The 72,089-nt window shown below is 41.7% G+C and overlaps 2 long non-coding RNA genes across 3 annotated transcripts; both read left to right on the top strand.

Annotated features, from left to right (window-relative positions):
* Positions 1 to 12,791: 12,791 nt before the first annotated feature.
* On the top strand, positions 12,792 to 23,936 carry LOC142828991 (uncharacterized). 2 transcript variants are annotated; one of them, XR_012903202.2, is made up of 5 exons: positions 12,795 to 13,246; positions 14,407 to 14,473; positions 15,526 to 15,671; positions 17,756 to 17,868; positions 23,354 to 23,936. It is a non-coding gene; the product is annotated as an uncharacterized LOC142828991 (long non-coding RNA). The 2 variants fall into 2 exon arrangements; XR_016349679.1 differs by having other exon boundaries at positions 12,792 to 14,473.
* A 19,011-nt stretch (positions 23,937 to 42,947) lies between these two features.
* LOC142828990 (uncharacterized) lies at positions 42,948 to 51,157 on the top strand. The gene is made up of 3 exons (XR_012903201.2): positions 42,948 to 43,150; positions 43,833 to 43,926; positions 47,782 to 51,157. It is a non-coding gene; the product is annotated as an uncharacterized LOC142828990 (long non-coding RNA).
* Positions 51,158 to 72,089: the final 20,932 nt, after the last annotated feature.

Genomic DNA, 72,089 nt, shown 5'->3' with positions numbered 1-72,089 from the left:
ATGAAAATTTCCAACTCCGATTGGGGCAAGCAAATAAAATAAAAACCTGGCAAAATAAAAACCCGTAGAAAGCATGTAGAGAAAACAGAAAAAAATAAGCCCTCCTTTGGTTCATAAATGTAAAAGGAATTGATGAGCCAGCCAGTGAATTTCATGAGACATGCAGTGTAATCTCCACATCAAAAGATTTTCACATAGGTTTGAAACATTTGCTCAAATTCCTAGGTCCTGATCAGGCCCCACCTGCTCCATGGCAGTATCTCCCCGCAAAGAAGAAGAAGTTACTCACCTTGTGCAGTAACGATGGTTCTTCAAGATGTGTGTCCCGTGGGTGTTCCACTGAAGGTGTCGGGCTTGTCCCGGCGCCGCAGATTGGAGATCTTTTCTAGCTGTAGTTTGCTGGACCGTGCATGCGCGAAGTGCAGCTCATGGCTTTTTGCGCCGTTTGAGCGTGAGCGGTCTGGCTCCTGCCAGTTCCTCCTGCCTCTTGATCTGAAAGATATAAAATAGAGAAACTCCAAAGAGGGGAGGAGGGCAGGTCGTGGAGCACCCACGGGGCACACATCTCGAAGAACCATCATTACTGTACAAGGTGAGTAACTTCTTCAAGCAGTGTCCCATGGGTGCTCCACTGTCAGTGAATGTATAGCAGAAGCTCGCGAATGGAGGAGGGTTCGGAGCTAGTATGCCGTAGTCGTGGATAACACTGCTGATGCCACTGCTGAATCCAGTATTAAGATATTGGGGATGGCGTAATGTGTAGTGAAGGTTAAGTTGGAAGACCATGTAGCAGCTCTACAAATCTCTCTCAAAGGAACTCCCTTGAGGAAAGCAGTGGATGTTGCAACAGCCCGAGTCAAATGGGCCCTCAATGTCGATGGCAGTGGTTTGCTCCACAGGTTATAGCAACTCCTTATACATTGCACAATAATGGAGGAGATGCATTGCACTGATAATGGGCGGCCTTTAGAATGGTCCGCTATTGATATTAGTAGTGTGTCTGCCCTTCGAAAAGGTCTGGTTCTCTCGATATAGAAGGCCAGTGCGCGTCTGACATCCAAAGTGTGTAGACACGCATGCTCGGGCAAAGGGTGTGGTTGGGGGTGGAAGATAGCCAGAACTATAGGTTCGTTGATGTGAAAACGAGAGATCACTTTGGGGAGAAAACGCGGTTGCGGTTGCAATATCACCCCTTGGTGAGTGAATATCGTATAGGGAGGAGAGGCTGATAGAGCAGCTAGTACCTGACTCTTCTCATGGAAGTAATTGCTAGCAAGAAAAAGACCTTCATGGACAGGTTACGAAGACTGCATGTTGCTAGTGGTTCAAAGGGTTTGCCTGTCAAAGTATTCAGGACCATTTCAAGATCCCAAGGATCTGCAGGTTGGGTATAATGTGGGTACAAGCTGGCCATTCCTTTCAGGAACCTTTTCATTGTCGGATGGGAGAATACTGAACATCCCTCGAAAGGTTGGTGAAAGGCAGTTATTGCAGCGACATGTACCTTAATGGAAGCGCAGGTAAGGCCAGAATTTTTGAGGTGCACGAGGTAGTCTAGGATGAACCGTATGGATGCAGAATTCGGATCCAGGTCCATTTGGAAACACCATGATGAGAAGCAGGACCATTTTGAGAGGTAAGTAGTTCACGTAGATAATTTTCTACTGTTTAGTAATATGTGTTTGACAGATTGTGAACATGCTACTTCTGTTGGCTCGTGTGGCCTATACGGGGGAGGTTGCCAGAGAAAAGGTCTTTGTTTTTGGTAGGGGGTGTATCATTTCCGACGGTATGGTGGTGTGTACATGCCCAGCATTTTTAAAGTGGTCCTGGAGTCTTTCCCCGAGTGGAGGAGTTGGTCCATCTTATCGGAGAAGAGATTGTCTGTCGAAGGGTAAATCCTTGACTTTCGATAAAAGATCCTTGGGGGCAGACGACTGCTGCAGCCAAGATACTCTGCGCATAATGACCGATGTAGCAGTCATGCACGCTGCAATGTCGGCTGTATCCCGGGCAATATGTAGAGCCGTTCTGGAGGCTGAGGAGCTCTCTTGTATTACTGACTTCAAGATGTCCTGTTTGGCCTCTGGAAGGTGCTGAAGCAGTGGTACAAGTTTGGTGTAATTGTCGAAACTGATTCGCCAACAGTGCTGAATAATTGGCCATACGCAGAGTGAGTGTTGCAGAAAAATATACTTTGTGGCCAAATAAGTCAAGGCGCTTACTATCCCTGTCTGTGGTGGTAGGCTTATATTGGGGCATCTTTGCTTTTTGCTGTAGTGCATCCACAACCAACGAATTGGGCTGTGGATGAGTAAAAAGGAATTCCATTCCCTTAGCGGGGATGAAATACTTTTTATCTGCCTTTTTATGTGTGGGTGGGACGGATGCAGGCAGCTGTCAAATATTGTCAGCTATTTCAAGAATTGCTTAATCTAACAGCAGTGAGATCTTGGGCTGGTGAGACTGCTTAATATTACGGAGGAGGTGGTGTTGTTTCTGTTGCACATCCCCCATCTGCATGTTTTGGCTCTCTGCCACTCTCTTAAAAAGCTCTTGAAACTGGTGAGGTCATCCAAGGGTGAGGTGTCTCCTTGAAAAACAGTGTTGTCTGGGGACGATGAAGATTGGTCTGTAGGCGATCAATCAGGTTTGGGACCTCGAGTGGGAAGAGGTTGTTGAGTGTGAGAAGGAGACCCGGACGGAGCTAGTGGTCTTGAAGATGTGGGAAGAGCAGAATGTTCCCGGGTAAGGGAGGAAAGGGAGTGTATCTGAGGGAACCGGTGATGAAGAGACGACGATCTATAGTGATAATAGGGCAACGTGGAGTGACAGTACCTTTTGGAATAGTCAGAATGAGTTGAAAACGTGGGTGATCTTGGAGACCGTGACCTCTCTCTATAATAGGTGTTGTAGCTGGATGACCGACAATCATGACGGTAGAAATGTCCTGATCGTGGAGAAACATGGCCAGTACGAGAGTACCCAGAGTACGCTGGGGATGGTGACCGTACTTCAGGAGAGAATTCTGGACCTGGGGACAGAGAAGGTAGTTTCCTGGTTCTGTGAGTACGTAATGCCAACAACTGTTCCGGTGGAGAGGAAGTTGGAGTGGAGAGTACTGTTTGAGGGATTATCTCCACTGGTATTGAAGAAGATAGTGACAAAGTTCCCTCTGGCACCGAGGGGTGTGCCTATGTAGAGCGTGTTGGCACTGACGATTGTGATAGGCCAGAGTGATGTTTGGAAGGAGGGGATCACCTCGTTTCTGGAGAGCATCTCAAAGGGGAAGGCCATCTCGGTGCTGGTGAGTGCCTTGCTAGAGAAGGAAGCCTCTGTACCGACAATTGGCCCAGTGCAGAAAGGCAACCTGGTGCCGGCAAATGTTCCAGTTGGGAGGGACGCTCCGATGCTGGTGAGTGCCTCACCGATGATCAGTGTCTTGGTGCCCGCGAGTGTGAAGGAGGCAAAGGACTCCTCGGTGTCGATGATTGACTTGGTGCCAGCAAACCTGTAGGAGAGGAAGGGTGCTCAGGTGTCACAGAGCATTTCTGCACTGGGGGTCGCGGTGCTGGTTGTCTTGGAGGCGCCGCATGTGCCTGGGGCTCTGAGCGGCTCTGAGCTGGTGATCATGCCAGAGAATGAGTCGGTGCCGAGGAGTGGCTCTGTGCCGCAGGCCGCTTCGATGAGCGGGTTGGTACCGGGGAGCGTCCTGCACCGAGAAAGGTTCTCAAAGCCACGGAGGTCCCTGGAGGCAGTTTGGAGACTGAGGAGCCTGATATAGAGGGGCTCGGAGCTGACTTACTCTGGCTGTCTTTCGGCTCTACAGCGGCACGTGAGGCATCTGCCACTGATGTCCCTGGCTTATCACTGACGCTCGTCCACAAAGGCGGGAGGGATCGCACTGGAGACGGTCTCCTCTTCATCTTCTTTGTTTGTTCTCTATACCACTTTGGTTGTTGGGTTTGGGGCTGCAGGGCTTTGTGAAATAAGAGGATCTTCAATTGCATGGGCCCTGTCTCTTCTTGCTCTGGCTGTGAGCTTAGAGCAACGGGGACATTTTTGGGGTATGTGGCCTTCCCCGAGGCACCTGATATACAGGGACTGTCTGTCAGAGGTAGGCATTGCCTCGCAACACTCACCACATTTCTTAAACCCAGGCATTGGCTATTTACAGTATAACTATTGAAGAATTTTTTTTAACAGCTAGAACTATTAACTATAACTAAGAAAGAACTATAACTTTTGACTATATATAACAACTAATAATAAGCTCTCTCTGTCTTTGTGAAACAGGAGTTCATGAGAGAGCAGTCAGTCCGTCCACGGCTGAGGACGGTCAGGAGGAACTGGTGGGAGCCGGACTGCCCACGCTCAAATGGCGCAAAAAATCACGAGCTTCACTTCGCGCATGTGCGGTCCAGCAGACTATGGCTAGAAAAGATCTCCGATCTGCAGCGCCGGGTGCAAGCCCAACACCTTCAGTGGAGCATCCATGGGACACTGATCAAAGAAGAACTTTGCTTCATATATAGAGGTAATGACTTTTGACATGGCTGGCAATACAGTGAGATGGGTCATGTTATGGTAGTTTTGCCATTTCAGATGTAAGGCAAATCATTTTCATGGGACATTTTAGGACAGGAATGTAGGTACCTCATGCTCATATTCCGTGGAGAAGGATGAGATATAAAAGAGGCTAGCTATAGACAAAGAAAGATGGTGCTCATATGAGCTCCTTACACCACATTTGATCCCCGCCCCCCCAACCGCCCTTGAGGATCATTATTGCAGCTGTGTGTTCCATTGGAGATTTGGGTGCAGTGGATGCCAATGGAGCAAAGAACATGAAGTGCCTGGCAACAAAGAATGTAATAGGGAACTGGTGATAAAACCCCACTGATACTCTCTTCCCTCTGTAGCTGATCTGATTCTGCCACTGGTTGTCATTTAAGCTGGTGAAGACTCTTTTATGTGCAATTTTGTTTCTTCTCTCCTCTCCACCCTTTTACTGGCTGATTATTTTAAATTTAATCTTTAAGTTCAGGTGGCATCACACTAGAAATACGTTCTGAAATACAGGCCTGAGCTTCCTCTGTCGGAATTCTAGAATAAAGTATGTTTAATTAGTAGTTATTACACTTAAAGGTCAGAATAAGCAGACCCTTTGTAAACAGAAAACTATTCAATTCTCTCTGATCATGAGACAAAAGTCTAGTGGCTTCAATTTAATGCCATTACCTGGCAATCCAATAAAGAAAAATAATCAAAGGAGCACAACTCTATCTAGAAAAAAAATCACTGTAGTTGAAACACATTTTAAATTGTTGGGCTTTTTTGCCACTTTAATCCAAAAGACAGACTTATTGAGAATGTTTTTAACATATAGCATGTTTCATTTGTCATAAAAATGATTTTTTATATTTGAACACTTTCTCTCATGTTGTGAATTGCATGCCAGCATTATTTGCAGAAAATTGTTTACTTAAGAGCACTGCAAGATCTTGTGTCCTGTTGGTTCATGCCACTAGAATGAGCAGATATCAGGACAGTTACTATAAAAAGTAGCATATTTGGGGCTTTGTCTTATATAGATACCTATTACCCAGCACCTTAATCCCAATTTTCACACTTGCTGTCACACTATGCAGTGAATAAAACAGAGCAGAGACATGGGCAGAGAGCCAACATACGTACTATGCTTTATGGGATTAGGCAAAGTGGCAAAACTTGTTGCTGTAATGCACTAGATTAGCTATGAATTTAAGTGATGGCCACAGCTTCCAACAGAATTGTTGGGCCTTAGAGTGATTTAGGGCGGGGGGGAGGGGAGGGTGAGACGGCACTTAATGCAGAAGGGGTGAAGCTGAGAGCTAACTTCCCCCAGCCAGGTCTTCAGCACTTCTATGGCCATGTTCTGAGGGTGTTGGAAGTGATTTAAACAGCCAGGTCTCCAGCCACTGCCATAGTAGCAGCATTGGTGCCAGGAGACCTGTGTCCTTTTAAATCACTGGGTCTTGGAGCAGCTGCCCTGGTGATAATCCATGGGAACTAGTTGCTAGCATGAAAGAAACAGAATATAGAGGAATAGGGCAGAAGATAGTAGCAGAATAAATATCTTCAGCTACACCACAGATTTTTAAAATACATAAATATTTAGAATTAGCCTAATAAAACCAATAACCATTTCTTAAATTATATATAAAGGCTCATTATATGTCAGAGAACAATATTATTAATAGAAGTCTATAATAAAATCTCTTGTTCTTCATAAGTTATCTGAATTTTTCAGGATAGAAGCATTTTGGAGAGTTTTACAGATCAAAACTGTTTTTGCTATATGAAAAATTGACTTGATTAGGTACAGTTAATTTCTGTACCTTACTGCCTGAAGTGGAGAACAATTAGAGATATTAATTTGTTTCCCTTTACGCTTCATTTAATACATCTCAAATATAAGACCTTACCAGGGTTTTCATCCACTGGTTATTAGGAGATTACATGTATACAGTGATAACTCAGTTTTAATTAGGCTAGAGATAAAATGGGAAATATAACTTATTTTGAACTTCAAACAGAAATATTAAATATTTCAATACAAGTTCTGCCAACAAAGTCTGGGATATTAAGGTACTTATGAAGCAAGAACTTCTGATGACAATCTTGCAGTAGTGTGATTATTTAGAGGAGAAGCATTAGCCCGTGTGTAAGGCATTGGATTGAGGATCAGGAGCGATGAGGTTTATTCCTGGATCTGCCACTATCCTGCTACATGACCATGGGCAAATCATCCATCTGGGGCCCCTGGATACTACAGTAATACACAGAAAAGTGGTTATTACTATTTATATATCCTCGCACCCTTATTTATTTAGACAGTAAACTCTTTGGGCAAGGGCCATCTCTCACTCTGTGCCTAATACAGAGGGTTCCTGAGCTTAGTTGGAGTTTCCATGTAAGATGAATAATAATTTTGGCTACCTACACACCATCAAAATGAGTACATTCTGTCAGATTGTTAATACTAGATGCAAGAATAATTATTTTGGGAAGCAACACACAAGGGGCTCGTCTACACTGGCCCCTTTTCCGGAAGGGGCATGTTAATTTCACCTATCGTAGTAGGGAAATCCGCGGGGGATTTAAATATCCCCCGCGGCATTTAAATAAAAATGTCCGCCGCTTTTTTCCGGCTTTTAAAAAAGCCGGAAAAGAGCGTCTACACTGGCCCCGATCCTCCGGAAAAAGCGCCCTTTTCCGGAGGCTCTTATTCCTACTTCAAAGTAGGGGCCAGTGTAGACGCTCTTTTCCGGCTTTTTTAAAAGCCGGAAAAAAGCGGCGGACATTTTTATTTAAATGCCGCGGGGGATATTTAAATCCCCCCGCGGATTTCCCTACTACGATAGGTGAAATTAACATGCCCCTTCCGGAAAAGGGGCCAGTGTAGACGTAGCCAAGGTGGTATCAGAAAAAATTCTGAGAAATGTTGGGGAAAGAAATTTCAGGAAACTTCACAACTAGAGCAGGTTGGATTATGAATATTTCTTCTGAATTGAAAATCAATTTATTTTCCCTTTATGGTTCTTTGATATTAGAAAAAAAAAGAGGTGGGAGTGAAAGTTTATTCTTGTTTTAGCCAGAAAAGTCTTAAAGCCTTGGAGCACGCCCACAGGGCACACCTGGTAGGGCACACCTGGTCTGCAGGGAGATGGGGAGCAAAGCCTTGGAGCACGCCGCAGCAGGACAGCCCAGGCGCGCTTGGGCTGTCCTGCTGTGGGCGTGCTCCAAGGCTTTTCTCCCCGTCTCCCTGGTCTGCTGGTCAGGAGATGGGGAGCAAAGCCCCCGAGCACGCCCGCAGGGGGACAGCTCAAGCTCACCCAGGCTGTCCCGCTGCGGGCGTGCTCCAAGGCTTTGCTCCCTGTCTCTCTGCAGACCAGGGAGACAGGGAGCATCTTTTTTCGCCCCGGAGGACGGGGGCGGCGGACCGCGGCGCATCTGGGCGTCCCGTCGGTCCTGTCCTCCGGGGCGAGAAAAGCCCCGTTCGTAACTGCGGATCCGACATAAGTCGGATCCGCGTAACTCGGGGACTGCCTGTAGTCTTACTTATGTTTACCCCATGTTATAAAGGAGGGGTGGCCAAACTGTGGTTCATGAGCCACATGTGGCTCATTTACCTTTAAAGTGCAGCTCAACCCGCCCACTCCACCCAGCCTCCTCCATTACCTACCAACCAGATAGGGTGGAGGGTTCAGGATCTCTGTCTTGCAGCAGGATAGTGTGGTAGGTGTTACTGCCCAGAGAGGGGGTGGGTTCTCATCTCATGGTTCTCCCCGGTAGGGCACACCTGACAGGGTTCAGGGCTTCAGCAAGTGTGGGGCCAAAGTGCCAAGCCCCATCAGATGTCTCCTGTGGGATCACAGCCTCAGGCTCCAGCAGGTGAGCCTCATCTCTCCAACTTCTGAAGATGTCATATGTGGCTTGGCAGGCCAACAAGTTTGGCTGCCAGATTATAAGGCAATAGCAATGATTTGCATTGTCAACCTCTGTAACTGTGTAACTCAAAAAGGAAAGAAACATTCTCTAATGCAAATGCTGGCTTTCTACATAAAATGTTAGGTCCTGCTCAAGGAGAAGGCCTTTGAAACCAAATGAGACATTGTGAGATATCAAAAGAACAAAGACTTTGTTAATTGCACTCCTCAATCTTTCCAGGAAGAGGAGAACTGTGCTTGATCTAATCCTATCCTTGGGCTCTGGATACAAGGAGATAAAAATACCTGAGAAATTGGTTCTTTTTGCTCCTTGGCTGCTAAAGGGTCAAGAATCACTAAGCATAAGCATGAGCTCCCTAGCTGTTTTTTTCTGAATTTGCCATAAAGGACAGAAATTTCTTATTATAAAAAGTTTCTATCATCTTTCAGAATCTAAGACTAACTCATTTTTGTGTGTTACCTACTTAACCTTGTAAATAACACGTTTCCTATCTTAGTTAAAAATTGACTATAGATTTTTTACAAGATTGTCTGCAAGCATCATTTGAGAGATCTAGGGTACAATTGACCTAGAGTAAGTGACTGTTCCTGAGACTGGAGTAACCTGAATATTATTTGCTTCAGGGGGTAGCTGAGTTAGTCTGTACAGAAAAAAAACAACAAATGGTCTGGTAGCACTTCATAGACTAACAAAACATATAGGCTGTGTCTACACTGGGCCACTTATTCTGGAAAAGCAGCCGCTTTTCCGGAATAAGCTGCGAGCTGTCTACACTGGCCGCTTGCTTTTCCGGAAAAGCAATGATGATCTAATGTAAAATCATCATTGTTTTTCTGGAAAAACTATGCTGCTCCCATTCAGGCAAAAGTACTTTTCCGGAAAAACTGTTCCGGAAAAGGGCCAGTGTAGACAGCACAGTAGTCTTTTCCGCAAAAAAGCCCCGATCGCGAAAATGCTTTTCCGGAAAATCATCCTGTCAATGTAGACGCACTTTTCCGGAAATACTTATAACAGAAAAACTGTTCCGTTTTAAGCATTTCCGGAAAAAGGTGCCAGTGTAGACGTAGCCATAGAGTTTTATTAGTCTATAAAGTGCTACCAGACCATTTGGTTTTTTTTCTGAATATTATTGTAATTTTTAATCTATCACGAAAACAAACTTTCCTGAGTGACAAAATAGACTGAGTATTTAAATGGACTATCTGTGACTCCATGCTAAGGCTGACGTGATACTTTAGAACTTCATACTTTTACTTAATTGGTGAAATCTAATTATAGAACATACAATTCATTTGAGGTCATTCTGTTCTGATAATGACACTCATGCTCATGAGCCAAACACATAACATGATATTAACACACAGTTTAATAAAAAATGCTGTGCTCTTATATAGCAGATTTCATCCAGAGATCTGAAAACACTTTACAAATGAAGCTGACATAATTATTCTATTTTACAGATAGTTAAACTGAGGCACTGGGTTGGGAAAATGACTCACTAAACCAGTAGTAGAGGTGGATATTGAATCCATATCCATATCTGGGCCAGAGAATATTTTGCAAGTTACAGTACAGACATGAACTTGCTTGAATCCACCAGCCACTTAACTCTAGAAGATCTCCATCTTGCACTACTCAACCTGCTCTGTTCTTTGTTTTCCTTGACCAGAAAGGAAGAATAAGATTCCCTTTAAAGACTAGCATAGCAGTATAAGCTTTTACACTCTGCATGTTCCATTTGTAGACATACAACCTTCCCATACCAGAGTTAAGAATGATGTTCATGAGCCCAAAGGCATTTTGGGGGTTCATCAATATCACAGGAGTAACCATATTGTGGAGTCAGTCAATACAACTTTCTATCTTGTACGGCAGATGTATTCTAAGCCTTGCTATGGGCTCTCTCTTTCCAAGGCTTTGATAGAATTCAGGAACATATGAACACAATCAACTCTCATCTAGATTGTAATTTACACCTATGGTTTAAAAAGTTTAAAAACATATTTTTTCAAATCCCACCCTTGGAAAAATCTACAAAAATTCCTACAAAAATCATTAAAAACCTCATATATTCAAATGTTCCAAATAGATTGCTAATGGAACAATAGTATGATGAAATGAAATTAATGACTTTTACCAAATGGAATCTTGAAGTTTCAAAGGAAAATATTATTTAATTTGTGAACTTCAAAAAAAATCTTTGGCCAGCTTTAAGAGAGTAAGGGAAAGAAATGTGTTCTAATACGGTCCTCTGAAATGACCGTGCTTGACACTATAGAGCTAAAATGACGTAAAGTCAGACAGGCAACCTGTGAGAGCAGATAAAGTATGTCTCTGAGGAATGAATATATAGGAAGATAGTCAACAGAAGAATAAATGTAAGCATTCATTTAACAGATTTGCATGTTTTCCTCCACTAAAATGAAACTATTCTTTTGACTTTCCAATGGGCTTAAACTCATCTGGAAGATGCTGACCCATTTCTAAGTACCTAGAGGATAACAGAGCTATAAACAATAGTCAAGATGGATTACTCAAGAACAAATCATGACAAACCAACCTAGTTTTCTTCCCTTATGGGATTACTAGCAAGATAGCAGGAAGTGGTAGCCATGGCATCTCTTTATTGAAGTAAGGATTTTGACTGTCAAACATGACATTCTCATAAGCAAACTAGGAAAATGTGGTCTAGATGAAATAACTGTAAGGTGGTACAAAACTGCTTGACAGCATATACTCAAAGACTAATTCTCAATGGTTCACTGTTGTACTGAGGGGGAAGGGTGTATCTAGTAGGGTCTGCTCTGAATCCATCAGTTCCCTTTTTGACTTGGATAATGTAATGGAGAATACTTACAAATTACATCAATCTGGGAGAGGTGGCAAGAACCCGAGAGGAAAGGACTAGAATTGATCTTAAATTAGAGAATTGGTCTGACATCCACAAAAATAAATACAAAGTACTATACTTGGGAAGGAAAAATCAAATGCACAACTACAAAATGGAAAGTAACTTGCTAGACAGCAGTACTGCTGGAAAGAATCTGGGCATTACAGAACTTCACAAATTGAAGACTAGTCAACAGGTTAGACCTGTGGAACTCCTTGCCAGAGGAGGCTGTGAAGGCTAGGACTATAATAGAGTTTAAAGAGAAGCTAGATAATTTCAAGGAGGTTAGGTCAATAAAAGGCTATTAGCCAGGGGATAAAATGGTGTCCTTGGCCTCTGTTTGTCAGAGGCTGGAGAGGGATGGCAGGAGACAAATCACTTGATCATTGTCTTCGGTCCACCCTCTCTGGGGCACCTGGTGCTAGCCACTGTCGGCAGACAGGGTACTGGGGTAGAAGGACCTTTGATCTGACCCAGTACGGCCGTTATGTTCTTATGTTATGTTCTAGACAAAATATGCATCAAAGGATGGCGTGGGCATACTTGGGTATGCACTAGATGGTTCCTCCAGATCCCTTCATCATCCATTTCTATGACTCTGAACTAAAAATAAAATCCCCCAAAACCAAAAAACCAACAAAACAAACAAAACCTTTTTTTAAGCTTCTCAGGAAGTTTCTCTTTTTGGCTAGAATGAGGGGTCCTGTGATACGTAGGATGAAGTTTTAAACACAACTTGTCACTTTTAAATTTGGAAGCAACTTTGCTGTTGTGTTACAGTATTTAGAAAAGTGTGGTAGAAGGGTTTCTGTGTAATTCAGGTTTTGAAATATCAGAATAATTAGAGAAAGCCATGAGACTGAAATCTTCAAGTCTCTCTCTTGTGTGTTCATCTGTGTGTCTATATTTAGCTGATTCTCAGCTGGTGTAAATTGTCAGTTTCCTTTGGCTTCAAGCAGAACTTGCAGCTTTGCTGATTTACACCATCTGATAATCTAGCCCATTTTGTATGTGATATACAGTAATCTCTTTTGATGCATAGGCTATACTCCTGCTGAGTAGTTCTTAATTTATATTTCCCTGCTTGTCTCTGTCTCCTCCAGCACAGGTCCCTCCTTTTTGCATTTTTCCAGCTTATTTTACACTGTTACCCTAGAAAAGGGGGCTATATTATAGTTTGGTTCAGTGGGTTCCATTTTGAAAGAGACAGTTCCTTTTTCTCTACATGATGGAGGTTTTCCCGCTCAAACTGTTAATTTGCACACGGTACTACCTTGTGCATCCCTCTCAAACAGGCTGTGCACCCGTTAATATCTGGTGCACTCAGCACCAAAAGAGGTGCACTCAGCACCAAAACCGCTGCCCACAGCCCCTAGGAAGCTGCACTCAACACCTAGGTTCATTAGCATACTTTTCCTGCCTCTGGGCCAATAAAAGCCCTGAGCTATCAAGGGCTTGGGTCCTTGGATATTGCCCAGCCTTGGATCTACTCATTTGTTGCTCCTCTGTATTGTTTGCCTGAAGCTTGGATACCATCTATGTAATCAGAGGCCTGGACTTTTGAACTGTGCTACCCTTGTGTGGTAAATATTCACAAGATTTTCCTGTTTGCATTGGTTACTGGAACCGGGACTCTCTTTTCCTATCATCTTCATTGGATTACCCGCCTACTGGATCAGACGGTGTTGTCGAAGGACGGATCAGACTGTGTCCAGAGGGGATTCCTTTCCAGATCAAGGATCCATATCGGGGTCGTCTCTTCACAGAGGACTCACTACCATGGGATCTCCCTGCTTGTCCTCCCCAGAGGCTTACAAATAGCCCGAGGGTTGAAGGTCGCAGGCATCAATCGTCTGAGGCTTTGTATATACCTTATGTATCTAGGGAACTGTTCTATCTCCTTTCTTCGGGTTAGGGAGGGTTGGTTTGTTGAAACTTGCTGTTAACTGTATATCTGTTCCACTATTCTACTCAATACATGGTTTGGCCCTAAAATTGTGTATGCCTGATTTGTGGCTAGTGATCCACCGGTGATTAGATACGGCTCTCAGGTCAGATCTGTCTTCTGCGTAGGGACTCCTTCTCCCTGTTTTTATATCCACATCATTGGCCACCTTTATTCTAAATTGCTTGTCCACGTCCCTAGGGCAACAACACCAAGTCATACAGCTGATGCTAGGCACATAAACTTGCTCAACTCCTTCCTCCTCACCACAGCTGGCTTTGGCATTGCTCCAGGTTTTAAGATCCTCATTGCTTCTAACATTGCTGATCTGGATTTCTTTCTCTTCAAGGGCCCAGAGTGTGCTTTTCATTGATTCAAAAGTTCTAAAAGCTTACTTCTCTCTTTTCCCCCTTCACATAGTCACTATATCTGAACCTTAACATCATGTGAAGTATTCTGCAACAAACACTGCACATTGACTAGCAAACAAGTCACAGAGCATGTCCACAGAGGGACACTGAAAATGTTTTTCCCCCTTTCCAAAAATACTTATTTATAAAACCACTTTGCAGAAGAGAAAAGAAAAAACACCTCTGTTTATGTCATTCAGATTCCCAGATGGCTAAATTTCTCACAGATTTTGATATTTTCTTACACTCAGGCATGGGAGGGGAGTGTATGTGTGAGAGAGGTGGAATCTTTTTTTCCCTTTTAATGAACAGATAAATGTGGTTCAACCATACCGATTTCAATAGCAGGCCTTTATTTTCCTGGCATAAATATACAGGCCCTAGGGTATTCTGTCACTGTGAAAACTCTTAAGTGCTCCCTTCTCCCAAGACTTCTCTGAAAGCCTCATCAGGCTGTCTTGTACCTACACTAATATTAATAATACAGTATATCAAAACGGGTCTAGGAGGGAAATGTGCTAAGAGAGAGCGAGAGAGAGCAGAAGGATACATCTTAAAGATGGCACCATACTTAACACAACTGTTTGAATCCTCTTGACTCTTTGAAAGACATTGCTTTACTTTATCATACTTCTCTGTTTAAAGTATGTGTCTTTTTTTTAAATTAGTATGTGACAGTCTCAGAAGCAAATTAATCCACACACCTGTGTGTGTCTGAGTTATCTCAAGGAATGGGTGAGTCATTTCCTGGCTCAGGCCTCCTCTCCCTTGCTGGTACTGATACTCCCTATTGCCACTGTTCATCAGGAAAAGTTATTCATTAAACAACTGTCAGATGATAATAGTATTGAGGGCCACCACATCTAGTAGGGATTTAGATAGATAAATAGAACTTAGAGTAACTTCTGCTTTGGGAGGAATTTCAGTAAATGGCCTAGAAGACAGACTTGTAAAGTTGGAAAAGAAAACTACTAGTTTGAGCACAAGACTGCCCCACCCTCAGTTCTATCACTCACTCTGGTCTTGGCAACTGATGTGATTTTGATAGGTTTCCATTTACTTATTTGTAATGATTTGTGATAGGACTGCAAAAAACAAATTTCAAACTATGCACAACCAACCTGATTTGTGGTTATGTTGCCAAGTCCAAAATGAAACCAAAGTGGACATGAGGTTTGTAACTAGAGGGGACTTGATCTAGTAGTATGATGTATGGATTGTCACTGAAAATGGTGGGTCTGCATTGTATTGACCAGAAACTAGATTGAATAGGAAAGGTTTTTTCCATTAAGTTTGAGATTTTGGGTACATTTGGTTTGAGATTTTGGGAAACCCACATTTTCCACAGCTGTAATAATGCTTCCCAGTCTCCTAAAATTATTATAATGCTCAGTTACTCCAAGTTTGTAAAGTTCTTTGAGATCATTGGATAAAAACAGTGCACTGTGTTACTGTTTTCTCCTAATTAGTTCCTTGAACCATCTATTGCACCAAATTAATGAACATGCTAATGATTATTAACTTTGCCAGAATTTAATGAAATCTCAGGCTTTAGAAAAGCTTCACAATCATCCAGAATTTGGCGCGCACTCTGGTCTCAGATGGAATTAGCAGCCAAAAGATTTTCCAAGAGCTGTAATTTCATTCCTTCATTTTAGAAAGTCTTCTACCTTTATTAAGATTAAAGAGTCTTTAATATTTACTCTATTTGCCCCCCACCCCTGTCTTCCCATCCCCCACACGTAAGGAGGCTCCTAGTATAACAGATATGTTTCCTTTTACGTTAGTCTTGCCAGGAAATCTATTTGGCATGATTTTGAGGACAGCAAAGATGGCAGAAATCTCTCTTCCTTTTGCAACATATGTCTCTGCATCATCCCACCGCCAAGAAGTCTGCTGCTGCCAACCCATCCATCACCATCTTACTCATAAGGTTCAGTTTTCTTTTGGTTCTCGGTATATCAGCTCAGTCAAATGGTTTTTCTTACCTGTAGTTCTTCCACAAACTAGGCAAATGGGATAAATGAGTAGGCAGCAAAGATTACTTCATTTTTGAATGGGAGAAAACTAAGAGAGATAACATATAAGCTACTGAATATTCTGGACTCAGTCAGCAATATTTACCAATATTTTATGCACATACCATCATCATTACTTCAACTAGGAATGTAAAATCCTGTTTAATCATTTAACTGGATGTTCGGTTAACCTAATGTTTAATTGGTTAACCAACTAAGTGGGATCCCAGTCAAGGACAGCTGCATCCTGGTCTAGGGCCCAGTAGGGCTGGAGCAGCCCTCTGCTCACGGCAAGTCACAGTGTGTGTGTGGGGGGGGCACGAATTAACATTTGAGTTCTGCACACATAAGCTGAGTCATGTCAGTTTTAAACTATATGTTTTTGGGGATATAGACCTTATGTCCAAAGCTTCTTTAAATGAAATAATATGAACAGTATGAAATAATAAGTGTTTATTATATGTACTCCAGGAACACACAATGTACAAGGCACTAGTCACAGGTGCAAGGCACAGTTGTTTAGATAACAGACTTTATTAATCATAATAAAAATTATAGTTAAATAGAGAAATATAACAAGGAGAGGTGGGGAAGGGGAAGAGAAACAGTGGAGTCTTGTTAATGTAACCACAGCATAGAAAGTTTCAGCATGAGGTTTCCCAGCACGCAGTGTGTTGTCTTTACGATTCTCATAAACTACCACTGACCTTTTGGATAAGTCTAATTACACGTACTCCACTCACATGTAAACCAGTAGAATTTTCATATTGCTCTGAACTAAATAGACTCACATGGGGCCTGCTTCTGGCATGCTTACTAAAGCCAATGGAGTGACACTAGCTTCAAGCTGTTGTACGCGAAAAGAGACTCTCATCCACTGTCAACAATTGCAGCTCCCTGTGGTTTGACTGAACTGGTAACTCAGAAAACCACCACTCAGGCCATATGTACCATTTGATTATACAATGGTGCAAAAGTCACCATCATCATTCTCCCTTTGAAAAGTTTCTCTGCCACTTGTTTTTGGTCCCAGAATGGGCTAGAGGCATTGGTGTGATTCTGCTGCAGTGGGTCTTTCCACATTTTTGTGGTTCTGACACATAGCCTAGTGGAAGAGACATGGGCTATTTTTGAGTAGAGAAGAGCTAACAGTTGCCTGCACAGTAACTGAATTGACATTTAACTGAAAATGAAATCCCGCTGTTCTAAATATGACATAAGTCACAACCCCTTCCCCCTCCCCCAGCACTTCGCCCCTCATTTCTTGGTGAGAAGGAGGAGTGTATGAAGTATTTGCTGTTAATCTCCTCTATTTTAGAGGAGGAGTTTGTCAACACCTTCATCTCTTGCCAGGGGGCTGCAGCCATCATGCATAGTAACTAGCACTTCTTAGCTGTCATGGAATGCTCAAAATACATGTAAAAATAGATGTGGGACTTGAGTAAGAATGACTATTTGTGGAGGTTTTTCTGGATTCTTCTTTCAGTAAAATAGAGTATGAAACAGATTCACCATTAACTTTGTAGCTACCCATTTATTAGGCAATTCTGTATTAACCCCATTGGATCTGCTGGCATCATTCCACTGTTCCTATTAGGCTACCCTCAACTATTAATATTCTGTTGAAATTAAGGGACAGGAAAATGTATTGCTCAGGCAATTCATATGGAGCCTTCCATACTTTTGTTTCCAAGTAATATCGGTATAGTTCTAAACACCCGGGAAAGACTGCTGAGGGGGAGCAGTGTATAGCCTCCCCAACTTCTTATTCTGCTAGGGATAATCCCCTCACTGTGGCTTCAGGACTATTTCCGATCCTTGTAATCCACAATGGTGTTTTCCTGACTGCAATACAGGGCCAGTTTACTATAGGTTGGCTATTGTTACCGTCTGATACATACTCAATGTCTAGGTGAAACAAATGGATGATCTCAGTTTGGATAGAAGTTTGTACCATAAACCGCTACTACTAACATGTCACTAATTTATCTCTTCATAGATAGTTGTAGAGGAGAAGATGCAAAGGCCAAAAGAACTAAGTGAACTATTAAGGTTAAATGACCATTGCTGCTTTAATGATGCTCCCTTCAAGTTCAAGCGAAAGGCACTTTGGTGGGGAACGTTGCCTGTGACTTGTGTTCTCTCTGGTCTAAATATAAATACAAGATGTCAGTATTTAATATCAAATTAAATAAGATTTGAAAAATGTTAGATTGCACCTTATAAAGTCAGCAATGCAGCAGATATGATGTACCTCAGAAGTTTAAGGGGTTTTTTTTGTGCACCCTTTAATGGGTGTGGCATTCTTATTTGAACAGTCTTGCTGATACTGTAAAATATATATTTTATATTATTCATTAGCATTATTTGAAAACAATACTAAGTATAGAATGAAGGTGTAGCTGGAGGCATCAAATGTAGACAAGAGACAGAAAAAATATATAAAGTACATGTCTAACATTACTTAATTCCCTAGACCAATAATGCTCCAGAGTAAGGCTTTGAAGCCCAGGGAAATCAGTTTGTTCAGGTTATGAACTATATAGGTGCTGCAGGAGACAGTAGAGGTGACTTAGTAGGTGGCACTCTTCAGAAGATGGCAGTATTTGAGTCCAATGCACTACGGTAGGGGATACTGCATTGCTGGATGTATCCCGCAGAAGAGTTGTAAAGTCAGGGTACTGACTTCTTATGGTCACTATGGGTATGATTAGACTGTGGGAAGTGAGGGCAGAGTCAGGATATGTTTGCTCTTCCGCTTTTTTTGTGGCCGAGCAAACATGCTCTTTCGGAAGCCTCTGTATTGTTCATTCTACGAGGAAGAAGGGGGCTTCTGAAAGAGGATTTCCCCCCCCCATCATTTGGCCCAGTCTAGACGGGCCAAATGTCAGAAAAGCCTCTTCTGACAAAAGAATCAGAAAAAGATACTTAAAATGCGGAGCGCAATTTGAGTACCTTTTTTTCTACAAAAACGTGTAGTCTAACTGTACCCTATTAGTCTCCTGGAGTTTGTAAGCAGTAGAATTCAAAGGAAGGAGCAGCTGAGATTAGAATCATAGAACACTAGAACTGGAAGGGACTTTGAGAAGTCATCAAGTTCACTCCCCTGCCCTCACGGCAGGACCAAGCATCATCTAGATCTAGATTAGAACTGAATCTCTGAATCCTGTGCTCAGGTCACTTAACTTCACCAGTCTCTCTCTCTCTCTCAAATATGATGCTAAACAATGCAGGATAACATCCTTAATATACCATAAACTAAGTGTTGCCACTGGGGTGACCATGGGGTACCCACTGGAATCAATGGGAGCCAGGTACATACATTGGAGGGAAAAATTCGGGTCAGTAAGAAAAATGTTCTAGGTAGTCGTTAAGGATAAAAGTGAGGCTTTTAAAAGATAAATTCCTACTCCGTTGTTTCAATTGAGCTGTGCTTGACACAGGATCCAAGAGATGATGGCAAGGGACAAAGTAGTTTAATACCACTTTTGCTTTCCCTATTCTTCATAGGGCCAGATTGGTCTCTTGCTCAAGTTATAATAATCCAATTCACAAGGAAAGATTCCCTCACCATCTGTGGAACAACCTGAATTAGGAACGTTGCAGCATTATGTTCTAGTGAGGTGAATATATTAGTAATAACTGGGATAAAATCCAGTTATTTATTGCTTTTGTTGCTGAAACAATGCTCAAGACCAAATTTTCTGTGCCTTAGTTTACCCATCTATAATTAGAGATTGCCACTAACTGGAAAACCTAGATCTAACTGTAAACCAAGAACTGAATGCCCTTGAGCAAGGGGGAAAGATTAGATTTGGCGGCATGTATCACTCCCCTATATATTGTGTATGATAAATTACCTATCTAAGGGTATGTCTACACTACAGCACTAATTCGAACTAACTTAATTCGAATTAGTTAATTCGAACTAAGCTAATTCAAGATAGTGCATCTAGACCTAAAAACTAGTTTGAATTAGCATTTTGCTAATTCTAACTAGCATGTCCACATTGAGTGGACCCTGAACCGAGGTTAAGGATGGCCGGAAGCAGTGCTGGCAGGGCATCAGATTAGGAATTAGAGCGTGGAGCTGCTGTCTCAGGCTAGCCGAGAGCTGTGCTTTAAGGTGACCCGACCCCCACCCTGGACAGACAGTTCTCTGGGGTTCCCCGCTCACTTGTCTAACTTGATGAGGGACAGCAAAGCAGTCCTGGCTTGGAGTGCCCTGAATGCCCACACTCGGCACATCACAGCACTCGGCCATTAGCCCGGCTGCACTTACCGCAGGCTGCCATCCGGGAGACCATTGGGGGGCTGCAGGAGAGCTTCCACCCCGAGGAGCCCACAGAGCCACCCCAGTCCTCCCCATCAGGGGCTCGTACCCCATTCCTCCCTCACCTCCTTCCAATTACCCCTCCCTAGCCCTCCTTCCTGATGTACAAACTAAAGGACACGTGTTCAAAAATAGAAACTCTCTTTATTGAACAAAACTCGGGGAGACTGGGAAAAGGAGGTGGGAGAGGGGAAGAGAGAGCGTGGGAGAAGGGAGGAGGAAACCTGGGAGGAGGGAGCTGGAAGGGGGAAGAAGGAGAAGGAGAAATATCAAAGTATGGTACGCCATATCTTCAGTACTGTGTACAGATGTGATCTCCTCACCCCAGAAAAGATATTTTGGCCTTGGAAAAGGTTCAGAAAAGGGCAACTAAAATGATCAGGGGGTTGGAACAGATCCCATATGTAGAGAGGCTAAAGAGACTGGGACTTTTCATCTTAGAAAAGAGCAGACTGAGGGGGGATATGATAGATGTCTATAAAAGCATGAGTGCTGTGAAGAGGGTGCATAAAGAAAAGTTCTTCATTAGTTCTCATAATAAAAGGACTAGAGGACACCAAATGAAATGAATGGTTAGCAGGCTTCAAACTAATAAAGTTCTTCACAAAGCAAAGAGTCAACCTGTGGAACTCCTTGCTGCAGGAGGCTGTGAAGGCTAGAACTATAACAGAGTTTAAAGAGAAGTTACATAAATTCATGGAGGTTGAGTCCATGGAGTGGTATTAGCCAGGGGGTAGAAATGGGGTCCCTGGCCTCTGTTTGTGGAAGGCTGGAGATGGATGGCTGGAGATGGATGGCACGAGACAAATGGCTTGGTCATTGTCTTCGGTCCATCCCCTCCAGGGTATCTAGTGTTGGCCGCTGTCGCCAGACAGGCTACTAGGCTAGATGGACCTTTGGTCTGACCCAGTACGGCTATTCTTATGTTCTAAGCTCAGGGCTCAGGGTTGGGGGTCTCACTGGACCACCCTGATTTTCATGTAAACCTGCTTCTGGGTGGCCAGGCTGGCAGCTATCCTGCCCTAGACGGCCACTTTCCTGTGCCTAGTGCAGACATCATGGATGAGGTCCACGATCTCCGCACTAGACCAGGCGGGCGCCTGCTTCTTGTGGCCCCGGGCAGGCTCCTAGGAGCCGCCAGCCTGGTCCCGGGAAGAGGCGGAGGGCTGGGTGGCAGTGGGTGGCTGGCTCGTGCTGTGCCAGGTGCAGGGTCTGCTGGTTGGGTGCTGGCAGGCTTGCACCTGGCACGGGCACCGTAGCCAGACCAAGCCCCTTTAAGGGCTCCCGGGCCAGGAGGGGGGCAGAAGAGTTTCTCTGGTGGTGCCCAGAGTGGCCACCAGGGAAAGCTGGGGAGGGCTAGTCTCCCACTAGTTCGAATTAAGTGGCCACACAGCCCTTAAATCGAACTAGGCATTAGTCCTCGTAGAATGAGGTTTACCTAGTTCAAATTAAGCGCTCTGCTAGTTCGAATTAAGTTCGAACTAGCAGTTTGTATGTGTAGCGCCTATTAAAGTTAATTCGAACTAACGTCTGTTAGTTCGAATTAACTTTGTAGCGTAGACATACCCTAAGTTTTTGCAGTTGTTTTTGTAAAAATTTAAGATTTTTGGATGAGAGTCACTATAGAAATATAGATTATATAGAAGTAAATTTAGAATTCAGTATGTGCAATATTTATTCATGCAAAAATGAATGTGATTATTAGGGAACAAGACTTTTGTTTTTAAATGAAAAAGTATTTACATTAACGATTTTGCACAGGAGCTTAATCTCCACCAAGCTGAAGAAGTACAAACTCCTTTGAAGCACAGATAAGTAAGAGAAGAGTATCTGGAAGGGTCAATAGTTTAGCAACGTGATAGATATAGATGCGACTTGAGCTCAATATCCTGTAGGCTTTGCCAGAGAACAGATGCTGCTTTCACAGCTTTGCATCTTTGCCCAAGGTGTTCAAGTTTGATGTCACTGCCCCTGTGACTAAAAAGTAGACAAGTAGTAAGAAAGAGGAGTGCTCAAATCTGCCCCTCCCCCCACACACTATAATTAATTTTCTAGTTTAAATTAGAACTTTGTATTTTCTGACACAAAATTATCCAGGTGATTCATTGAAATAGAATAAGGCTCTACTAAACAAATATCAAACTGCTGATTAGGGTCAAAGCTTTTCAAATATTTGAAGATCGTCACAAGTAAAGTGAAAGCTGCAGTTTTGACAGTTTTTGCAGAGAGAAAAATCTCATCTCTCAGTTCCATGTGTGACTTTACTTATGGCCAAAGGTAGCTTCTGTCTCCTTTCTGCTGTGTGAAATTGCAAATAGGGCATCAGGAGGAGAGGAAAGTTAATATTTAAATTGAACTTGTTGCTGTACATCATAACCTCCCCTTCCGAATTTTATCTGCCTGTCTGACTAAGCAGTTATATTTATACTTTTTTTGTAGGCTAGGAACATGCAAAGACTTACACATTCACTTGAAACATGTGAATATCCCCATTTGAATTAAATGGGACTACTCACATGCCTGAAGTTAAAAGTGTGTGTAAGACTTGGTCTAAATTACATGGTAGAATTTGTCTTCACCTAAATTTGCCAAAGTAAGTACCCTGCTATACTGACTTACAATCTCCCTGAGCAGCGTGACATGATCAATGGCTCATTTAGTGCAACACAGTGAATATTATATTCCTTAAATTGACTGTTACTGTTCTTCAAGAACCATCCCACAATGCACCACACTGACCACCATTGTGAAGTCTGCTGCCCAGGGGTCAGGTAGAAGAGAAGCCGCCCCTCCCTTTTAAGCCCCCATCAATTCTTTGAAATTCCTTTTCCTGTTTGTCTAGCTTGGTGAGCACACCAAGCAGCCTAGACTGTAACCACCCAGATGACCATGCTGGCTACTTGCTGCAGACATGCTCCTGCCTGGAGTGCACAGGAGGCAGTGGAACTCCTGCAGCTGTGAGCAAGAGCTGTGTAGGCACATCCCAATCCAGTTATAGAAACATGGAAATTGATTAAACAGTTCTGGCATCCAGCTCCATTGCCCCACAGAACTAGAATCATGCAATCAAGCTATTCCCTCCTCTTTTCTTCGATCCTAGAGGCCACACTTACTATGCCTGGTGTTGCTTCTGCCTGGGATTGATCAAGTCACAAGAATGCAGTGCTTACAACTTTGGGGCACAAGGAGCATGATTTCAGCTTCTTAAATTCCAGTTTCCATTGTGAATACTCGGATACTGATTTCTCTGTGTTGTATCTGCAGTTTCTGCCATTGAAGCCTTCAAGGCCTTCCCTGCCACACCCTGAGAATTTAAAGAGGAGAGAGAAGAAAACTCAGGATGACACATTGCAGGAGATCCTGCAAGTCCATGCTGCATCAGAGAATAAAAACAAGGCTTGGAATATCACCCTGGCAGACAACATGGACAAGGATAGACTGGGGAGGAGAAAGGCACAGGAAAAGGAGAGGGATGCACACCAGAAGATGTTTGCACATCTCAGACAGTGAACAAATGCTATGAATTCTGATGGACCTACAGGTTCAATAATCCCATGCTTGCCTTTATCTGTAGCCCACAGAGAACTCAACATACAGACCTTGCTGTTCCTCCCCTTAATAATCCATGGGGCATCAGCAGTCAGCCGTTACCACTTCACCTGGGCAGACACTAAAGACAATCATTGCTTCACATACACTGTCCTGTGACAAAGCCACAGTTGGTGTACATATACCTGAAATGGAAATGACTGTTCTTTACCCTTTGTAAGTTCCATTTGCTTGATTTATTAAGTTTTATTTTTTAATTGTCTGGTTTGTGTTACAGAATAAAAATCCATTTTTGGAACACTACATCTACATTAGTTCACAGCATATGCCAACTGGTGCAGAGCAAGTCTGACGGTGACCAATTTTCTGTTCCTGCAACATGTCAAACACTCCATCACATCATCCCCAAACACTGTAAATAGGAGTATCAGTAATGTTACATATTCCCTATATGCACAGCCATCACTACAGGTTGAACCTCCATAATCTTGACTTCCCGTCTGGCAACACCTCTTGTTCATCATTGGCAACTCCATAGGCAAACTCTTGGGGACAAAGCAGTGGGCTGGGACTGGGAGTATTGCTAGACTAGGATCCTGTGGGAGAATAGGGTCACCAGGGAAAGAGGAGACCCCAGCCACTGAAGGGAGAGTGGAGCCCTGGGTGACAGACACCAGGGGAAAAGTGGAACCTCTAGCTGCTGTGGGGAGACTCGAGCCCCAGAGGGAGAGTGGAGCCCTGAGTGGGAAAGCAGAGTCCCCAACCATCAGGGAAAAGCTGAGTCCACCCTCTGGTGGCCAGAGGGGGAAGCGGAGCCCCCCAGCTGTGTTAATTTCCCCCATCCCAGTAAATTCCCTGGTTCAGGACTGCTCAGGTCCAAACTCCAAGAGGATTCTGGGGTCTGTTAGAGAATCTGAAGAAGCTACTTATGTAGTTGGCTGTAGAAGATTCATACCAAGCTGCAAAAAAGCAAGGCCAGGTGGAACGCATTAAAGCACCACACACTACATTAAAATGATCTTGAATTGTTTCCGTCTATGACAGCAATCTAACCACCAGGGAATCATATTGCAGCTCTGCAAATATTGCAGGATCATGCTTCATACGCTTGCAAGGCTCATGACTACGTGGTGGCAAAATGCACAATGGAATACCTACTGCAGTGCTCCGACCTCTGCATTAGTGCACGTGCTCTGGGTGAGGAGGCATGTTGCCGATACAAAGAGCCAAGTACGTGCACACACACAAGCAATGGAATAACTGCAGCAGCTATTTGCCCACATAACTTAAATCAACATACATCTGTAGTGCTGTCAGGCCCTAAGTCTTTTCAGGGCTATTGCTATAAGGTAGAAAAGGAAGCTGACAGCAGGAGCCTCAGAAATACATTGAATCAGATTCAGTGACAACCAGCTCAGTGAGGTGTAGATTTCATCTCTTTGCAGCATCCTCCAGCTGCTGCTGCCAGGTAGGGATTGCTACTGCTTTCCCCACTTGAGGATACTGATAAAAATGGTAGTGCAGTTTTAGTTTATGATGAGGGCTCCCCAATCACAGGAAATAACAAAATCACAACTGTATAATGGTTCTTTTCAAGTTGAAGGATCCAAAAGCCTTTTATAAACAGGGCAAATTCACTCTCTCAAACTGTGGGTGATATGGAGCATGTGTGATAGTGTGCACAAATATCATACAGCTTCTTAGGAAAGAAAGTGAAAAATATCTCCCCATGTACCAAACTGGGCAATTGACTTATTTGTGCCACCTATGAAGTATTAGCACTGTTTCCTGCAGCAGTTGAATTTCCAGTGGAAGTGTCCCATATAATTAGCCTAACCACCCTCAGTTTGTCATATTTAAAGAAACTTTACCCCAAGTGTTTGCCATGTAATTGCTAATTGATTATTTTATCAAGTTTGCTTGTATTTCTATACATACACCTACTTAGGGCCAGTCTATGGGTACCCACTAAGTATCTGTTATATCAATACCATGCATAAATGTGTAACAAACAGTGTAACCAAGATAGAATATGGATTCTGACAGTGAAGATCAAATCAGGGAGCCAACAGCCATGCTGGACCTTTGGGCAAGATGGGGGGTGGCTCAGTATTCCCCGAAGGGGCAAGGCCAGGACATCCAGCCCCCAGCACACCCACCCGCCTGAGCATGCCATGCCTCTCCCCCAGCCCTTAGCCACCCAGAGCATGCTATGTGGTACTCTGGTAGCAATTTAAAGGGTCCTTTGGCCTTGCTGGATTCTAGGACAATTGCATGCTTTGCCCTCCCAGTCAGCTGGCCTGAGATCATTACAGTATCTAAAGCACTCAGCATTGGTCTAACTCTGCTCCTACTGAAGTTATTGGTAAACTTCCCATGGGTATTAATTAGGAATTTAAAAGCCTATCCCATGAGATTAAGCAGATGCAGGCACTTTTTCTTGTCCCTGAAAGTAAGATAGCCCAGTGAATTTTACAAGACTTTCCAACCTTTTCAGCCTTGTTCAGCAAAAACTTTGTGTATAGTTAGTAAGATTGTTTTTGTAATCATTAGTGGCCTTTCACTGGCAGTCCTGCCATCTGTGATTAAAACCAATTCACATTAAGATTTTGGAACTACAGTATTATGTGGTCAACATGATAATTCTTGGGTGCCAAAGAAAAAGCCTAGAGGAGCAGAAGAACTGCTGTACTGAAATTGTCAGAGAGGGGGTGTTTTTATTCCTGCTAAAAATTCTCTATAGCTAAAATGACAAGGAACAAGGCATATGTTAAAAGTAGAAGTTATACTTTACGTTTCAAATGCTTGACTCTTTCCTTCCTTCGGTTATAAGCAGACTGAGATCTCTGTATTCCACCTCCCAATTCCTGATCAACACTGTTTCATGTTGGATAGTAACTGAGTCATGTTAACACCTTTAACTCTCTGAACTCTTCATTCCATCTAAATTAATACAACAGGCCACAGCTGTACCTTTGATGCAGTTTTGTTTGTTTCCAAAGACTGTAATACAAGCCCATTTCCTGAACAGAGGAAAACCCAAACATGGGATAATGCTTTTGCTCATATCCCCAAGCCTCTGAGGGTATGTCTACACTACCCTCCTAGTTCGCACTAGAAGGGTAATGTAGGCATACCGCACTTGCAAATGAAGCCCGGGATTTGAATTTCCCGGGCTTCATTTGCATAAGCGGGGAGCCGCCATTTTTAAATCCCCGCTTGTTCGAACCCCGTGCAGCGCGGCTACACGGGGTTCGAACTAGGTGTGAAACGAGGTGTACCGGTAGTTCGGAATAGGAATCCTAGTCCGAACTACCTAGTTCGAACCCCGTGTAGCCGCGCTGCACGGGGTTCGAACAAGCGGGGATTTAAAAATGGCGGCTCCCCGCTTATGCAAATGAAGCCCGGGAAATTCAAATCCCGGGCTTCATTTGCAAGTGCGGTATGCCTACATTACCCTCCTAGTGCGAACTAGGAGGGTAGTGTAGACATACCCTGAGTTACCAGTGTGCCTTCTAAGTTATGCAGCAGCATAGCTTAACCAGTGATTAATCAGCCCCGCCCAGTCAGAGGCTCAAGGCCCCAGCCACAAAATTTTTATCTCAAGGCTTCTCAGAGAGCCACAAACATTGTAGCTGTGTAGACCTTCCTTTTCTGATTTTATCTCTCTTGCACAGATAGGCATCTATTCAATCAATACCTAGCAAAACCCTTGCATATATACAAAACAGGACTATGTTGCACTTTAAAGACTAACAAGATGGTTTATTAGGTGATGAGCTTTTGTGGGCCAGACCCACTTCCTCAGATCAAATAGTGGAAGAAAATTGGCATGACCGTATATACTAAAGGATACAATCAAAAAAATTAACACATGAAAAGGACAAATCAAATTTCAGAACAGAAGGGGTATTGGAGGGGAGGGGAAGGTAAATGTCTGTGAGCTAATGATATTAGAGGTGATAATTGGGGAAGCTATCTTTGTAATGGGTAAGATCATTATCGTCTTTGTTAAGACCTAGATGTAAAGTGTCAAATTTAAGAATGAATGACAGTTCAGAGGATTCTCTTTCAAGTCTAATGTTAAAATGTCTTTGAAGCAGGATGCAGGTAGTTAAGTCCTTGAGACAATGCCCTTTCTGGTTGAAATGGCAAGAAACTGTTTTTTCTTTGTGATCCTGTCTAATATCTGTTTTGTGAGCATTGATTCTTTGGCGAAGTGTCTGAGATGTTTGTCCAATGTACATAGCAGACAGACACTGTCGGCACATGATAGCATAAATTATTTTTCTGGATGAGCAGGAATATGTGTCCTTGATCTTATAACTCAATTGGTTAGGTCCAATAATGATATCAGTAGAGTGAATATGTGGACAAAGCTGGCAACAGGGTTTTTTCCAAGGGAAAGTTCCAGGGTTGGTATTAGTGTGGTATGTCCTGTGGTTGTTGGTAAGAATCATCTTGAGGTTAGGTGGTTGTCTATAGGAGACTATGGGTCTCTCTCCCAGAGCCTCTCGGAGTTTAGTATCTTGTTCCAGCATAGGTTGTAGTTTATTGATAATGTGTTGGATGGGTTTAAGTTGGGGGCTGTAAGTCATGACAAGTGGTGTTATGTAGTGCACATATAGGTCTTCCTGAGGGGTCTTGGATATGCCTTAGTTTTGTATAGAGACCACTATTATTTCATTAAAAAATTAGTTTAAATGTCTCCACTATTGTAAATGAAATATGATGGTTTTGACCACCACCTTCCATGAGGTTTAATCCAAATAAAAAGCAGGTAAAGTTACAACAATAGCCACAGTCTTCAATTATATCTTCCGGTTTTACTATGTGCCTTGAATAAACCAAATGCAGAGTCACATCTCATAGGTATCTGAAACTACTGATATATTTCAAGGGTTACCATTGGGCATAGTTTATGCTTTCATGACACAATTATTTAGGATATCTGAGTTTAAAGAGAACAGTGGAGAACTCCTGATCTAATAATCCTGAGCATGCTATCAAATAGATTGTAGACAGAGTGGCATAATGTCAGTCAGATGAAACAATTCAAACTAAATTTAGAACAGGAAATTCCATGGCAAAATATAACAATGCAGATCAGTAAATTGTTACACTGCTGATTTCTGAATTAAGATCTAAAAATCCTTCTGGGCAGCTTAGCAAGGACTTCAATAAGGCTCACTAACAACCAAAAAGTTGAGTAAAATATTAGTGAGAAATGTACTACATGCCTCATGCTGTTTAATGAAAGATTAACAAGATTTGAGGGTCAAATTAGCCTACCAGGTTACACCTGTGGTCAAGACCAATTTAGTATCATGTCCTGCTGACATGAAGGAGGGGGAGTCAATAAATATAGGACTGACTCAAGCTCCAAGAGGATTCTGGGGTCTGTTAGAGAATCTGAAGAAGCTACTTATATTGTTGGCTGAGAGGGAACTATATAAAGGAGCAGAAATGCAGAGTAGCAATAGAAAAAACAATCTGTAGGTGTGTGTGAGAGACAATGCTAGGAGGAAAAAATTGGAGTAGTCTAGGGAAGTGACAAGAAATTGTAAGGGACAATTGTTAGCTACTGGATTCTTGAGCTAGAAGCCCAGAGGAAAGGTGGGGGTAGATTTTATGGTTCCCCAAGAAGAGGAGGAAATATAAGCTTTATAATTAAAACAAAACTGAAAACTTTCAGAGGGATGTTGAAAACAGGGCTGGCTCTAGGCACCAGCAAATCAGGCAGGTGCTTTGGGCAGCACTTTGCCAAGGGCAGCATTTCAGGTAAGCAGCCGGTGCTGCCCCTGGCAATGCCTATCCCCGCCCTGCCGATTTAAAGGGCCTCAGCCCAGGAAATGCTGCAGCTGTGCACAGCCAGCTGGCAGCACCAATGCACCCGGAGCCTGCTGGCCACCCCTGTCTCCTCTCCTGCTCCTCCCTTCCCCCGGCAATGCCCCGCCCTGCCGATTTAAAGGGCTGTGGCCCAATGCTTTCTGGAGCCTGTTGGCCTCCCCCTGTCTCCTCTCCATGCTGCTCCTCCCTGCCCTTGGCAATGCTTAGCCCCGCCCTGCCCTGCCCCACCAATTTAAAGGACTGCGGGAGACATCACGGCTGTGCAGGCAGCACTGGTACTATGTGCTACTGACCCCGGAGCCTGCTGTCTGCCCCTGTCTCCTAGTCCTGAGTCCTACTCCTCCCTGGTGGCTGCTACCTCCTCCGAAAGCCTCTCCACTCCAAGCCATCAGCCACCTCTCCACCTGCATTGTAGGGAAATCCCAGGTAAGGGATTTCCAGGTGTCCAGTATTTTCACCTCCTGTCCAGTAAAAGAAAAAGTCAGAAAATACAGGACACCTGGCAAACCTACAAACACTCAGCCCGCTGGCCCAGCGCCCGGCCTATCCCTCCAGGCCCAGCTCCTGACTCCCTCAGCCCCACGGACCCTTTGAAGTCTGTTCCTAGTATATTTCTCTTGTTCATGTTTAAAGTGCGCACACGCACACACACTTTCCTAGATATTTCTTTAAAGAATGAAACTTCGTTGATCTGGGTAAACTTTTGTATTTGATGTCTAAGGCAAGCTTCATTCCATAGGGTATGTCTAAACTACAGCGCTAATTCGAACTAACTTAGTTTGAATTAGTTAATTCGAACTAAGCTAATTCGAACTAACGGATCCAGACTAAAAAACTAGTTTGAATTAGCATTTTGCTAATTCGAACTAGCATGTCCACAATAAGTGGACCCTGAACCGGGGTTAAGGGTGGCCGGAAGCAGTGCCGGCAGGGCATCAGATGAGGACTTGGAGCGTGGAGATGCTGTCTCAGGCTAGCCGAGGGCTGCGCTTAAAGGGTCCCGACCCCCACCCCGGACAGACAGTTCTCAGGGGTGCCCCGCTTGCAAAGCAGTCCTGGCTTGGAGTGCCCAGAGTGCCCACACTGGGCACATCACAGCACTCGGCCATCAGACCGGCTGCACTTGCCGCAGGCTGCCATCTGGGGAGAGGGGTCAATTGGGGGACTGCAGGAGAGCTTCCACCCCCAGAAGCCCTCAGAGCCAGCCCATCGGGGGCTCATACCACATTCCTCCCTCACCTCCTTCCACTTACCCTTCCCTAGCCCCCCATCCTGATGTACAAAATAAAGAAAATGTGTGGTCAAAAATAGAACCTCTCTTTATTGAACAAAACTGGGGGAGACTGGGAATAGGAGGTGGGAGAGGGGAAGAGAGAGGGTGGGAGAGAGGAGGGCAACTACAATGATCAGAGGTTTGGAACGGGTCCCATATGAAGAGAGGCTAAAGAGACTGGGACTTTTCAGTTTAGAAAAGAGGAGACTGAGGGGGGATAGGATAGAGGTCTATAAAAGCATGAGTGGGGTGGAGAGGATGCATAAAGAAAAGTTCTTCATTAGTTCCCATAATAAAAGGACTAGAGGACACCAAAGGAAAGGAATGGGTATCAGGCTTCAAACTAGTAACAGAAAGTTGTTCTTCACAAAGCAAAGAGTCAACCTGTGGAACTCCTTGCTGCAGGAGGCTGTGAAGGCTACAACTAGAACAGAGTTTAAAGGGAAGTGAGATCAAGTGATGGAGGTTGGGTCCATGGAGTGGTATTAGCGAGGGGGTAGGAGTGGTGTCCCTGCCCAAAATTTGTGGAAGGCTGGAGATGGATGGCACAAGACAAATGGCTTGGTCACTGTCTTCGGTCCATCCCCTCCAGGGTCCCTATTGTTGGCCACTGTCGGCAGACAGGCTACTGGGCTAGATGGACCTTTGGTTTGACCCAGTATGGCCATTGTAAGCTCAGGGCTCAGGGTCGGGGGATCTCAGTGGACCACCTTGATTTTCATGCACACCTGCTCCTGGGTGGCCAGGCTGGCAGCTCTCCTGCCCTAGACGGCCACTTTCCTGTGCCTAGTGTGGAGGTCATGGACAAGGTCCACGATGTCCGCACTAGACCAGGTGGGTGCCCGCCTCTTGCGGTCCCGGGCAAGCTCCTGGGAGCCGCCAGCCTGGTCCTGGAAAGACGGGGATGGCTGGGGGACATCGGGTGGCTGGCTCGAGCCGTTCCAGGTGCAGGGTCTGCTAGCTGGGTGCTGGCAGGCTTGCACCTGGCACGGGCATCGTAGCCAGCCCGTGCCCCTTTAAGGGGTCCGGGGCCGGGAGGGGGGCAATAGAGTTTCCCTGGTGTTGGCCAGAGTGGCCACCAGGGAAAGCTGGGGAGGGCTAGCCTCCCACTAGTTCGAATTAAGGGGCTACACACCCCTTAATTCGAACTTGTAAGTTCAAACTAGGCTTAGTCCTCGTAGAATTAGGTTTACCTAGTTCGAACTAAGCGCTCTGCTAGTTCGAATTAAGTTCGAACTAGCGGAGCGCTAGTGTAGCATCTATCAAAGTTAATTCGAACTAACGTCCGTTAGTTCGAATTAACTTTGTAGTGTAGACATACCCCATATATAGTTGTATTGGGCACATACAACTCTCCACTCCCTCTAACACCTCATAAACTTGAATATATAATGGCTACTAACAAGGTGGACACAAAAATAATGTGCACATGCACACCCACTGATCTCAGTTTATCTGATAACATAGATGGATTAGAGCTGCATAAGGAGCCACTGCATTCCAAAACAAATCTTGTTTAACAATATAAATATTTATTGATTTAGTTTAGGTGTATTATGTGCTATAGTTATCATAATTGGTTGACAAGTATGTTAACAGAATGGATTGCTGATTGTAATTGGTTTGAAGATTAAGTATAGGCATAAACTACTTGAGTTTGATGTGGCACAGGTTCTACCTCCTATTTTTGGTACTTAGTTTATATTTCCTTAACTAATTGTGTTAATAGTTTTTCATGCATTCAAACCACAATTAAAAAGTAGCCTATAAGAACAATAAAGTAGAGATTTAAGGTACATTTCCCACTCTTGAAAAAGAGCTTTTTGTGAGCTGGAAATCTTGTCTGTCACCAAAACAAAACAAAAAAAATTGTGAAGTGCAAACGTGTAAAAACCAACAAAAAAGGGGGGGGGGAGTAGCAGGGCAGCCAAACATTTTTTTCTTGGGGCAGCAAAAAACCTAGAGCTGGCCCTGGTTGAAAACCTTGTATAAGGGCCATGATATGTGGCTGTTTCTGTTCGGTCTTTTCTATTTTCCCTAAAAGATTCCAGATCTGAAGAGTGACTCTGACTGGAGGAGTGGGCCACAAAAGATGCAGATGGTAGTAAAACCAGGTGTAGGGGAAGGTGTTCAAGTAGAAAAACGATTGCAATGTAACACGTCTTCTTTCAAAGGGTGCTCTCAGAGTGAGTTCTCACCACTACTATTTAAAATGCAAGTATCTAAAGTCATGTTCATGCAGTCTTGGTGGGATAGGTAAAAGACATTCAAAACTCCCCTGAGACTAGTTAGAAGAATCATGGTCCAAACCAGGTTGTTGTTTGGGGCCATTCATACACTGTGGCTGCATCTAGACTGGCATGATTTTGCACAAATTCTTTTAATGGAAAAGTTTTTCCCTTAAAAGTGTTTGCGCAAGAGAGCATCTATACTGGCATGTGCCTTTGCACAAAAGATTTGCTTTTGCGCAAAAACATCCGTGCCAGTGTAGACGCTCTTGTGTGCAAGAAAGCTCTGATGGCCATTTTAGCCATCGGGCTTTCTTGTGCAAGAGGGCCAGTGTAGACAACAACATTAATTTCTTGCGCAAGAATACTTGTGCAAGAGAGCCTATCCCTGAGTGGAGCATCAGAGTATTTGCGCAAAAACCACTGATTTTGTACATTACAAAGTCAATGTTCTTGCGCAAATACTCATGGCCAGTGTAGACAGGTGGCAAGATTTTGCGCAAAATCATGCCAGTCTAGACGCAGCCTATGGGTGAAAGGCATTATTTTGCCATAAATCTTCAGTGGGGAACAGCCCTTGTCAGGGATTTCCTCATAAGTTTTACCACCAATAAAGAGAGGAATCATTTGTACTCTACTATAGTTAAAAAGATTAAAAGAAAATAATCAGTTCTCCTCACTTACTCATGAAACTAAAAAAGACCTGTTTCTTTTTGCAGAAATAAGGTATCGGATTATTCCCTAATTTGCATGAACATTTCAGGAGCTACCGAGTTCTTGCTTTAAACTATTCTGAGACGTTGTCACAGTTTGAGGCTGAGATGCACGTAAATGGGTCAGCAAATGACCTTCATCTTATTTAGAAACACCAAAATCACTATGGCTAATTTTAATCACTTTGGAGAAGCTCTGAAATCCTATCACTGCTGCAAGTTGCGCAAAGAAATAAATCAGCAAGTGACTGAATTAAATTGCTAATGGTGATATCAGACTTTTGCCCATATAGCTAGTATTGGCATGTTCATAGAAATTAAACAAAAATATTATCTAGTCAAAACAAAGCAGGCAAACTACACTTCACCTGGTATAGTGGAAACTGTAATATGTGGTCTTTTTCAAGCTAACTCTGAAAGTGTATATTTGTTAAAGAATCATAAAAGTATTTCTTCATTTTTACAGGCCTACTTTGTTCAGAAATTTGTATTATTATTTCCAGCATACATATGTATTCTCAGGAATGAAAATCTAAGCTACTTGAGTTCCAGACTGTTGTTCATATGCAGTGTCTGTGGTTTTAACTGTAAAATTAGTATTCCTCAAATGTAACTGCTTGTCAAGTGATGATAATCAGACTTTGGGGGATTTTCTCCATCTACGTACACTGAATAAAATAAATCCCTAGTGTCCGTTATCTCCTTCTCTGAAAGCATCAGGAACTTAGGAACTTCTCGGTAGGTAGCAAAGATTTTCCCATTTTACTGACAAACCTTTTATTGGGTCACCTTAGTAAATGCAACTGATCATATTTTCCCCTAGTAGTGAAAGAAAGAGTAGAATCAACTGCTGAGGTCAGTCTGTGATTGTTAACTACATCTTAAAATCTTCTGTGACAGTGAAAGTCAGCTCTGTCACATGCTTTGTACAAATAAATATTGTATGGTTTAAATTACAGATTTGTCCACATATATCAGGTCCAAGTGACATAGTTCAACTTGTGTCCACACAGCAGAAAATCTACCATAACCACAACAGTGCCTATTTTCCACACTTTCAAACAGTCACCAAGGTACCCGGGGAACCCTGGGAAGCTATCCTACAGTGCTTCCGGTGATAAAGTATCCAATACAGGGGTCCAGCTGGTTCACCAGGGTTCAGGTAGGCCTCAGGAATTGCCAGGCACCAGTAGAACCTTGGGTTCCTCTAGGTCAGAAAGTAGCCCTGCTGGCTGGCTTAGCCAGACCTTGGCAGCCCAGGCAGGGAAGCCTTTGCTGGCCTGAGGGAAGGCGCCTGTGGGAGGCCCGGGCCAGGTCTTAGCCTCATCAGCAAGGCGCTCTGGACAGGCTTCTGTTTCCCTCAGAGGTTGGGCCCCAACTGAGCTCCCTGGCAGAGTTCTTATAGTCCTAGCCATGCCCCTTAGCTTCCTGTCAGATGAGGGGTCAGGGCTAGGCAGTGCACAAAATGGCTCCCGGGGGTGTGTGAACATGAAGTTCACTTTCAGGGGAGGTGTGAGGGTAAAAAGGTTAAGAACTCCTTATCTAGTGTATGTCCAGAATGTTGCCAGGAACTCATGAGGTAGTGTGTTCTGGTATGGATAATTAGAAAAATCAATTACATACGTGATTTATGGGGTCCTGTCCACACAATATAAAAGCAGCATGCAGAATTGGCAAACAGGAAGGCAGCCATGTGTTTGGCCTTCTTTATAGCTTCTGCACTGATAAATGGCATGCTTGTCAGTTGAGTATTAATTATATTAGGAGTAGACACACAATGCAAATGTGCATGTAATTTTATGCAGGTAGAACCCAAATGAAATATACAACAGAGTAACTTTCAAATCTAGTTGTGGAACAGCCTTTAGAATTAACCTGATTGCTAGTCATACCTGCTGTATCTGGGGAAATTGGGAAGACATATGTGCTAAATGGTTACTTGCTTTTTTTTTTTTTTTTTTAAAGGCTATACTGAACTCACTGATCTTTGGCATTCAGGAAAGAAAACGGAAGATAAGACTTCCTGAGCATGAGTGACATTGTTATCAAGAAACACTGTGAGGATTTGTGGGTCACAAAGGTGATCTCCTTTTAAAGTTATAATAAACTGTCCCAGGTGTCCTGCTGATAAGGTTAGTGTGGAACTTTTTGTTAATGTACGCAAACTGATGTTCTGGTAGAAATTTAGACATGGAGAAAGATTTTCAGAGGTTTTCTGTGAGAAGAAACTTTAAGGATGACAACTTTTTGGTAATTAAAGCTCTGCAAATCAAATAGAAATGTCATGAGACCTCACATGATTAACATTTTATTAATTTGTTTGCCTGTTCACTTCTATTTCTTATCTGAACTCCCAAACCAAAGTATTTTCTTGTAATGCTTCTGGTCTATTCAGAAAAGTGATCATAATGAAATTTTGTCAGAGACTTTGTTTTGAGAGAGGGGTGTTTTACTTAGTCCCCTTTTCAAATGAGAATTAGGTCCAAATCCTTAAAGGTATTTATTATAATAGCACCTAAGCTCATACAAAACACTCTATTAACGAAGGGTATGTCTACACTGCATTCCTCCTTTGAGAGAGGAATGCAAATGCAGCCGAGCTAAATTGCAAATGAACGGTTTTGAATTTCTCATACTTCATTTGCATAATGACGTACGGGCGCTTTTTTGATATACCCTATTTTGAAAAAACCCCTGCTATCTAGACAGGGTTATTTCGGAAAAAAAAAAACCCCAAACCCTTCTTTCAAAATAACTCTTACTCTTTAAAAAATTAGGTTTAAGGGTTATTTCGAAAGAAGGGTTGTTGGGTATTTTTTTAAAATAGTATCAGGGGGTAGCCGTGTTAGTCTGAATCTGCAAAAGCGACGACGAGTCCTGTGGCACCTTATAGACTAACTGAAGTGTAGGAGCAAAGACCCACTTCGTCAGATGCATGTAGTGGAAATTTCCAGAGGCAGGTATAAATATGCAGGCCAGGATCAGGCTGGAGATGACGAGGTGGATCCAATCAGGGAGGATGAGGCCCACTTCTAGCAGCTGATCTGGAGGTGTGAATTCCAAGAGAGCAGAAGCTGCTTTTGTAGTGTGCAATTGTGTGTCCAGGAAGATTGAAGTGTTCCCCTACAGGTTTTTGTATGTCAGTACAATTGCAGATCTAAAAGTAGCCATCCTGCAGCAAAAAAACTTCAGGACCAGACTTCAAAGAGAAACTGCTGAGCTACAGTTCATCTTTAAGTTTGACACAATCAACTCTGGATTAAACAAAGACTGTGAATGGCTCGCTAACTACAAAAGCAGCTTCTGCTCTCTTGGAATTCACACCTCCAGATCAGCTGCTAGAAGTGGGCCTCATCCTCCCTGATTGAATCCACCTCGTCATCTCCAGCCTGATCCTGGCCTGCATATTTATACCTGCCTCTGGAAATTTCCACTACATGCATCTGACGAAGTGGGTCTTTGCCCACGAAAGCTTATGCTCCTACACTACATCTCTATCACTATCCTACACTTCAGTTAGTCTATAAGGTGCCACAGGACTCCTTGTCGTTTTTTTAAATAGGGTATTTGAAAAAAGCACCCGGACACCATTATGCAAATGACGCATGAAAAATTCAAATCCGCACTTCATTTGTAATTTTGCTCAGCTTCATTTGCATTCATCTCTCAAAAGAGGAATGCAGTGTAAACATACCCTAAGTCTCACTGAAAGTCGGAGAGATTCCATTTCTTAAATGCCTAAATCATTTTTGAAAATAGGACTTAGGTGCTTTTACCCTTAAGTCTTAGGATTAATTCTTGGACTTGGCTTTGATCAGCACAGGACTGGCAGTGGTGAGGATGTGTGCAAAGGAGTAAAGGTGGTATGTGTTTCACATTGCTGGTGATACCCTTATGCATGGGCTGTTCTGCGGTCTAGGAACTGGTGGAGTAGAGCTGTACTATTGCCATCTCTCACCACTTAGCCACTTCTGTTATGTCCCTTCTATTGGAGAGGGGTAACATAGAGCTTCACTGGCTTTTTATCGATCAGGCCTAGGGACTTTTCCCTTTATGACAGTCCCTTTGATCTACCAGACAAAGTGATTATAGAATCACAGAATACTAGAACTGGAAGGGACCTTGAGAGATCATCTAGTCCAGTCCCCTGCCCTCACAGCAGGACCAAGCACCATATAGATGATCCCTGACAAATGTTTGTCTAACTTGCTCTTAAAAATCTTCAATGAAGCCTTGTTTTCCAATGCTTTACTGTAAATTTACTTGCACAAGAACGTGCGTGCAGTGTAGTCGATCTGCAAGTTTTTGCAACTGTTCTTGTGCAAAAATGTAGACCTAGCCTTGTGTTTTGCTTACAACACTCCAGTTTAATATATCCCAGAATGATGTTTGCTTTTTTGCCACAGTGTCACACTGTTGACACATATTTAGTTTGTGGTCCACAGTGACCCCTAAATCACTTTCAGCAGTACTCCTTCCTAGATAGTCACTTCCCATTTTGTATGTGTGAAAGTGTTTCTTCCAAAGCAGAATACTTTGCATTTTTCCTTGCTGAATTTCATCCTGTTTACCTCGAACCATTTCTGCAATTTGTCTAGATAATTTTTAATTCTGCCAAAGTACTTCAAGTACTTCCCAGTTTGGTATCATCCACAATCTTTATATGCATACTCTCTATGCCATTATCAAAATCGCTGATGAAAATATTGAACAGGACTGGTCCCCAAACTGATCCATGTGGAATCCCATTTGTTATGCCCTTTCAGCATGACTGAACCATTAATAACTAGTCTCTGAGAACAGTTAACCAGTCAGTTATGCCCACACCTTACAGTAGCCCCATCTACATTGTATTTCCCTAGTTTATTGATAAGAAAGTCATGGAAGACTGTATCAAATGCTTTACTAAGGACTACATATACCATGTCTACTGTGAATAAGGGAAATTTAAATACTGATGTTTATAAAAATCCAAGTGTTTATTGGAACAGAACCAAAACTCAAAACTGGGTTCTTCATTCAGTATAAAATAAAAATTACAAATTCTGCAGAGTTAACTCCTTGCACTCTTTGCTGTATAAGCTGGTTTGGAGAGAGAGAGGACTTCTAACGGAGTCCAGCTATGACTGGTGAACTTAAAAAGCTTTCAGTTCTGTTATCAGTCTGATAGCTGTATCTTAATTTGCTGTCAGTAAAATGCACTTTATTTATTTAATGTTCAAGTGCTGTACTTTTTCTGATGAAAAGATCATTTTAGAGGACATATATCATTCTTTACCTTATTTCCATGCTCACTGACATCCTTGACATTGATTTGAAAAGCCTCTGTAGATGTTGCCAGATAGTTGGCTTTTGAAAGCAGCAAAAAAAGTACGACTCAGGTAACGATTTCTGTTTATCTAACTGGACCACTCAAGTTGTATTAAAAAGTTTCTTGAAGAATTGGTATATTGCACAATGTTGCTGCTGTGGGTAACTTGTGCAGTACATAAAGCTCTAGTTCCACTGAGTGGAAAATGAAATTTTCCTATGTGTGTAACTTACCTGCAAAGTGATTGTTTTCCACATATAACTTGTGTGGTGTTTGTGTAATCCCCAGACATACTTGTTAGCATAAGTGTTATAAACTGACTGTACCATAATTTACATACATTTGAGTTTTAAACCTGCTAGCATTTTGGCACGTTTTGGTAACTCTGGGGCTTTTACTGACATGCAAAAAGGTCTGCAGTACCTGTGCCTTATACTGTAGTGCCACATTCTGCTTTTCAACTCAGATGCTGAGCCTTATCCTGATGCTTTTTGCTTATGAGATGAAGCCACCACAGCTCAAATCCATGAACCTGAAACAAAAATTGAGGCAGACTTTTTTCCTTATAGAACTTAAATCACAGAACAATTTTGTGCAAGAAATTAGAGGGGAGTGTGAATTGCATGAGTGAATCATACCATCATTTTTGGTAGCTATTCTAAAATTTCTAAATGTTACTTACTCTGCTGAAGTCGTGTGTCCAACATGTTCTTCACACCTATGTCAACCTAAATCAAACTAAACTGAAAGTATCCATGAACCACATACACTTTGGCTCACTTCAGAGCTTGGTCTTCACCCTATAGAAACAAACTGAATTATATAAGGATTACTGAATACTTCCTGCAAGGTGTCTGTCTTGTTTTGGAAGAGAAATTATACTGTATCTGCAAAATGAAATAGCTGTAATTTGTTACTCATGAAAATGAATTGTGTGAAATGAAATAATGGAAGTCAAAAAGCCAAATGAAGCCTTCTGATTTAGCATATGGCAATAGCCTGAGCCAGTAATATCATACCCAGAGTACTTCTAAATATTATCATTCTCTGTATATTTTAATAAATATTCAATTAATCAACCCTTTGGAGTTACTGCTTTATCAAGGGAGTAGATATAACATGTAGGGAAAAAAACAATACAACATAACAGAGGATTGTATCCTCTATATAGTTCTAGTTTTTAAAAAGTCAATTTAATTCTGGAATTGGGGAACAATATTCTATGGTCTGCTATAATAGAGATGTTCTCATTCTCTATAATCACAGAATACTGTTTAGTTTGGTAGAATGATGCTGGCTTCTCCATTTTGCATCAATAAACAATACCTATTAATGCCTGTTGAATTGTTTTGAAAAGGATATATGAGCAAACTGGTTTGGATAAAATAAGAGCTGGCTGAAACTTTGTCTGAAATTAAAAGCAAATCCAAGCCAATTATTTTAGGAAATTGGAAAAAAATGTTTGGGTAACTCCTTCCCAAATTTTATTTTTTGGGAAAAAAATCATTAACTTCTCTACTTCCTCTTTCTGGATGCAGAAATCCTGATTCAAAATTAGAAAGATTGTCATCATGATAGTTTTGTCCCAGCTAGGAAAGGAGAAGCCAGAACTCTCATGAAGCAATCTAAAAATCAGTCTCACCTAAATAGCATTTCAAAGAAGCTGTGGCTCAGTGTGACACCCACTAGGTACTTCTCCACAAGCAAATGTCATGATCTTTTAAAACTAAATGAAAGTGTTATTGCATTTTGCAGCTACTAGGATTCCCTTCGTTTCATTAAAATGCACCTGCCTGGGCTAATTATTATCACATACCAATGTAAAACAGAAGTCCACACTGAAGTCAATAAAATTAGAAAGATGCCCTCTATTACAAATGAGACCAGAATCAAACTTGCCAGATATGTTTTGCCACTCTTTAGTTGAGGAATATTATCATAAGACAAGGACTCCGAGTGAATGATGCAAGAATGGAAGCTTTGGCTGGTCCAGGGATCTAGTTGTCTAACTCACATAACAATTCACAGTTCAACATTCCTGATGGAATTAATTTACAATAAATAAAGGCATTAACCACATGTGTGTGGGTGGGGTTTTTTTTGGTGGGGCAAGGAAACTTTGGACCAAAATTAATAATATGTAGTTGCTAGTTGGTAAGAACAAAATATCTCCCCTTCTCTCAACACTACTGCAGTTTATCAATGTGTATGGCTGTTGTTTTTTCACTTCTTACTTGTTGATGCCAAATGTGAGGATGATAATCTAAGTTTCTTGCAATAAGTTGGCATACTTTCATGTTTGCATTGCATACTTCTTGAGGCAGCCTGTAGTGTACCTGCATGTAGCAGTGAAAAGAAGGCTACATTGTTGGTATGGTCAGTGAAAGGCTTTCACTAGGGAGGCAAAAGAAAAAAGATTGGAAACACATCTGCAGGAGTCTCACCCTGTTGCCAGAATCTGGCTGACAGTGGCTGACAGTGGGAGGCAGCAGGTTACTACACAGCTAAAATAGCAGTTTAGCCAGGGGTAGGAACTATTTGGGTTAATAGGGATCTGTGGGGCTGTATCCCTGGATCCATATTCACAGGAATCTGGAGTGTCTATCTGCCATATCAGTCGTTTTCAAAGTATGGGTTGTAACCTAGCACTGGGTCGCACAATGTCAGGCACTGGGTCACCGTGCTGTAGGTTGACCCAGTGAATAGTGGGGTTTCTAAGGCAGATGATGCTGCATCCTGGAAGTAGCCGGCAAGAGGTCTGCCTGCTAGGTGGAGGAGGGGGAGGCACAGGCCTCTGTGTGCTGCCTCCACTGTGGGCAGTGGCTTCACCCTCTCATTGGCCAGTTTTAGGCCATTGGGAGCTGTGGGGGGAGGTGCGATCTGTACCCGCAGGCAAGAGCAGGATTCAGAGCCATTTACGTGCCTCTGCTTAAAATCCAGACCTGCTATTGGCTGCTTCTGGGAGAGGCAGGAAGCCTGCATTAGCACCCCTGCTGCACCACTGACCAGGAGCAGCTGGAGGTAAACCTATGCCCAACTATGAGCACCAAACCCTTTCTCCAGCACTGAGGCCCCCAATGAGAAGCCCCCTCCAGCATCCCAGACCACTCATTCCTCCCTGAGTCAAAAGATATAATTATGTTGGGTTACAAACATCAACAATTTTCTTCAAGTAGGCTGTGAGAAAAAAAGTTTGAAAACCACAGTTCTACGTGCTTAAGCTATTCATCAGTGCTGCTATTTATACCCATTCTATAATGGGGGAAGGCTCCCATAGACTCTACACAGTGCCATAAGAAGGGTACAGTTTAGATGTACCTGAATTGTAATGACAAACATTGACAACTTCTTTGACTTTGCTGGTTTTTAATCCAAAAATTCCATGATAAATTGCATGTCAAATTGGATCACTTCATCTAACAGTGAAATAAGTTACCTTGGGAGGGAATGAAGCAGCCCCAGAGGCAAAGGGTCTTGAATAAAATAATAATAAAAATGAAAAAATCTCCCCTTACACTGTGAGAGAAATTCTAATATTCTGCATTCTATTTCTGGCCAGGTGCATCTGTGGAAATGCTGATAGTTTGAAGAAAATTCTTTTAATTTTTTTTTTTTTGGAGTTAGAGAGCAGGGCAGATAACATTTCTTATTAGACAAAATTCAAAGTTACATAATAAAAAAAAATCTCACATTCTTTACAATCTCATCTGCTTGCAAGGATTAAAATGTTACCATTTTCATAATGGCGGTATGACGGGGCGCCTCCGCCCCGCACTGGAACCCCTCCCCCAAATGCCGAATCGGGGAGTGTGGGGAGTTGCAGACCAGGGGCAGGGAGCCCCGGGAAAGCCCGGCTGGGGAACGGCCGGAGAAAGCATGGACGGCAGAGCGGGAGACGCGGCCCGTCAGCCGCCAGGGAAGCAGGTGGATGACGTCACTTGGGATGTCATCCCAACGAGCCAGGAGGGGAGGATTGGGGACGCCAGGGGAGGCAGAGCCCTGGACGCCATGGTGGGATATTTAAAATGGTTAGGGAAGCCCGAGGGAGGGAGGAACTGCAGGAAAGGAGAGACGGAGAGCGGAGAGGGCAGACGCCTGAGCAAGCGACGAGTGGACCAAGGGGAGTGGACAACCAGGGTGAGCTTTAACCTGGCCCCACCGGGTGGACATGGATGTGGAACTGGGGAAGAAGTGGCTCAGGGCAGGGTCGTGGACCCTGTAAGTAGGGGGGGGGGCAAAATCAGATCCACTGGCTTTTCAGTAGCTTATGTTTGGTATGTAAAGACGTGTTCTTCAAATTGTCCCATTTTTCTTTATGCTGTCATCCTCTCCTCTACCTTAGGGCCCTGGGCCGGGGTTTGGAGAGAGGGAGGGCCCAAATCCTCTTCCCCAGTACCCTGGAAGCAAAACCCGTCTTGTACGGGTAAGCAATCACCTGGGGTGACCCATAGAATATAGAAATAAAGCAAACCGTGAAACTGCTACCATGCACAGAGGTTTAAACTGGTGTTTGGTAACAGAGGAGATTAGGGAAGACTTGAACCCCACGAGGGGAACTCATAACAGAAGGTCAAACATTCAGAACAGAGAGAAACAATTCCTGTGGGACAATCAGCTCCACTTGGAATGGGGTGTCCTAGTTACTGCAGCTGGACAGCCCATTGTTATACCTCCATTTTGTTTAATGGCATTCACCATGGAAGGCAGGAAATCCATTAGAAAAGTAAGTTTTCAGAACTTCTAGAGTGAAATCGTTATTCCTCTGAAAAAAAATGACAAAATTCACATTGGTTTCAGTATGGCCACGATTTTGTTTTAGATCTGCATACCTTGTTGATGTGAATGGTTTGGCAGCAGTGGCATGGAATGAAGAGAATCAGCAAGTCTTATTTGCTCTGGATTAATCTTAAAAGGTAATCTTTATTTGAGTTGTAGATCTAATTATACTTTCATTTGATTGGGAAAGTCTTCCTAGCTGGGAAATGCTTCCTTCTCCCTAATTAAAGATGACAAGGAAAGAATTCCCATAGGGCAAGGAATCTATAATGCAAGCCTCTGTTCTGATTCATTTTACAAATAGGCTACGTCTAGACTGGCATGATTTTCCGCAAATGCTTTTAACAGAAAAGTTTTTCCATTAAAAGCATTTGTGGAAAAGAGCGTCTAGATTGGCACGGACGCTTTTCCGCAAAAGCACTTTTTGTGGAAAAGTGTCCATGCCAATCTAGACGCGGTTTTGCGCAAGAAAGCCCCGATCGCCATTTTCGCCATCGGGGCTTTTTTGCGCAAAACAGTTTTTAGCTGTCTACACTGGCCCTCTTGCGCAAAAACATTTCCGGAAAAGGGCTTTTGCCCGAACGGGAACATCAAAGCATTTGCACAAGAAGCACTGATTTCAGACAGTAGAACGTCAGCGCAAGAAGGACTGATTTCAGACAGTAGAACGTCAGTGCTTTTGCGCAAAATCAAGCGGCCAGTGTAGACAGCTGGCAAGTTTTTGTGCAAAACTTGCCAGTCTAGACGCAGTCATATAGTAGAGTGCAGCACCCCCACACAAGGCTAGACACTGATCTCAGCCACAAATCTGGAATAACACCACCGATTTTAGACATACACGAATTTCTTCAGATTTACAGTGGAGTAACTGAGATCAGTATCTAGTCTAATTCTGCTATTTATTATCTGTAGAGGAAGCAAAACAGATCCTGCTCTCAGATATTCTGGGGTGACTTTGCTGGAGCAAAATCAGATCCAATGGCTTTTCAGTGGCTTATGTTTGGTATGTAAAGACGTGTTCTTCAAATTGTCCCATTTTTCTTTATGCTGTCATCCTCTCCTCAAGAACTTGTTCTGCCAGCAACTGTCTTTTTCTGTTTTCTCCACCTCCAGTTCGTTGTTACATGTCACCAAAGAGACTGAGCCTTTTTCGCGCCTCAAAAGCAAACTCATATTTCTGGTAAACCGATATGACATTAGTGCTTGTTACTGGTAGTTAGAGATTGCAGACATAATCATGGAACGTAACAATCATTTTACAAAATAGGTGCAAACCAGAATTATTGTACATGGGGAGCTGAATAGTGCCTGTTCATATCATATCATGTCAGCCAAAAAGTGGTTAGATTAATAAATAGTTTATGCTGGAAAAAAGAAACCATAAAGCAATTGGCACCTATACCTGTGAGAATAGCTTTTGAAGTTGTACTAGCTATGCTAAGAATTAAATGGGTCATCAGTCATTTTACTACAGATTATTAATGCTCAGGAATGGGGTCAAGATTAGAGTATTTTTCCATCTCTGTAAGGCATTCCAACTAAGGCTTTCAAAAGGCTTCATGAATAATTAAGCAAGCTATGCAGCTCTTCATCTTATAAATGGGAAACTAAGTCATAACAAAGTTGCACTGCTCTGCATCAGTCAGCAATAAATGCTATATGTCTTCCTAATTCCCAGTTCTATAAATCTATGTATAGAATCTATACAATTATAGGTAGAAGGTTTTTAAACAAAAGGAAGTATTTCTTCATGCAGCACATAGTTAACTTGTGGAACTCCTTGCCAGAGGATGTTGTATAGACCAGGACTTTAACAGGGTTCAAAAAGGAACTAGATAAATTCATGGATGTTAGGTCCATCAATACTTATTGGCCAGGATGAGTAGGAATGTTGTTCCAGGCCTATGTTTGCCAGAGGCTGGAAATGGATGTTAGAAGGAATCACTGTTCTGTCACTCTCTCTGGAGCAGCTGGAATTAGCCACTGTTGGAATACAGGATACTGGACTAGACAGACCTTTTTTTGACCCAGAATGGCCAATCTTATGCTCTTAACCATGAAATGTTCCTATTAAAATGAACTGCTTCTAGGAATGCACCTGTTTCCCCACACTCCATTAAAATAAATTATTTTATGATGGTTAAAGTTGCCTTTCTCTGCAAGAACCTAAACAAAGACTTATGATATTAACAGCTATACCCTGTATTTACTTTAGTAGTCATGCTGCCTTAGTAACTGATATGTAAAAAACAAGTTTTCAGGGGAAATACTGGGGCTCACTTTCATCTCTGCAGACCTCCCTCTCCCCCCAAAGTATTGGTATATTCTGCAGTTAAATTTCACCAATTCAATAACAAATGTGAATGCCTGGATCACTGTAACTATCTTATCATGTAGTCACTGGGCAGTCACATTAGGCTCTATAGTCAATCTTACCACCCAGGCAAGCTTGGTGATAAATGGGCACTTACACCAAATATCACAAAACATTCAGGTTTCTCCCAGTACCAATAGGACAGTTACTTACTCCACGTCAATCTGTACCTTAGACCTAACACTTACACCTCACATCATCTGTATTTAACCCCATAATTAATTAAAATTTAGAGTTGCCTATTTGATTGCCATTTTCCTGGAGGTCTCATCACATGACATAATCTTTAATGCCTGGAGAGACCAGGCCAAACCTAAAGGCTTATAAACTAGAACAAGGTCATAAAAGAGTTATTTAGAAGTTACACGAGGCATAAAGGATCTGTCGACAAAGGTTTTCTGGGGTCGGCGGATCCCCATCTAGACTGCCGGGCTGTGCCAACAAACAGCTGATCAGCACAGCGCAGCGGCCATTTTGATGTAAATGAAGCGGCGATTATTTAAATCGCCGCTTCATTTCCCTTTGCGGAGTAAACTCATCTACATGGCTCCGTCGACAGAGCCATGTGGTCTAGACACACCCTAAATGCCAAATACATTGCCATAAGACTAATATATCTCTTTTGAACAAAACTAACATACAGGAAACATACAGCTGCTTTCTAGCAATGAGTTTGTTAGTTCTTAGCTAACACCTATATCAGTAGCCACAGCTGGCATTTGGTACACCAGCATCTCTCATAGAATCAAGAACCTAATGTAGTATGTTATTTACAAACATGGGGTATGTCTACACTGCCACCCTAGTTCGAACTAGGGTGGGTAATGTAGGCAATTGAAGTTGCAAATGAAGCCCAGGATTTAAAATCCCAGGCTTCATTTGCATCTTGCCGGGTGCCGCCATTTTTAAATCCCCGTTAGTGCGGACTCCGTGCTCACGGCTACACGTGGCACGGAGTAGGTAGTTCGAATTAGGCTTTCTAACGAGGTGTAACAGTACTAACGTATTTAAATCCCGGGCTTCATTTGCAACTTCGATTGCCTACATTACCCACCCTAGTTAGAACTAGGGTGGCAGTGTAGACATACCCAGGCAGGCTCTAGACTGAATGTGGTGGTTGTTCCCCAAGAAGAGTTTAAACAGCTACTTTAAACACAGCAGAAAGCTAAGCAGTGGAACTCTCTGATGCGAGATATCAGTGAGTCCAAAAGACTGGCAGATTCAGAAAGGTATGAGTCAATTTATATGGAAGCAAGGATGGTCCATAATTGTATTGGAGTAGATACACTATATGCAACTCATGCTTTATGGAATGAGCTAGCTACTAACTGATAGTGAAGGAGATTTCTTTTACAAACAAGATTTTTCCATATCCCACTTTTTTGCCCTGTACATGTCAGAAAAGTTTGCATGGAGGTTTACAGACTTACTGTTGTTAAGTGTGGGGGAGCTCACTCAGCACTTAGCCTCACTTAATACACATGCAAAACCACTTCTCACACTTGTATTGGCACCCAAACAGCTTTACACTCCCTTGAAATTATTGTGGGAAATCACTAATTGTGTGACATTAAAACCCTGACAGGTGATGACTAATGTTAGAATTTTCTTCTTCTAGCTTCTTAAGTGACATTTGTGCTCTGACTCCAGGAAAAGAGAGGATTGAAGTTAGGGACCTGTTGCCACAACACAAGTCTTTCCAGAGTTGAGTAGCTTCCAGGCTTTTGTGAGAAGATGAAAAATTTCAGCAGGACCATGGACGTTGCTAGAATAGAGCCCATCCATGCAGCATCCGGCAGCCATTCCAGCAGCCCAACCGGTGCTCTCGGCCCCACTGGCTGCAGAATCCGTGACCACCCAACCCTGCAGGCTCCGGCAGCCCCAACAGCTTCCCAGTGCCATCAGGTGCAAGTTCTGGTGCCCTAAAGGCTCCACTGCCAGACTGGCCCCACTGGATGGCTCTGCTCCCAGCTGCCAGCAACTTCTGCACTAGGAGTCTCTATTCTAGCAACATCCATAGTCCTGCCAGACTTCGGATGTTGCTGGACCAGGGTGTCCGGGACCACAGAGATTCAACATCTATTGCCAATTTTTCAAGTGCAGTTGCTTGAATTAATCCCTTTAAAACATGCATGTTGGCATACACATTTATGTGCCCTATCTGTAGCTTTCTTGCATGTAAATATAACATAGGTGTACCAATTTCAGTATATTTGAATGTGTAAAGTCTAACAACACACATTTATTTTATGTTCTTATTTCCAAATAATCTTTGCAAAACTCTTAAATTACCTGAAAATGTACACAACACAGGAGAAAAAATCTCCATTCAATCAATCGCAAAGCTGGACACTTGATACTGATACTATGAACAAACTGTAACTGTGAAATTTGTCTGGTTTCTGTGATTTACACTGGGCTCTGCTTGAATATGTTCTAATACCTTCAGAAGAGCATGAATAAAGCAAGCAATATTTTCCTTCTTAATCAGCAGTTCTTGTGATGAATATTGGCAAACACCAGGAAGCAAGATGTCTGACAGCTCAAGGATGTCTCTGATACTGTATGTTATGCTGGACACAGTATTTAACATATGAATGGATGCACAAATGACTTCCTGAAATATTGTACTATCTGTTCAGCCATCTGAAACTAATATTGTTATGCACACACATTAAAAGGAAATGGGCCTCTTCTTTGCTCAGTGCTGTGTTCTGAGATTTGCCACAGCAAGAAGCATTTTTCATCAAGTGCAAACTGGAAAACATATTTCCAAATGGCAGTTTTAATACAAATTTACTTTTTTTTTAACTCAGCCTGATATTAAATGAATCTAGTGCTGTTAAAATGTGCTGGACTGGCAAAGCTGAGTAGTGGAGTTTCCCAGACATATAACAAATATGGAGTGTGTCCTCAGTTACTAGGCACTCTTTAGCTCAGTAGTGGACATATTTTGAAAGCTCTGTCTCCCTTCAGGGACATAATTAAATCAGTATTCCCCTTGTTTGGCCCCACCTTATTTTAGGACAGTTTGAGGGTAGGGAGACCTACACTGTCACTATCCCATTGAGTCCCTCAATGCAGCACACATCACACTCTGGAAAATGTTAAGTCAAGGCATTGATCCATAGATATGAGATCTGTACAATGAACTCTGTTGAGAATGTCTGTACTTCACGAGTATCATACAACAATGGGTTAATTCCCAAAGGCCTACTCATGTTATCCTTAAAGCACCTGTACAGCAGAATAAGGGTACTCACTACCCAGTCCTACTAATTCACCCCGTATTGTTCAGTGGAATTCTTTTTTTTTTTCAACATACGTTTTTCAACATACATATTCATCAGCATGTGGCTGTTATGGGACTGCTAGCAAAAGATGCCCATTAATGTCAACGGGGATAATATTTTGTTCAGTATAGGCCAGTGGGCACATAAGCACTCACTGCAACCGATAATGTATCTTGTATACTATAGAACAGTCATCAAATGGCCATTTCTGTTTTGAGCCTTGCCTGAAAGAATGATTTATAGGGGAGAGAAACTGTTTCCTGTTAGCAATTACTTCATCATCAGTCATCTACAACTTGCCATTTCAGATCCCGGTAGCTGTTATCTTGTAAACTAATGACTTCATTTAGTATACCATCTATAGGAACCTAAAAGTTTTCTGAAGATAGTAACTCTGTACTTTAGCAGTTTGAAAGTTTCAGTTAGCTCCTCAGCATTATGGTCATTATCCTGGTCAATTGCCTGACTGCCCAATTTCTATAAAGCAATGGTTTTGGGAATCACCTCCTTTCCCTACCCCATGCTTTCCAGAACTTGCCACATTCCTTTAGCAGCATATATGAAGTAAGCCACAAATTTTCTTGGTGTGACTGGATGCATATTTTGTTTAAACTTAATTCATTTATATTAGGATTTTAAACAAAGTTAAATGCCAGATCCAGACCCTCAGTTCTCGATAACTCCTGCCTTGGCTGGAGTTTGAACCTGAATACAAGGCAATTTACGTTGACCTTACTCTATATTAAAATGTATCTCCTGCTGATGTAGGTCACCCACTACACAAACTTACTTCACCTCTGCGAGAGGTGTAGCACTTATTTTCATGTACATAAGTCAATGTAGTGTCAGTGTAAGCAACACAGTGTCTACATTTGATTGTTCCAGCTGTCAGCGCCACACAGATCACTGCTGAACAAAGGAGCTAGCATGGACATGCAAAACCAGATTACTGCAGTGGGTGTTGTCACAGCATGTCAAGGGTTCCCCGACCCTGTACCTCCATTCGCAGCCAGATGTGACTCTCAGCCTGCAGGTAGAACAGAAGTTGTATTGGGTCACAGGGGCATAGCATAGCATAGAATCAACGTTAGCACAAGTATCAAGAGCAGACAGTATTGTTAATTTTGGGAAGAAGGGGTCCTAGATCCTTCCCCGCCCCCTTTCCTGCTCTAAGCCCTTTCTCTCATCCTAGCCCAGATGAGACTGACTCTTCCTGCAGACCCTATCTCCAGCCAGAAGTCAGCCCTGTCTCCTTTCCCCGGGCAGGAGTTATCTCCTATTTCTGGGCCTCAGGTGTCTGGGCCCAATACACAACTGGAGTGAGTCATGCTTAGCCTCTCCCTCCTCATGCAGAGAGTGCTGCGATGCCTGGTGGAAACTGAGGTACACACACACACACAGCACAATACAGCAAAGAGCAAATGTAACAACACTCCCACTACATCACAGGTGTATGTAAAGGTCAACTTACATTTATAGTGTGGACTGTCCCTCAGTCTGTGCATGTATGACCAATGTCCTTGCAATGGGCTGAACTCAAATGGCTGATCTGAACTGTGGAGAAACGTGTCTGAACTTTTCATCTTGAATCTTTCTCTAACTAAATGAGAAATCGTTCGGTCCCAATATGCCAAAGGAGGAGTTAACTTCGTAGACAGAGTTATGCTGCAGAGAAAAGTGAAAACTATGGTCTATAGCTGAAAATCAGTTGGGATGAAAACATAGAAAAGTCTGTGTAGTATTTTATCAGCCACTTGCCTAGTTCTGTAAGGAGCTCCATAAATAAATTAATATAATGTGGAAGATGAATCAATTTTTGTTTTGTTAATTTTTTTACTTGATTTCTTCCCTCTGAAAACCATGTGTGTGGGTGATGGCGAGTGTAGTAAAATTGTATATTCTGAATTCATTAATACTCCAAAAAAATTTAGGCTACTGTTTGAGTAAGCCAGAAAAATGCAGTAAGCAATGGTAGCTCAAATGTGTCAGGAGTCTCAGGACAGACTTAATATTTTTTTCATTGTATCTAGAACTTCCATGAAGCTACATTGGTGAAATATAGATATATCAGATTTCAAATTGTCAATAGTGTAAAATAGCTTATGATTAAAACATTGTAAGTATAATAACAATAGATAATAGTTCTTGTAGTATAATGAAGCATTATACTACATGTGGTAGGAGGAACTTTTCTTCCTTTAAACCAGCGTTTCTCAAACTGGGGGGTCATGAGCAACTGAGAGGGGGGGTAGTGGCAATGGAGAGGATGGTCGTGAGCAACTGAGAGAGGGGTCGCAGTATCATAAGTTTGAGAACCCCTGCTTTAGACTACATTGGACATTTTTACGAAAGAAATGGGAATCAGAGGTCCAGGGTTCTAATAAAATACAGGACTATGTAGCACTTTAAAGACTAACAAGATGGTTTATTAGAAGATGAGCTTTCGTGGGCCAGACCCACTTCCTCTGATCTGAGGAAGTGGGTCTGGCCCACGAAAGCTCATCTTCTAATAAACCATCTTGTTAGTCTTTAAAGTGCTACATAGTCCTGTATTTTGTTTCAGCTACACCAGACTAACACGGCTACATTTCTGTCAGGGTTCTAATACAAACTCTTCTGTTTGATTTAGAGGTAAAATATTTAAACTCAGCACCAGATTTTCACAAGTCTTCTGGAAGCACCAGTCCCAGTAGTCTCAATATCTATTATTGCAGACACTCAGCAGTCACTTCACACATTATTGAAATGCAACCACTTCTGAAGTGCAATGTGTCAGTCACTTAACAGAGTAGATTGTTACACAAACCAGTCTGGAAAAATGGGATCATGGCCAATTTTCTGTGGAAAGTAAATAAAGTTGGAAATAAAATAAGTATTGATACAGTATATATTGATACAGCTTATGCTCCTACACTTCAGTTAGTCTATAAGGTGCCACAGGACTCCTCGTCGCTTTAGTATATTTCTAGTTTAAGGTGCATGTGGCTTCCACTATTTCTTTGTGTGTGAGTATGTGTGTGTGGGGGGGAGGGTGAATGAGGGGAAATATGTGGGAACAAGGACTCTGTTATTCCCAGGTACAAGGTGAAGAAGGTAGGGTTCTTTTTTTCACTTTTAAAAAAAATGAATATACCTGTCATATTAAAGTTGCATGAAGTGAATGTAATTATGGACTTGGAATCTTAAACTTTTCCATGAAGAGGACAGCTGTCTGAGAGATAATTACAACTAAAGAGGTTGCATTAGAAGTTCTCCCTAGAAGCATGGAGCATTACAGTATTGATGCTTGTCTAATTCCAGTCAAAACAAACTCCCACACAGTTGTGAGGAAAAGCAGAGATTAAGTGTCTGATACTGACTCATAGATGTGGAATGGGGGAGTAAAGAGTGTCATATCAGAAGACTGAAAGAGTCTTTGTCCCCGAGGTAATAGGTATATTATTCACCATGTAGTTGGAGCGAATTAGCATCCAGTTCAGTGAAAACCAAGTATCTGATTTTTTTAAAGATACCACTTCATTCCTATGTGTACCAACTAGATACACATTTAATTTAAAAAAAACCCACTTTTTTCTCAAAAATTCACTCTGATTAAATATATTCTTTTCCTAGACTAGATACTAAAGTGATTTCATCATTATTTTGATAATTGTTTCCCTAATCCTCAGTCATTTACTTTTCTAGATCATATAGCCTATGTTTTACATAATGTTGTTTTATCTCATTACTTCCAGCACATACATTTAGTGTCAATTTCAGTTGAATAATCATCTTTTCTAAAATTTGTTCAACTTTCAGTTTTTGCACTCTTTATCATGAATAAACTATTCACTGTCCAAATGTTTATGGATGAACATACAACTCCCAAAAAGCACAACAAATATTAATGTCTATAATAATAGAGTAACATGCCTGCTGGGTGTGGTTCTTTGCCTCCCCCCTGCAACCCCCCCCCCCCACCTTTTGGCACCTCGGCCTCCAACAGATTAATGAGTCAGCTACAGCCTCATTAAATGAGTCTGCTACCAGTAGCCCCTTAGCTAGATGCTATACAAACACAGAGAACAAGAGACTCATGCCCCAAAGAGCTTACTTTCTAAATATAGTGGTTAGCACAGCTATTGCTGATCATGTGTGGGTTAAGCAAATTAAAAAAAAACCTTTTTGTCTAGCTGTGATAACAGAAGTTGTAGGAGTCACATAATTAGAGACATAGTCAGAATGAAAAAGAGAAAGCCCTGATCTAAGAACAGGAAAAAACTTTATAGGAATAAGGTCTTTTTTTCCATTAGGGTGTGTCTACACTGCACCCTTAGCTTGAAATAAGCTACACAATTTGAGCTATGCAAATTGTGTAGCTTATGTCAAGTGAATTTTGAAATAGCTTATTTTGAAATTTAGTGCTGTCTACACAGCGCCAAATTTCAAAATAGGGCACTATTCCAAACCATCCCTTAATCCTCATGAAATGAGGTTTACAGTGGTGTTGGAATAGTGCGCCTGTTACTTCAAAAACGATGTCAAAGAAACAGGTGCGCTATAAAGACTCAGAAACACTATTTTGTGATACCAGAAGTAATCCATTTAGTTAACAGGAAAAATGTTACCACCTTCTGGGCTGTTGAAACGGAATCCACCAGAAAACTTTTTCCTTTTGTTTTACTGTGAGGGTATGTCTAGACTACATGGCTCTGTCATCAGAGCCATGTAGATTAGTTTACTAGACATAACCAAATGAAGTGGCAATTTAAATAATCGCCACTTCATTTAAATTAAAATGGCTGCCGCACTGTGCCGATAAGCTGTTTGGTGGCACAGCGCTGTAGTCTGGACGCTTCGCGGTCAACATCAAAGGCATTTGTTGACCTCCCTGTTATGCCTCGTGGGGTGAGGTTTACCGGGGAGGTTGACAAATGCCTTTGATGTCGACCGCGGAGCGTCCAGACTATAGCACTGTGCCACCAAACAGCTGATCGGCACAGTGCGGCAGCCATTTTAATTTAAATGAAGCGGCGATTATTCATTCAAATCGCTGCTTCATTTGGGCATGTCTAGTATGGCAACAGAGCCATGTAATGTTTAATTAATTTCTGTGCCAGATAAGAGCCTGGTGCAAGGATGGAGGATGGCTGGCTTACATATTTTCTATCCTGGGACTCTTGGATCAGCATTGGAACAGATTAGATCATGTCTAGAGATTGACCTATGATGTAAACCTCTAGTAGCTGGGTCCCACTGTGTTTGTGGAATAGCTGTAGGATTAGTGGTGTACATGCTATGCCTCCTCCTTTCCTTGCCACTGGTGTCCATGCTATACCTCCTCCTTTCCTTGCCACGCTCCTACAACACTATCTCCACTAGTACTGTCATAGAGTATAGGGTATGTGACCAGCTAAAACATTTTCGCATCTTCCTGAAAGGCTTCCTATGTTTTGAATATTCCTTGTATTGCTTCTGACAAACTTACTTCAGCATATGTGCTTCAATAACCTGTAGTTTGGAATAGCATCCAGAGGAGACCTCTTGATTGCAGGATGGATTTCACTTCCTGCTCCAGCAACATACCACTCAAGACTTGTCTCCAATATATGATGAAGTGACGCTGCAGTGATCAATCCACCGATCGTCAATTTATCACATCTGCTCTAGATGTGATAAATTGATCTCTGAGCACACTCCCATCAACACACCCAGTACAGAACAAGAAGAATAGCTACCATTGATGGGACAGCAACCTCCACCAACCTTTCTTCATGCAAGAAGTATGTCGACTTCAACTATGCTATTTGCGTAACTGAAGTAAATCAGCAGAGGTGCATAGTGTAGAAAAGGCCTCTGTCTTCATGTGAGCTGAGTGAACTTCATTTTGGTCCTGCACTTGTATGGACTTAGGAATAAGGATAGTTCTTTTAATACCTATTTCTCATTTGTAATTCTCCCTTTTTTTAAAGTTCCACAGACCCAATCACAAAGCATAAACAATGCTCTCTGATACACTCACATCTCTGATAAGTCATAGAAAAATAGTTAAAAGTGAACAATTTGCAAATACTCCTTAGGATGAAAATTGTTTGTGCAAACAATTAAGAGAATACTTACGTGTATCAAATGTATTTGAAGAACCAAGAGCGCTTTTGAACTAATTACAGTTGGAAAGGAATACATGTCCACGATTTATTCACACTATATTTTCAACCAACTGTATTTAGGTGTTTTTCATTCTGAATCTAGAGTAGATAGCACTTATTTCTCATTTTAGATTTCAGTTATCATATCTTATATATATCATTATGAGGCCACAGATTTCATCTCTTGCCAATCCAACAGGGCTAATGTCGTTAGTCTGTGTCATGCATAATTTTATGTTCTTACAAAATGGAATCTGAAATGAACATATGCACTAGAGCATTCAGAAATGAAGTTTTTGTCTCACTTGAAAAGGTCAAGTAGTTGTAAATCATTGTCATAATTGAAGCAGCATAAATGCACAGAAGTGTCAGTGGTCCAGAACCACAGTACATTTAATGGCTCAATAATCACACCAAGGGAGTTCTCGAGCCCTAACAAGGCAAAAAGCTTTAACAACTTATCAGAATTATAGAATAAAATTTTTCCCTTAATTAACAATAACACACTCTGGCATCCTATGAAAGAATTAAGTGTAGTTAATATATTAGGCATTGAAACGGGAATTGTTACAGGTAAGTTGAAAAAGCTCTTGAATTTCTGAATAAGGGGAATTCTACTGTTATAATGGGCAGATGTTTAATGACTATTCTCAGCCTCCTTGATCATCTAAAGAAATGATGTCACTATCTTTATTCTCATTTGGGTTTTGAAAATGTTCTGGTACCTTGATTAGATATTCAAAACAGAGAATAATAATTAGCATTAATACAGTGTTTTTAATCTTCAAAGCACTGTACTGTTTAATTCTTTAATCCTCAAAAACAAATGGAGGCTGAGAGCAGCTACATGACTTGCCCAAGTGCACAGAAGAGAAAGCCTCATTGTTAGTGCCAGGAGTTCCTGGCTCCAGATCCTGTGTTCAAATCAGTACTAAACCTTTGCTTCAGGTTAAATCAAAGGAAATGCTTCCCTATGAAATATATGTTTAAAGTTTTCCCACAGAATATTGTTGTGGCCAATAATTCAGCTCCTTTCAGAAGTATTCAATACTTACTATGCATTACCATAGCCCCTTTATTTCATATAAATTATGCATTTTTTTGTTAGCTGAGCACTAGCTTGGTTCAAGAAAAAGTATCACCCTTTTTACACCTTCCTTTGGAACTGGTCAATGTCAGACATTAGCTACTTGAGAGATCCAATGAGACTAGCCATTTGTCTATTCTTGTGTTAATATTTTTTGTGTTACAGTCCTGGATATCTTGAGGCATTATTGCTCAACATTGGAAGGAAAAAAATTAAGAGATTGTTTTTCTGGAAATGGCATCCGAGAGCTTAATGGCTAGACTCTTTCCAGCCCTTTCATCAATGACATAAGCAGCTTTTCTTTTTTTTTTCTTTTTTTGTGTGTACCCTTTGCGAAAGGGCCAGCCACAGTCCAAATACCATTGCTCAGGGGAGTGAAGAAACTGATATTTTCTGGCATGTCACTGGTACCCAGATCAGTATTTTAGTACTTAATTGTTATCCTGACCTGTCAACTTGATCATTTCTATTGGTGTAAATTTAGCGTGACCGTGCAGCTTATAATGTAAGTGAAAAAGTTTTTAGTTTGGCCATGAATCCTGTGAGATCCTAAATTAAGTTAATGTCTCTTCCCATTTATTTTAAGGACATACTACAGAAAGGTAATACATTAAAAATTTACAATACATAATGATAGTTACATTGTTAAAACAAAACACTGGTTAGAAATTATGGGTTTTGTTTGGAAACAACATGTTCTGCTCTGTGCTTCTATTTATCACAAGAACAAGACACTTGCTTCACTGGATTTTATAAAGCATGCAGCTACTTGTATAATGCAGTGAAAAGATGAGCAAAACAATTCCTTTATGCAAATATAAACAATTTTAGTTGTGCAGATCAAAAACTTTACAGGCTGTGTTTTCCATTGTTTTTTATTTCTTCTGTTGATTTTGCTCTGTTGAAAAATTAAATAGTTCATTTCAGGAGATTTTGTTCTTAAACATACCTAATTTGCTTTGTCTAGGCAAGGTTCTATCAATACATTTATGCTGCTTTTCTCAGGATTGAATGACATAATAATTAAATGTACAAAGCACAAATTAATAACCATACATGAGAGCAAGGTGAACAGCAGTAGTCAATTCATTCTGATTATTAAAGGATATAATTCAGTCCTGTACAGATGATCAGTACAAGGCATGTGCACCACTTTAAATTGCAGTTAATCCATTAAAATAGGGTATAAATAAAATGTTTAAATTGTCCTTGGCATTGGGCTAATTTGGAGTAAAGAGTTAAATTTCATCTTATGCTCATTACCTATGTGTCTGTTCAATTGGACTATTCTCTTTCTCATACACATACACATGCAATCTTACAGCTTTAAGACCAACTTCAGCCTCACCATAAGTAGGTGTATTTACCAGAGACATGTGTTTTGTTATTCCAAATCAGAAGGTGAGCCTTAATTTTGAATCAGGTGAAAGTGAGATTGATTACTGTCTCTGTCTTGAAGTCTGAGTGGTATTATAACAGTAACAGAAAGAATGTCTTCTCAGGATTTCCTTCATATTCATTTCAATAAAAATGTAGCGGTAAAAACAATCACTCTCAAAACCTGTGTTTAATGTTACTCAGAACACTGTTTACTAAACCAAGACATGCATTCTGTGTTTGATGTCACTGAAAGCTGCAAGTGATTCCTACCTTTTGAAAACAAACGTATGTTTTTCAGATTCCTTATCATAATAGGTTTAGGTGCCTCCCATCTAGCATCCAATTTTGAAAATGTTAGCCACACCTTTTCCTGCTTTGCTATGATATGTTTTGATGATAAAGGATTACTTGCCTTGAAATTTTAGTTTTCTAAGTATTTGGGTTTCTGTTGTTAACACATTCATGATTATTAGCATATTAAAGATGGTTAATGTTCAGATGATGGAATCCATCAGCAGCAAACCAATCATTTTATTTCAACAATAAACTTATGGAAGTTAATTGAATGTAGAATTAATGGCCTCTACCCTTGCAATAGTAACTCCATTTATATTTTATTCTTGTGGTAAATTCACTTAATCTCTTTTTTATACTTTTTTTCTCCAATATAATTTACAAGAAAGACCTTTTTGCTTCCAATAAACCACAGGATAACCCAATAAATCTATCAAATCCAGCCCACGAGTTGATAGCATATATATATACATTGTTATCAGATATGGAACTGTAAATCACATAAAGATTTATCGACCAGATACAAATGGTTTTAACTTCAGTGGGACTAATTTTTTCAGTTGAGGACCACTGACAGGAATAAAAAGTTTGAGGATCAGGTTTCTCATTTAAGATGCATCACTTCACCTAACACTTAAATGAAACAAGCACATTTATATGGTTATATAGCAGTACAGGTTTGGGAACATGTACTACTTAACCTGCTATGCTAATAGATTCTAGTCAAACCTAGGCCAACTGGTTCCTGATAAGTCTATAAGATAGCTTTCATAAAAGATGTTGAACGCCACTGGCTTTTGTTGACTTGTGCTTATGATTTAAGGAAAATGAAAACAGTAGGAAGAGTCTGCCCTTAAGTTAAAGGACCAAGAAAGTGATGGGCAATCTAGTCTAGTGAGTGGGCTCTATGAGTGGCCATCCTTCATCTTGGTAGACTGCAAAATTGTTATAGCCAAGATGGTCTCCCAGAATAGGGTAATTTTGCTAACTGAGTTTGCATACCTAGTATTTCTGGGGTGTGCCAGCTGGAGGCAGAGGGAGTACATGGCTCTCACAGTCAATGTTGTGTGCAATCAGCCCGGCCCTTGCTTTATGTGTGTGTTAGGAAAAAAACGTATGTGTTCTGAAACCAGAGGGATCTGGCAACCGTGCATCTGGGAAACGATAAACAAAATATCTCATGGGTCACATATAGAACCCCAATGGGCTGCAGTGTGCCCTCCACTGCACTAAGGTGAGATGATCACAGCTTTTAGCTCTGAATGCAAATGATTTTAAATAGCATGATAGCGAAACATAAAAGTTGATCAAATCTTAACTAGATGGAGCGACATGGACTATGAGTCAGGTCCAAAATGTCTATGTAATGTCTAACATTAATTGGAATTAGGCTGGAATATTAGTCTTAGTTGATCCTGAAAAGTACTCATCAGTTCATAAACATTTGGCTTTTTAGGTTCTCTTCTAAAGGGATGAAATTCACTTTGGTGTCAAAGGTCATTAGGCTCAACAGAGGTTGAGATCAGTCAGGTTCATGTGCAATCAGGATTAGGGGCCAGATTCTGATGTAAAATAATCTGGAGAAATGGTACTCTGGATTTAGTGTTCTAAATGAGAACCAAATCTGGCCTTTGTGGTGAAAAAATATGGCGAATGGGAGACCTGCTTTACTTTAACTCTGGTCTCATCTGGAAAAGCATATTAATTTTTGCACCAAATAGCCACTCAGAATACCAAAATGGTACAAGTTACACACTACTTTATCTCTAACACTCGTTATTATGATTTAATGGCATCCACTTCACACTACTTGCGACCTTACCACTGAATTTGGCCCAACATCACTGGGAAATATAGTGAAATTGCAGAGCTTTATCCAGGCTTCGTAATTCACACCTCTTATAAGTTCATGGGTACAATGATCCATATATAATGGTGGTGACCATGTATAATGGCGGTGAGCAATATACAGAATTCTTAGACAGACACCCAGTTAGTCACTAAGTCTAAGCAATTACCATTTTTTGCATTGTATGACAATTTATTTGAAGTGTGTGTTTAAGTAAAATTGCTGATGCATGGCTTGTCATCTCAAAAGATAAGACATGATTTTGTGTGCAAGAAAAAATTGTAGTTTGCTGAATTGTACATTGACAAACCAGGAATTAATTGTCTTTCAGATGGAAAAGAATGATTGCTTATCTGCGCTAATGCAAATTCTCCAAATAATGGGCTCAGTTTCTGTTGAGGACTTGCTGACAGAATCTAATACATAGATCTCAGAAGTGTGATGCTTTTGTCCTCCTATCTCTGTTCAGCTGCAAAATCAAAAGAGGAGCAGAATTTCTGAAGATTATGAAGTTTAAAACAATTTCCATTCCACTTAATTAAATTGGGAACTCATAAATATGGTGATTTTTTTGCAACATGACAACTGATTGCTTATGAAGAATTTTCCTTTTTAAAAACAAATGATCGAGTAAGAGCAAATTATGTTGGCACACTATTGAGCAAATGTAAGATGAATGTGAATATTTTATAAAAATATGAAATTAAGTGTAACAATCATTTACTTTTATCCTTCAGTATGTTGTTAAACTGTCTAGCAACTACTGATCACATAGTAGGTAAAGAAACACTGACTTGAAGGAAAAGACTCAGTTCGATATTAGGAAAAGGTTTCTTAACAATAAAAGCCTTTGTGTAGTAATATACATTAGTAAGAGAACTGGGTGAAGCACCATCCCTGTTCGTGTTCTAGAGCAAGTGAGGAAAAGCATGGTCCAGAGCCCATGATCGTTTGATGTGGGTCCATTCTTTCAGTGTATGTGCAACGTGCCCAGCCATGTGATCATATCAGTAGCATCCAATAGTAATCTGTCAAAGTAAGTCAGTGGGCACTCATCAGAAATATACAACATGGTTTGAAGTAGACCACAGCTGTATCATGGGTTATTAGAGAAATCAAATTTAAAGAGATTAGCTTCATAGTTGTCTTGTCCTGTTCAAAATCAGTTCAGAGATTACCTTAGGCAGATCAAAGTCTGGTGAACAGAATAACAAATGTTATTGCTGACCACTCATTGAGTCATGAAGATTCCTTTGCCATGTCTTGTGATAGCACAAATGACCATAAAGGGCATCTAGAAGACAGGTGAGCTCCAGCAGGGTTGAAAATGTCAGCATACAAAGGCAGATCACTGTTCACGTGGATCTTAGCCTGCAGCATGACAGAGGCTTTCTCGTTGGCTACGTCTACACTGGCCCCTTCTTTGGAATAGCCATGCTAATTTAGAACTTTGGAATAGGGAAATGTGTGGGGGATTTAAATATCCCCCACGGGATTTAAATAAACATGGCCACCGCTTTTTTTCCGGCTTGGGGAAAGCCAGAAAAGAGCGTCTGGACTGGCGCGATCCTCCGGAATAAAGCCCTGTTCCGGAGGATCTCTTATTCCTACTTGAAAGTAGGAAATACAGTCTGGATGCTCTTTTCCAGCTTTTCCCCAAGCCGGGAAAAAAGCGGCGGCCATGTTTATTTAAATCCCGTGGGGGATATTTAAATCCCCCACGCATTTCCCTATTCCAAAGTTCTAAATTAGCATGGCTATTCCAAAGAAGGGGCCAGCGTAGACACAGCCTGTATGTATTAGCAGCCATGGCAATGGAGTTGCACATAAAGTCCCCCAAAAAATCATATAACTTTGTTAAGCTCTATATTGACCAGCTTCATCTGAGATGAGTAACACCAGGCAGGAGTGCAATGCTCTGTTGTTGAATAGCAGAGAGCAATGTCTGATGTTCTAAACTTATTGGTGTTCACACCCCAGGTTGAATCAGCCAATTTTCTGAACAGGTTGGTCCAAATATTGACTTTGGCTGCCATCTTTTTCAAGTAGTTGTGGTACATCAATTATTTATCCAGTGTCGCTCCAAGGTACAATGGTTTTAGATCATGCTGTGGATAGCCATTGAAGAAAATGTTTAATTTGTGGCTTGTGCTAGCATTGTGAAGATACAAATACACGAGAAACTGACTTGACAAAGCTCATCTGAAGGTGCCATTCACTACAATAGTCTGCAATGAGCTTCATGTCATCATTCAAGAACTCGTCTGTTTTTGAGAAGGACTGAACTTGGTAGCTGCAGCAGATGTGTGAGAATGTAGAAGGGAAGCATTTGATGTACACATTGAACTGTATTGATGAAATACTGAGCCTTGATGAAAGACAGAGTGTATTATATCTGACCATAAGTAGATGAGGTGAAAGAGATTAGAGGTGGAGCTGAAGTGTCACAGGGTATGGTGGGAGTGCAATATAAATGAGCATACACTGTAAGGCTGCCTGGTTTCTCTCTCAAGACAAGGTCAAATAATCAGTTAGGAGTGATGAAGGAGAATGCAGGGGGAGGAATAAGAAACATTAAAAACCCAAGGAAAACTTGGCCTTCACCAGAGCACAGCTTCACTCCTTACCCTCCTGTGTGACACAAAAGTGGAGGGATGAAGTTCCCAGTTTCACAAGCCTCCAAAATGGAACATGAGCATCAACTTTAAGGGGTATGCCTGGGAGCATACACTACAAGTATATATGTGCTTGCTAAGTATGAGGAAGTGGGAATAGGAATATGGAGATGGGGAATGACGAACAGAGACACAGACAAGGCTCTGCAGCAGCATAGCTGAGAAGGGGAGCATGGGGTAAAGGCTTTGTGGAGTCAGAGCTGGAATTGAAACACTGGGTAAGAGACTCTGCTGGCATATAGAGCTGGGGATATGTTTGCATGGAACTAACTCCAGGAAATATCACATTGCCTCATCTTTGGATTTTTTGTGTTCTGCTTTCTGTCTGTGACAAAAATCGGGGGTGGTAGGTATAGGAAAACCCCTTAACACTTAATTTTCCTGACTTTCAGTGCCACACAATCACAACAGCAAAAAGGTAGACTTTGTGCACCCTATCCTCTTTTCCAATCCCCTGGTTTTATATATCAACAATTATTTAGTTCACCTTCAGTTAGGACACACACTGAATACATATTAGCTGACCTGGACTAAAGACAGAATTTTTAATGAGGTATCCTTCTCTTCTAGATACCTTGGAAATCTTAGACCATCTGATTTCAAAATACACTTTGTAACCGATTATATGCTTAAGAATTAATTAGGAGTGCATGTTAACTGTTGTAATAGTAGTATTGTTGACATTTGTCATCTATGTTTTTTTTAAAGCAATCATTGTCCAAGGCAGATACCAACATAGGATCAGGCTATTAAATTAGGCAGTCTCCATGGAGATTAGATTGCACTGTCCTCTTTCTGGGAATGACACTTAGCTGCATCAAAGCCTACGTCTCATAGCCTGAGAGACCCACAATAAAACACTTATGTACTCTTTCTCTTACCTTTTGTTTCCTCTTCATACACACAAAAATACCTGAGTATAATTGACCCAAACAGATATGAAAAAATAACAAAATGGCAGATTGAACCAGAGAAACACAATGTTTTTCAAATATTCAAGGATCACTGAGATGTTGTTTACACTGCTCTTTTCATCATATTAATATAAGTGTTTCTACATCTTCTCCACACTGAAAATAGAAGGATTATTTCTAATGGTAAACCACTCCTTAGAAACATGCTAAAACTTGGATATGTTTCTATTCTAGTTCAGGTGGTTTTTATTAGAGCTCTCAAGTGATTAAAAATAAAACAATAACATTTTCAAATTTACTGATTTCTATTGCAATACACAAAAAAAATGCACAGTGCTCAGTTTAAATTTATTTTTATTACAAATATTTCCACTGTAACCCCCCCCCCCAAAGAAATAGTATTTTTCAGTTCCCCAATTACTCTGGTGCAATTTATGTATTATGAAAGGTAAACTTGCAACTGTAGAACAATGTACAAAAAAACTTCATTCAAAAACAAAACAATGTAAAACTTTAGATCCTATAAGTCTACTCAGTACTACTTCTTGCTGAGCCCATTTCCCAAACAAATATATTTAATTACATGTGCAGTAGATAATGCTGCCTGCTTTTTTGTTTAAAACTCAACTGGAACTGTGAACGGGTGCTCATATGGCACTGTCATAGCTGACATTGAAAGATATTTACATGTTGACCAGCATCTAATCACCTAAAGTACATGTGACCATGCTGATGATGGTTTCTGCTTGATAATAGTCCAAAATAGTACAGACTAATGCTTGTTCATTTTTATCATCTGAATCACATGCCATCAGCAGATGATTGGTTTTTCTTTTTTAGTGATTTGGATTGTCATGGAGCATTCCATAGGCTTCATGAAAACACGTTATGCACATGGTATAACTGGATATATTTTATGTGCAACACTTCATGTAAGGTAACATTGGAAAAGTTATTATCCACTGAATATGTTTATCCCATTTGCATGCATGTATCATTCCCATATTTGAAGTTAAAATCCCTGTGTTTATAGTTAAAAAAACAATATAAACCTGTGTTATTAATGTAGATATGCTAAATGAGCATCATTAGTACTACTCAAGGAACTTAATGGCCCAGTACTCAGAATAATGATCTGTGAATAAACTTGTTTTTTTCTGTAAGCTCATATGGAGGGGCTGTGAGGAGTCCTGCAAAGCATGTGACCATGTCACCTGATACTAGAATCCATCTTAAACCATGTACTTTTCCATGAAAACCTGGAAGGGAGTTTAAACTGAACAAAGAGGTTTCCTGCATTTTGAAAATCCTATATAAAGGGGGGAAATCAGACAATAGGGGCCCCTGACAATAGTCAGCATACCCCTGTTTTTACCACCCATGACTTCTGGAAACATCTAATAGTGCATCAGGAAAGCACCCTTCTATAGGAATGAGCTATGAGTATAGCTTTAAAAAGTGTAGGTCGAAAGAGCTTATTTTGAAATTTTGTGCTATGTAGACTGCGTCAAATTTCAAAATTAGGCACTATTCCAACAAATCCCATAACCCTCATGGAATGAGGGCTACAGGAACACTGGAATAGTGCACCCACTATTTCAGGAAATAGGAGGAGCATTTCAAGACGCAGAATTGCTATTTCAGGATATCCTGAATTAGCAGTCTAGACACACCCTGGCTGTGTCTACATTGGCACCCCTTTCCGGAAAAGGGATGCTAATGAGACCAGTCAGAATTGCAAACTACGCAGGGGATTTAAATATCCCCCGTGACATTTGCATGAACATGGCTACGGCTTTTTTCCAGCTCGGGGTTTTGCCGGAGAAAAGAGCCAGTCTAGACGGGATCTTGCAGAAAATAAGCCCTTTTAGGAATAAGCGATCTTCCGGAAAAGGGCTTATTTTCCGCAAGATCCCGTCTAGACTGGCACTTTTCTCCGGCAAAACCCCGAGCCAGAAAAAAGCGGCAGCCATGTTCATGCAAATGCCACGGAGGATATTTAAATTCCCTGCGGAATTTGCAATTCCGAAGTGTCTCATTAGCATCCCTTTTCCGGAAAGGGGTGCCAATGTAGACACAGCCCCTAAGACTGAAAGAGGGAATAATTAAACCCTAATATGGGATGCTTTCTGCTCAGTCAAAGAACAACCCTAAGGGTGAGATATTACATGTAATCAGTTTCTTAGTGTGTTAAGCTTAGGATGTGTGTTCTGTAACCTACTTTCTTCTGTGTACTATCTCTTATGACCACTTAATAAAATCCCTTTTTATCAATAAATGCAGCATAATTAATTGTTACTGGGGGAACAAGTAATATCTCTCTCTTTACCTGAGAAAAAATGTGAACATGAGCATACCTTATATATTACTTTATACAGACTAAGATGGATTTATCTGGGGGGTCAGGTCCCATTAGGGTTGTGCATTTGGGTTCTGAGGCAAATCCCTTTGGCTGAGCCTTCCCAGAACTGACCTGATCTCAGTGTCTGTGGGTATGTCTACACTACAGCGCTAATTCGAAATAACTTAGTTTGAATTAGTTAATTCGAACTAAGCTAATTCGAACTAACGCATCTAGAACTAAAAACTAGTTCGAATTAGCATTTTGCTAATTCGAACTAGCATGTCCACATTAAGTGGACCCTGAACCGGGCTTAAGGATGGCCAGAAGCAGTGCCGCCAGGGCATCAGAGGAGGACTTAGAGCGTGGAAATGCTGTCTCAGGCTAGCCGAGGGCTGCGCTTAACGGGTCCCGACCCCCACCCCGGACAGACAGTTCTCAGGGGTGCCCCGCTTGCAAAGCAGTCCTGGCTTGGAGTGCCTGGACTACCCACACTGGGCACATCACAGCACTCGGCCATCAGACCGGCTGCACTTACCGCAGGCTGCCATCTGGGGAGAGGGAGCAATTGGGGGGCTGCAGGAGAGCTTCCACCCCCAGAAGCCCGCAGAGCCAGCCCAGTCCTCCCCATCGGGGGCTCATACCCCATTCCTCCCTCACCTCCTTCCTCTTACCCTTCCCTAGCCCCTTTTCTTGATGTACAAAATAAAGGACAATTGTGTTCAAAAATGGACTCTGTCTTTATTGAACAAAACTGGGGGAGACTGGGAAAAGGAAGTGGGAGAGGGGAAGAGAGAGGGTGGGAGAGGGGAGGGCAACTAAAATGATCAGGGGTTGGGAACAGGTCCCATATGAATAGAGGCTAAAGGGACTGGGACTTTTCAGCTTAGAAAAGAGGAGACGGAGGGGGGACAGGATAGAGGTCTCTAAAAGCAGGAGTTGGGTGGAGAGGGTGCATACAGAAAAGTTCTTCATTAGTTCCCATAAAGAAGGACTAGAGGACACCAAAGGAAAGGAATGGGTAGCAGGCTTCAAACTAGTAACAGAAAGTTGTTCTTCACAAAGCAAAGAGTCAACCTGTGGAACTCCTTGCTGCAGGAGGCTGTGAAGGCTAGAACTAGAACAGAGTTTAAAGGGAAGTGAGATCAAGTCATGGAGGTTGGGTCCATGGAGTGGTATTAGCCAGGGGGTAGGAGTGGTGTCCCTGCCCAAAGTTTGTGGAAGGCTGGAGAGCGATGGCACGAGACAAATGGCTTGGTCACTGTCTTCGGTCCATCCCCTCCAGGGTCCCTAGGGTTGGCCGCTGTCGGCTAACAGACAGGCTACTGGGCTAGATGGACCTTTGGTCTGACCCAGTATGGCCATTGTAAGCTCAGGGTTCAGGGTCGGGGGTCTCAGTGGACCCCCTTGATTTTCATGCACACCTGCTCCTGGGTGGCCAGGCTGGCAGCTCTCCTGCCCTAGCCGGCCACTTTCCTGTGCCTAGTGCGGAGATCGTGGACGAGGTCCACGATGTCCGCACTAGCCCAGGCGGGTGCCCGCCTCTTGTAATCCCGGGCAAGCTCCCAGGAGCCAGCAGCCTGGTCCCAGGAAGAGGGGGAGGGCTGGGGGGCATCGGGTGGGTGGCTCGATCCGTGCCAGGTGCAGGGTCTGCTGGCTGGGTGCTGGCAGGTTTGCACCTGGCATGGGCACTGTAGCCAGCCTGTGCCACTTTAAGGGGTCCGGGGCCGGGAGGAGGGCAGACGAGTTTCCCTGGTGTTGGCCAGAGTGGCCACCAGGGAAACCTGGGGAGGGCTAGCCTCCCACTAGTTCGAATTAAGGGGCTACACACCCCTTCATTCGAACTAGTAAGTTCGAACTAGGCTTAATCCTCGTGGAATGAGGATTACCTTGTTCGAACTAAGCGCTCCGTTAGTTCGAATTAAATTCGAACTAACGGAGCGCTAGTGTAGCGCCTATGAAAGTTAGTTCGAACTAACGGACATTAGTTCGAACTAACTTTGTAGTGTAGACATACCCTGTGTTATATTCCAAAAAGTTGTGACCCTAGATTGGTATCAATGCTGGAAAAGGATGGAGGGCCTGGATCAACAGTTGATGGGTGCCCAGAAGGGCAGTAAGGCTAAGTAGTATTTAAATATATTCACTGGTGATCACAAGAGGATCTCTGTGACAGAACCCATCACATGAGGTTTGTGGTCTCTGCATCAGAGTCTTGCTCTTTCAAGAGATTAGAAACGTGCTCCATACCTCTTCACTCTCAGATTTTGGAAAGCACTGCAGATTCCTAAGTCTTGGGTCAAGTGTTGTACCTATCTTTAGAAATCACACTGGTATCTTTTTTGTGTTTTGTCAAATCTACTGTGAAAGTGTTCTTAAAAAAAACAACATGTATTGGGTCATCATCCAAGACTGCTATAACATGAAATATATGACAGAATGTGGGTAAAACAGAGCAGGAGGCATACAATTTTCCCCGAAGGTGTTCAGTCACAAATTTTATTAATACATTTGCGGGTTTTTTTATAATACACATCATTAGCATGGAAGCATATTCTCTGGCATGGGGATCAGTGTTCCCTCTAATCTGCACTGTAGCACAGCTTCACAGGTGATTTATAAGCCCCACCCAGTCAGTCAGCTCTGGTGCACTGAGCCTTGAGCCTCTGACTAGGTGGGGCTGATTAATCACCTATGTCACACTGCTTAGAGGGAACACTGACGGAGACTGAAACAAAAAGGGGAATATGACTGTTTAGCATTTCAGGTATGTAAATACCTTGCAATGCTGTTCTTCTTTTCAGGGAAAATTGTAAATAAAAAGTGGGTAGCATTATCTCCTGTAAATGTACACAAATTTGTTTGTCTTAGTGGTTGACTGAACAAGAAGCAGGACTGAGTGGACTTGTAAATTCTACAGTTTTATACTATTTTGCTTTTGAGTGCAGTTACACTACAAAAAAGCCCTTGCATTTCTAAGTTGTACTTTCACAATAAAGAAACTGTACTACAATGCATGTAGAAGGTGAATTGAAAAGTACTATTACTTTTTTTTTACAGTGCAAATGTTTGTAATCAATAAGAATATAAAGTGAGCACTGTACACTGTATTCAGTGTTGTAATTGAAGTCAATAAATTTTAAAATGTACTTGGGATTCTACTATTTAATGGTGTGATTAAAACTGTATTTAATTGTGATTATTTTAATCGTGATTAATTTTTCATCACAATTAATTTTTTGTGTGAATTGTGAGTTAACTGAGATGAACTGACAGCCCTAGTTCTTCTTGTTAGCAAATACGATAATAAATTACATAAGATATTTTCCTGTCATGCCACAAATCTTTAAAAAAATTGCACAGAGTCTCTAGATGGATCTGGACACTGGGATTAAAGGATGAAATGATATCTGGTTCAGAATACAAGTCACTATCATATGATGGCTATATAGTAGCATCTGTGGTGTGAAATAAGTTTACAAACTCAATTCAAGTTCATTGTGCCCAATACCATCACAAAACAAAACAACAGAAGACATCCATCCCAAGTAGCAACAATTGACTTCTTTCTCAGCGATTCCTCTTGAGAAGCCATATTTTAATAGATGAAATGTTCTTCTAGAGGGTATTCTTCTGAAACATGGTTGATACATATCTTTAAGGGCAGGGCTACTCAACACATGGCCTGCAGGCCACATGTGGCCCACGGCCGATTTGTTTGAGGCCCGTGGTGCGGTTTGGGTTTACCCGGGGTTCCTTTGAACATGGCCTCCACTGGGAACATGCTCCACAATGGCGAGTCAATATAATGGTCTTCTGTTTATATGCATTTTAGTAGCTACATTCCTGGACTGTCATTGCTCATTAAAAGTGCTGTCATATGGATGGAAATCGGGTCAATATTGCATTTTATTAATATCAGCAGAACTGACTTAAATGGGGCCTGAGTGGAGTAGTCTTGCCTTAATCTTTGTATTCATGCCTGTCAGTGCGAAAGAAGCTGTTTATATATATTTTTTCATGTATATGCAACCACACTTAAGTTGCAGCCCTCGGCACATGCTATGAGTATCACTGTGGCCCCCATGGCTTCCAAAGTTGAGTAGCCCTGCTTTAGGGAGAAGTGTGGGGACTGCTGGTATTGCCAGTATGTGTGAAATAACTATGGCTATGTCTATAATGCAGAGCTTTTCCAGGATACCAAAGGTATCAATTTCCAAAACAATTTCTGAAAAAGTGGACACATTATTTCACCATCCCTGTAATCCTCATTCTATGAGGAAGAAGAGATATGCTGAAAGAGGAAGTTTTTCTGAAATTAGGCACCATGTAGATATGCCAAATTTCGGAAAAGCCTCTTTTGAAAGAAAAGAGGAAAAAGATACACAAATTGCAGTTCACGTCTTTTCCCAACTTTTCTTTGCAGTGTAGACCTAGCCTATGTTATGGAAGTAAGGGATGTATCATTGTCTACAATTACCAATATAGTATGATTCATATATTCATGAATTCACTTACAAATTAAGGTGGGGTGGGACATTAAAGTACACTTTTTAGCTGTTTTTCTGTTTAAGAATTAATTAGGAATACATGTTAACTGTTGTAACAGAATTATTGACATTTGTTTTTTGAAACACATTTGAACACAAGACCAAAACTGAGCAAACTGGTATGATGCTCCAAAAAACTGCTGCAAAATGACATTGTCCTAAGCCTCTGCTAGTGCTTGTTAGCAGTTTGCAATACATTTGTTTATTTATTGTTATTATTTGTACATGATATCCTAGTTGGAAAGTTACTGATTTACTTATTGTATTATTCATAAAAAATAGATGAGTATTGAAAGTGGGGCACACCAGTACAGATTTTCAATTTGAAAATCCAATTAAGATATTTGCACCATTTTGCATATACATTGCATCTGTATATATAATGCAAGCCTCATAAAACCAATACAGACTCATGCACAGCAATAGAACTTGTGAATCACCGGACCCCACATTTGTGCAATGGAAGTCTTTGAAGTTATCAATATCTGTTGTTGAAAGGGTAAATAAAGACATTATTTGGAAACATTACATTGCTCTTAAAATAAAAAGCATTATGACTGGTTCTTTGTGGCCATATCAGCCTGCAATTAAAATTATGGGCTGGCAGCAGACACCTTCGTTTGAGTCAAGAGTTTATGTGGAGACAGAATTTATTATCATCTGCCAAACTGATGTTTTCCAGTGATGCCAACTAATTACTCCATCATGAGTCCTGTGTTATCTGGCAGGGTTTGTTTTTTTAAAGCATCCTGATGTCATGTGATTTACAAGAGAAACACTGGCTTTATGAAAAGAAAACTAAATTTTAGTCCATACAGTTGCCAAAGAAAGTTTGGAAACAAGAAACCTACAGGTTCAAAAGCTAAAAGGCAAATAACTCCTCTCCATCTCCAAATTAATATATATTAATATATTTTAATATATTTAAAATCTCATTACTTGTGGATGCTTATGGTTGGATGTCCATGAATAAGTGATGGGCTAGTGACAGAATGCTCCACATAGTTGCCCCAGGACCTGACATATTTTGGACCAGCATGGGACAGTGAATATGCCTCTGTGTTGGTACTAGCCTACATCCTCTCTGGAGAGAATGAGTCAGAAACTCTACACGTTTAAATTTGGAGCTGTACATTATTTTGACTCGTGGATTTTATTATTCTACTGTTTTACATTCTTGTGACTGATTTGAGATTTTATTAGCTGTCAGCTTTTATTTTCTCTTTTCCATAATAACATGTTTAGTTATTCTACAAGGGTTAAAATAGCCATACAGTAAGTTTGTGAGTCTATGGTTGATTCTATGTACAAGTCGAACATCTCTAGTCTGGCACTCTCTGCTCCAGCAATAACCATGTTCCAGCATGATTTTAGTTAGCTGGATGTCCACTTATATGGGTGTGCCCAAGTTTCCT

Source organism: Pelodiscus sinensis, chromosome 5 (genome assembly GCF_052426305.1).
Source record: "Pelodiscus sinensis isolate ZL-2025 chromosome 5, ASM5242630v1, whole genome shotgun sequence".
In the NCBI taxonomy this organism is placed as follows: Eukaryota; Metazoa; Chordata; order Testudines; family Trionychidae; genus Pelodiscus; species Pelodiscus sinensis.
The sequence above is the reverse complement of the archived record's forward strand: the minus strand, read 5'-3'. Positions and strand labels throughout refer to the sequence as shown.